The 72,089-nt window shown below is 38.2% G+C and overlaps 1 protein-coding gene, 1 long non-coding RNA gene and 1 pseudogene across 3 annotated transcripts; all 3 read right to left on the bottom strand.

Moving 5' to 3' along the window:
- Window positions 1-923: 923 nt before the first annotated feature.
- Window positions 924-1,948, bottom strand: LOC107800173 (uncharacterized). The gene is made up of 2 exons (XR_012704436.1): window positions 1,809-1,948; window positions 924-1,287 (listed from the first exon to the last, which is right to left on the bottom strand). It is a non-coding gene; the product is annotated as an uncharacterized LOC107800173 (long non-coding RNA).
- Window positions 1,949-32,327: 30,379 nt separating this feature from the next.
- Window positions 32,328-40,519, bottom strand: LOC107800175 (uncharacterized). 2 transcript variants are annotated; one of them, XM_075242160.1, is made up of 5 exons: window positions 39,889-40,519; window positions 38,126-38,221; window positions 37,976-38,024; window positions 37,618-37,731; window positions 32,328-32,645 (listed from the first exon to the last, which is right to left on the bottom strand). In XM_075242160.1, the coding sequence occupies exons 1-4, from the start codon at window positions 40,279-40,281 to the stop codon at window positions 37,643-37,645; spliced, it is 627 nt and encodes a 208-aa protein (XP_075098261.1). In that variant the 5' UTR covers window positions 40,282-40,519; the 3' UTR covers window positions 32,328-32,645; window positions 37,618-37,642. The 2 variants fall into 2 exon arrangements, with proteins under 2 accessions (XP_075098261.1, XP_075098260.1); XM_075242159.1 differs by lacking the exon at window positions 32,328-32,645 and adding an exon at window positions 36,670-37,096 and having other exon boundaries at window positions 39,889-40,518.
- Window positions 40,520-44,662: 4,143 nt separating this feature from the next.
- Window positions 44,663-63,585, bottom strand: LOC107825655 (DNA-directed RNA polymerases IV and V subunit 2-like; annotated as a pseudogene).
- Window positions 63,586-72,089: the final 8,504 nt, after the last annotated feature.

The following is a 72,089-nucleotide window of genomic DNA, read 5'->3' as shown; positions in this document are numbered from 1 at the left end:
TCAATCAGTGAGGAGGATGGTGTTTTGGACGAATTAGCATCTGCATTTCTATTGTGGTAATGGAGTGTTGCGTCGTATAACAATGGAGTAGTTGTGAAAGTTATATATTCGGCACGGCTAGTGGTCCAAAGCATACAATAATGGACTAAAAAGAAACATATCACTTGTCATAAAAGCAAATAGAAAAGAGCATTAAGGATCGATGTTGAAAGATGCTGGAATATGTGGTTTTGATTTCAAGCAAAGAATGTGACTCTTTCTAAATTTGCAAATGTTTACTTTTTGGTACTGTTATTCGTCTTGTTCATTCATTTACAAAGACCCTACAATTAGTTTTTCTTTGTTTTGTTAGCCTTTTGTTTGGAGTGTGTCTTAGCATTAAGGTAAGCCAGATATTAATGAATCATTTGGTACTTTAATCAGTTTTATTTTTGACAATCGCCTCTTAAATACTCACCAATACCTGTTTCTGAACATTATACTGCGACATTTTCTTCCTTTTATAATTAAAATCTTGCTTATATAACAATCTGTAATTTTTTTGCGTAAAAATGACTTTTTTGAATAATATCTTCGGGGCATTAGTTCGATGACTATAACGAGATACATAATAATTTTGCGCCTTTCCGGATACAATAACTAAAATTTAGTCGCTTTACATAAATAATTTTGTGACTTTGCTAATATAACAAGTAAACTTTAGTAACCATGTATGAAATTAATCCAAAAAAGGAAGGGGTAAAGAAATGGCTAACATAATAAAAACATTTGCACATAACACTAATAAAAATCAATTCACCCAAATATTGACCAATTCACCAATCAACTAAGTAAATACCATAAGTTCACGTAAATCTCCCCCCCCCCCCCCCCCACCACCACCACACACACACACAAATGATCCATAACAAGAAAACAACTACTTTCTTCTGTCAACCTGTCGTTCTGCTTCTGAATTATAATATTAATCCAGAAAATAGAGTTCTTTAAGAGAGCCCATAATTCGGTAATTGGGCATAATATACCGAAAAAAATGACAAAGAATTAAAAAGGGAAACAATGAGTATTACACAAATTCTCTCTTTTTCTCTTTTATATCCTATCAATATGTCAAAAATAGTTTTCCGCCAAAACTCAATAATTGGCCGGAAATTAAGATTATCTGTGAGCGGTGACCAGAGTTTCTATGAACCTTAATCCATCAAACCTCGGTTCAAATTTATCTGATGATGGCTGCACTGTCTTAGGCGTTGAAGAATTTTCATCCTTTTTCTTCCAACTATTATCCTAAAAAAATGTTTAAAAAAAAGAATAAGGATTTGTCACCCTTCAATGAAATGAAAAGATGAAAATGCAAGCAAAATGAAAATAAGTAGATACTGATCTAAAATATCAAGCACCATTGCACCCATTACTATTTCTTGAAATTAAGTGTCAACTTAGCATAAATACATATTTTTCTGAAATTATACAACCGGGCCGGGCGGTGAATACACTCAGAGGTAGAGCTAGGATTTGAAATTTATTAGTTTAAGATTCTAGTTCTTTTAAGTTTCTGAGTTCTAAAAATATAATTTGTACGTATTCCGTGAATTTCACATGACAAATACAATTTCTGCACAAAAGCTATTGGGTTCGACCGAACCCGCAACCGGACGGCTAGCTCCGCCCCCGAATACAAGGACATTTATGTATCTTCTAATATACAAATATAGTGTAATAAAGTTATGCCAAACATGACAGAAAAGAGGAAATTTAAAGAGAATGAAGACTAAAACTAAAAGGAGAAGAGAAGAAGGGAAATTTACCTGATTATGAGAAATTCGAACTTTGGATGAAGACGTGGAATTAGTAACAGAGATGAAAATGGAAGCTGCTGCCAAAGATGCTGCTAATACTGCTGATTTCTTCTTCATGTTGTTTGGTTAAATGGGTAGTTAAGATTTTCTGAATTAGAAGATTTTATAGCGAAGGCCGAAGAGTAGTTAGCTTTGTTGTTTGGGAAGAGGGAAAATGGTAGGGGAATTTTATAGAAAGTGGAAAGAATTGGACGGCTGTATAAAAAGGGACCCTCACTTCGGTCAATATTCAGAATAAGTACGCGGCAACCATTCCCCGCCCTTCATATTTAGACTTTCGAATTTTCTTTTGTGGCCTTAGATTACAGTATATATATATATATATATATATATATTTTGAATTTTCTTTCAACGACCGAATTACAGTTTGATTACTATGACATTTTCTTTCATTTTCCTTCTAAACTCATTTAAAAGAAACTTTCACTATGAGCAAAGTTTAGAAATTGTTAAGTTACATGGAGGATTTAAACTACGTGGGTTTAATCTTTAAAGTTTTTAGTATTAAACTTATTATATTTTTAAAGTTATGATTTTCAACCCGCTGTATCTTATAATTTTAGCGAATTTTTACACTAAATTTATGTTCAACATCACAAATATTGAGTACAGATGAACCAATATTATAACAATAAATATGCCTCCGCGCGAAAAACCCTATTCTTTTTACAAAAAATAGTACTCTTTTGTTTAATTTTGTAAATATTATTTTTATTAGTTTATTTTTAAAAGAGTGATACTTTTTTATATTTAAAAATTATGTAACTTTAAATTTTTTATTTTGAATTTAGTGATATGCTTTTATAGCCCATAAATTTCATGACAACTTTAATACGATAATTTTTAAAAGTTTTTTCTCTTATTGATTCAAGCTTCGCTGTATAAAATTAAAAAAAAAGTAATATAACTAAAAAAATATTTGTGTGGATCATAAAATCGATCTTTGCTATTAGCTAGATTGAGTCACTCCTTCAACTTATATATGTAAAAGTTTTGATGTTGGTACGTTTGTTAAGACAAATAAAGTTCTTTAGGGGTCGTTTGGTTGGAAAGAAGTTATCCCATGATTAATTATCTCGAAATTAGTTATTTCACATTTTCATGGGGATAAAAAAACCACAATTCCGGAATTAATTATACCATAATTTTCTTCAAACCAAATATATGATAAACTCTATTTAAATTTAGTCCCGATATTAATTATTCCTTATCCCTGTGCCAAACGAGCCCTTAAGAACGTAAGTAAAACTTTTAAAATTATGATGATGCTTTTGCCGATCAGGGAATAGAACAAATTAAACAGACACAATATTTTTGAGGGGATAAAAAAGAGATTATTTGAATCTGAATTATATACCAAATCATGGTTATCTACACATAAAGAATCAGTTAAATATTAATTTCTAAATAATTAAGTGATACAGGTGAATGGTGATGTATATAAAAGTATGTCATGCCGTTCTTATTTTACATGCATTGAATCTGAATTAAATATTTCCTACATTTTTGCGCGGCACATCGGGTGTTATTTTCTCTAGACAAATGATGGAAAGTCAGAGTTGATAAGTTGAGTTTTTGACTAAAATTATCACTTTATCTATTGGAGTAGGTTTATTTTTGTCCTTCAAATATAACTCAGAATATCTTTAATCCTTTAATTTTGTTAAAGTAGAGCACTTTTAGTCTCACTAACATAACCAACTTAAAAACTAACGAAAATGGCAAATTTTCTAACGGTGATTGCTTGAAGCTTCTCAAATGATTTCCTTATAGGTTCCGTAAAAAATTTGATTAGTTCAAACTTTAAAATAGTGACAAGCCCACCTTTACCCAAAGAGTAATTAATGTAGGAAACATATCTTTATAAATTAACTATCATATGTAGAGAATTCAACTAACAATGCTCTCCTTCTTTCTTTCTTGATTGAGGCACGTTTTCTTTTTTTCTTGCTTCTTCATTTCTTCGATCAAAATAACTTATAATTAATGTGCATGACTTATTAGAATCAATAGTGCAAACCATTATATTTTCTGTTTACAAAGTTAGTTTAAACTTCATATGCTTAATCATCTCGTACCACCAAGATAATATCTGCTAGGTTGATGCTTCATCGTACCACCATGTGTTACTTTTATACTTAAAAAAGAAGCTTCGCATGCAGGGTCTGTCAAAAAGAAATAAACTTTTGTTAGGGCTATATGATAAGAGCTAATTGAAGTTGTCATGTGTTATATATATAATAATCATTAAATAAACTAAAGAATGAGAAATTGAATCAACATACAGAAAAAAAAATATATCACAATTTCTTCAATTTGATGAAAATTCAAATAGAATTTCTTGCTAAAATCTTGCCATAATTGGGTATTTCACTACCATGGCATCTAATAATTATTGCTGGAGATCAATAAATAAGCTTCTTCACTTTGAGTCCTCTTCTTGTTTCAGTCATCGAAGCTTTTTTGAGAGGCTAGGGTTTTTGGCAATGGGTTTCTTTGCGGATGGAGTTGGGGGAACAGTGCGAATGGAATTGGTCGTGTGGGTTTGGTATTTTACAAAGTCACGTGAGTGTCACATGGGTTAGAACCGTTAGTTTTTAAGTTGGTTCTGTTAGTGAAACTAAAGATACTCTACTTTAGCAAAGTTAATGGATTAAAGATGTTCTGAGTTATATTTGAAGGACAAAAATGAACATATTACAATAGACAACGGGATAATTTTAGTCAAAAACTCTTGATAAGTTGATAGTTTAACTAACAGACAAATCACAAGGCGACACGTTAGTGGACAAGATCAGCCCACGTCTTCACATCTTTATTTTGTGGGCTAGATTTGGCGGAGGATCATGGGAATTGAAAACGGCTCATCCAAAGCTGACATATCCTTCCCTCAATGGCTATTTTTGCCTTCCTTTTAATTGAGGTGAAAATGAATGAGTTTGATTAAATTTGAGTGGGTTTCAAATTAATAGAGGCGTGAAATAAAATGAGTTAGATTAAGATGGTCACGTAACGAATCATAACACAGACATGTTCCAACTTTTGATTTATTTTTATTTCACTCGTTAAGAAAATAATGTGAATGTCAATAAAGTTTCTTCAATTACTCTCTTCATTGTATCTTTCTTTGTTTGTCAAAATAACACTTTAAATAGATTAGTTTAAACAAAAAATTGAAGCTTCAAAAGTGCAAAGTCAATTAGCAAAATGTGGGGCCAAGTTGAATCTCATCATAGGTGATCCATTACTGTTCAAGTTGTTGTTTACTATAAATTTTATGGTCTTGAAATTTCTATTTATTGTCAAACAATATGCTATACAAATCCAATTTTTGATTTCATTTTCACATAAACGTTTTAAAATCGGTTCTCTGCCAATAAGAATTCTAATTAAGAAAATGGTAAAATTCTCATGTCAACTATTATAGGCATCATATGCTATGTATCGGGTGAAAATGACAAAAAGATTATGTATAATTAAATTAAGCCCGAGAGCAAACAAAAAACTACAAAAGCTATGTAAATTTACATAGATCTTTTACATCTCAAATAGAATCTTGGCTCCTAAATCTAACTCCATTGACATCATATTAGGATACACTATGTAGCAAAATTCTAGTATTCACGACTGCAACCATATAAGCCGGAGCACCATACGTGCAATCAATTTTTTCTTAGATACTATAGACCTTTAGCCTTTTCTAGTAGCTCCTAATTGAATTACATAAATGGTATATCAACATAATATCTCTTCGTTTGCTCTAACATTTAGATTATTTGAACTTCATGTGTAACTATTCTTGTTGCTTTTTTTTACTCTTTTTGTGTAATTATTCTAATGTATGTTATAAAATAAAAACTGTAAAATAAATAAACCGAATACAAGTATAGAAAGAGATTGATATATTATTCAAACTTCAAACTTATGTACATAATGAACTGAAAACTCCTCTATTTATAGAAGAAAGGAAGCAGCTGCGAGGCTTTTCAGGAAGCAGCTGAAAGGCTTTTCTTTAGCTGCTTGTAAGCTGTCTGCATGAGCTGCTTGCAACCTGCCTGTTTAATAAGAAGCTGCTGCAAATCATTTCATTGAGCTACTTGCAATCTGCCTGCATCAGCTGTTTGTAGATAAATTTTAACAGAGTACTAAATGGATAATCTTCTTCAGGAAGATTATCTATAGCGGAGTAATAAATGGACATCCATAATATAATTATTTTCATAACACTCTCCCTTGGATGTTCATTAAAAGATATTGTGCCTCGTTAAAATCTTACTAGGAAAACCCAGTGGGAAAAATCTTAGTGAAGGAAAAAGAGTACACATATTTAGTAATATGCATTTCTAGCTGCCTCATTAAAAACCTTATAAGGAAAACCCTGTGGGAAAAAATCTTAGTAAAGAAAAAAGAGTACATCGCGTATTTTACTCCCCCTGATGAAAACTTTGTTTCAAATATTTGAGTCTCCGCATTCCAATCTTGTATACCATCTTCTCAAAAGTTGAAGTTGGTAAAGATTTAGTGAATAAATCTGCCGGATTGTCACTTGAACGGAGTTGTTGCACATCAATATCACCATTTTTTTGAAGATCGTGTGTGTATAATAATTTTGGTGAAATGTGCTTCGTTCTATCTCCTTTTATAAATCCTCCCTTCAATTGGGCTGTGCATGTTTCATTGTCTTTGTATAAAATTGTGGGTCTTTTCTCACATTCCAAACCACATTTTTCTTGAATAAAATGAATTATTGATCTCAACCATACGTATTCCCTACTTGCTTCATAAATAGCTATTATTTCAATATGAATTGAAAAAGTAGCAACAATAGATTGCTTTGTGGAGGGCCATGATATGATAGTACCTCCACATGTAAACACGTACTCGGTTTGAGATCTAGCTTTATGGGGATCAGATAAATAACCTGCATCTGCATAATCAACAAGATCTGCACTATCTTTGTTAGCATAAAACAAACTCATATCAAGAGTTCCCTTTAAATATTGCAATATATGCTTAATCCTGTTCCAATGCCTCCGTGTATAAGAAGAACTATATCTTGCTAGTAAATTAACAGAAAATGTTATCTCAGGCCTTGTAGCATTAGCAAGATATATTAGTGCATCAATTGCACTGAGATAGGGTACTTCAGGACCAAGGAGTTCCTCATCCTCTTCTGGAGGTCGGAACAAATCTTTATTCACTTCAAGTGATCGAACAACCATTGGTGTACTCAATGGGTGCGCTTTGTCCATGTAAAAGCGTTTTAAGACCCTTTCTGTATAGGCAGATTGATGGATAAAGATCCCGTCTGTTAAATATTCAATTTGCAGACCAAGATAAAGTTTTGTCTTTCCAAGATCTTTCATCTCAAATTCTTTCTCAAGATATTCAATTGCCTTTTGGAGCTCTTCTGGAGTTCCAACAAGATTTATGTCATCAACATACAAGTATAACAAATTCTGAAGCCATTTTCTTTATAAAAATACATGGATAAATAATATCATTTATGTAACCCTCTTTCAGCAAATATTCACTGAGGCGATTATACCATATGCGCCCAGATTGCTTTAAACCGTACAAAGATTTTTGTAATCTGATTGAGTACATTTCCCAAAATTTTGAATATGCTTCAGGCATTTTACATCCTTCAGGAATTTTCATGTAAATTTCATTATCAAGTGACCCGTATAGATAAGTTGTAACCACATCCATTAGATGTATTTCAAGCCTTTCACGTAAGGCTAAACTGATGAGATATCGAAATGTTATGGCATCCATAACGGGTGAATATATTTCTTCATAATCGACTCCAGGTCGTTGTGAGAATCCTTGTGCAACAAGGCGAGCCTTGTATCTTTCAACTTCATTTTTATCATTCCTTTTTCGCACAAAAACTCATTTATGACCAACTGGCTTTATACCAGCAGGTGTTTGGACTACTGGTCCAAAGACCTCTCTTTTAGCAAGTTACTTCAATTCCGATTGAATTGACTCTTGCCATTTTGGCCAATCAGATCTTTGTCGATATTCTTCGACAGATCGGAGTTCAAGATTCTCACTATCTTGCATAATGTTAAGTGCAATATTATATGCAAAAATATTATCCACCACTATTTCAGATCGATTTAAATTAATCCCATCACCAGTAGAACTTATTAAAAGTTCTTACTCACTTGAGTCTCGGGTTCATTGATTTCTTCAGGAATCTCAAAACTTATCAGATCTTGGGCCTCTTCAGGAGATCCCTTCATAATATCATTTTGATCATTTGTCAATTTTCTTTTTCTAGGATTTCGATCCTTAGAACCCAAAGGCCTACCACGCTTCAGGCGTGCTTTAGGTTCACTAGCTCTCATGCTATTAGATGGTCCTGCTGGGACATCAATTCGGATAGGCACATTCTCTGCAAGGATATGTGACTTAGTTATCCTTTTCAAATCAGTAAATGCGTCTGGCATTTGATTTGCTATATTCTGTAAATGGATGATCTTTTGGACCTCCTGATTACATATAGGGTTACATGGATCAAAGTGAGATAATGATGAAACTTTCCACACAATTTCTCTTTTGATTTCCTTTTTCTCTCCCCCTAATTGTGGGAAATTTGTTTCATCAAATCGACAATCTGCAAATCGAGCAGTAAATAAATCTCCCGTCAATGGTTCAAGATAGCGAATAATAGAGGGTGATTCAAATCCAACATATATTCCTAACCTTCTCTGCAGGCTCATCTTACTGCGTTGTGGTGGTGCTACTGGCACATATACAACACATCCAAAAATTCGTAGATGGATAATATTTGGTTCATGACCAAAAACTAATTATGACGGAGAATATTTATTATAATATATCGGTCTAAGACGGATAAGTGATGCTACGTGCAAGATAGCATGGCCCCAAACAATAGTGGGCAATTTTGTTTTCATAAGTAGTGGTCTTGCTATTAATTGCAGGGACTTCAGATACCAGGGGCACTACCAGTCCAGCCAGTTGCAGTTGCTAAGGCCTAGGTGGGTCCTATTATGAATGACGAGGAGCATGAGAGATTAGAGAGGTTTGGGAGACTCCGTCCTCTAGCTTTCAGTGGAACTGAGTCAGAGGATTCTCAGGATTTCTTGGACAGATGCCAGCGTATGATTTGTACATCGGGTATTCTGGAGACCAGTGTGGTCTCATTTACTACTTTTCAGTTGACCAGAGCAGCCTTCAGGTGGTGGGAGACTTATGAGAGGAGCAGACCAGTTGGTGCAACACCACTATCATGGCATGAGTTCTCCATATTATTTCTGGATAAGTTTGTGCCATAGACCCGCAGAGAGGAACTGCGCAGGCAGTTCAAATATTTACGTCAGGAGGACTTGTCTGTGACTCAGTATGAGATACGGTTTTAAGAATTGGCTCGTCATGTAGTTTGGTTGGTTCCCACTGACAGGAAAAAGATCAGGAGGTTCATTAATGTCCTCAACCATCAATTCCGTTTTGTTATGACTATGGGAAATGTAGCAGGTGCTAAATTCGATAAGGTAGTTGACAGTGCTCGATGGCTAGAGATGGTCCGTACTCAGGAGCATGAGGAGAGGGAGGCCAAGAGGTCTCGTGGTCCAGGTAATTCCAGTGGTGTTCCTTCTGGGGGACAGTCCTATCACAGCAGGGGTCGACCTTATAGGACCGCTCAGATGGCTCGTCCAACTCATCGTGGCGCATCAGCTAGCCATGGTTCATATAGTGCTCGACAGAGTCAGTCTTCTCTTGGTGCACTTCCAGCTCAGAGTTCATCTCGTGCACCATCAGTTTAGGGTTCATTTGTACCAGGTTCTGCTGGTAGTTATTCTGGTTCTCGAGGTCCGCCTCAAAACTTACCACCATTCTTCGAGAGGGATTGCTATGAGTGTGGAGAGTTGGGTCATGTGAGGAAATATTGTCCCCGCCTTTCGCCAGGTCCAGTTCAGCAAAGGAGTCAGACTACGACTCCTGCACTAGCTGCTACGCCACCCATCCAGCCAGCTCGGGGTGGGGCTTAGGAAGCCAGAGGTCGCCCTAGAGGGGGAGGTCGATCAGGTGGCGGTCAAGCCCGATTCTATGCATTTCCTGCCAGGCCAGATGTCGTTGCTTCAGATGCAGTGATCACAAGTATTGTCTCAATGTGCCACAGGGAAGCTTCTATATTATTTGACCCTGGTTCCACTTATTTGTATGTGTCATCATACTTTACTCATTATCTGGATATGCCCCGTGAGTCCTTAGTTTCACCTGTTTATGTATCTACGCCGGTGGAGATACTATTATTGTGGACCGTGTGTATCGGTCGTGTGTGGTAACTATTGGGGGACTAGAGACTAGAGTTGATCTCTTATTGATTAGTATGGTTGATTTCGATGTAATCTTGGGTATGGATTGGTTGTCTCCATGTCATGCTATTTTGGAATGTCACGCAAAAACAGTGACGTTGGCGATACCGGGATTGCCGAAGGTCGAGTGGAAAGGTTCTCTAAATTATGTTTCCAGCAGGGTAATTTCTTATTTGAAGGCCCAGCGGATGGTTGGGAAGGGGTATTTTTCATATTTGGCCTTTGTGAGAGATGTTGATTCAGACACTCCTACTATTGATTCTGTACCGGTAGTACGGGATTTTCCGGATGTATTTCCTGCAGACCTGTCGGGTATGCCACCCGACAGAGATATTGATTTCGGTATTGACTTAGTGCCAGGCACTCAGCCTATTTCTATTCTTCTGTATTGTATGGCACCAACTGAATTAAAAGAATTGATAAGGGGTTTATTAAGCCTAGAGTGTCGCCTTGGGGTGCACCAGTTCTGTTTGTGATAAAGAAAAATAGTACTATGCGGATGTGCATCGACTACAGGCAGTTGAACAAAGTTACAGTCAAGAACAAGTATCATTTGCCGCGTATTGATGACTTATTTGACCAGCTTCAGGGAGCGGGTGTATTCTCCAAAATTGATTTGGGGTCTAGGTATCATCAGCTGAAGATTCACGGATTCAGATATTCTAAAGACGGCATTCGGGACTCGTTATAGTCACTATGAATTTCTCGTGATGTCTTTTGGGCTGAACAATGCCCCAACAACATTTATGCACTTGATGAATAGTGTATTCTAGCCGTATCTTGATTAGTTTGTCGTAGTATTTATTGATGATATCCTGGCGTACTCACGTAGCCAGGAGGAACATGCACAACATTTGAGTATTGTACTACAGAGGCTGAGGGAAGAGAAACTTTATGCCAAATTCTCCAAGTGTGAGTTCTGGCTTAGTTTAGTGGCATTCTTGGGACACATAGTGTCTAGTGAAGGGATTAAGGTGGATCCGAAGAAGATAGAGACAGTTTAGAGTTGGCCTAGGCTATCTTCAGCTACTGAGATTCGGAGTTTTCTCGACTTGGCCGGATATTATCGTCGCTTTGTGGAGGGCTTCTCGTCTATTGCATCGCCCTTGACTAAATTAACCCAGAAAGGTGCTCCATTCAGGTGGTCGGACGAGTGTGAAGAGAGCTTTCAGAAGCTCAAGACTACTTTGACTACAGCTCCAGTTCTAGTTTTGCCTTTAGTTTCAGGCTCTTATACAGTGTATTGTGATGCTTCTTAGATCGTTATTGGGTGTGTCTTAATGCAGGAGGGTAGAGTGATTGTTTATGCTTCACGCCAGTTGAAGCCACATGAAAGGAACTACCCTGTTCATGATTTAGAATTGGCAGCCATCGTTCATGCATTGAAGATTTGGAGGCACTATCTCTATGGTATGTCTTGTGAGGTATTTACAGATCATCAGAGTCTTCAGCACTTATTCAAATAGAAGGATCTAAATTTGAGGCAGCGGAGATGGTTGGAGTTGCGGAAGGATTATGATATTACTATTCTGTATCATCTCGGGAAGGCCAATGTATTGGCCGATGCCTTGAGTAGAAAGGTGGTGAGTATGTGTAGCCTTGCATTCATTCCTGTTGATGAAAGGCCCCTTGCAGTTGATGTTCAGACCTTGGCCAACAAGTTAGTGAGATTAGATGTTTCGGAGCCCAGTCGGGTTCTAGCTTGTATGGTTTCTCAGTCTTCCTTATATGACCGCATCAGAGAGTGCCAGTATGATGATCCCCATTTACTTGTCCTGAAGGACACAGTTCAGCACGGAGATGCCAAAGATGTTACTATTGGAGATGATGAGATGTTGAGGATGCAGGGTCAGATTTGTGTGCCAAATGTAGATGGGTTGCGTGAATTGATTCTTGAAGAAGCCCACAATTCGGGGTATTCCATTCATCCGGGTGCCGCTAAAATGTACCAGGATTTGAGGCAACACTATTGGTGGAGAAAAATGAAGAAAGATATAGTTGGGTATGTAGCTCAGTGTTTAAACTGTCAATAGGTGAAGTACGAACATCAGAGACCGGGCAGATTACTTCAGAGACTTGAAATTCCGAAATGGAAGTGGGAGCGTATTACCATGGACTTTGTAGCTGGACTCCCACGGACTTTGAGGAAGTTTGATGTTGTTTGGGTAATTGTGGATCGATGACCAAGCCCGCACATTTTATTCGAGTTGGTCCTACTTATTCTTCGGAGCGATTGGCTGAGACCTATATCCACGAGATTGTTCGCCTTCACGGTGTGCCAGTGTCCATCATTTCAGATCGGGTCACGCGGTTTACATCACAGTTTTGGAGGGCAGTACAGCGAGAGTTAGGCACACAGGTACAGTTGAGTACAGTATTTCATCCTCAGATAGACGGACAGTTCGAGCGATCTATTCAGATATTGGAAGATATGTTATGCGCTTGTGTTATAGATTTTGGAGATTCTTGGGATCCGTTTCTGCCACTCGCGGAGTTTTCCTACAATAACAGTTACCAGTCGAGCATTCAAATGGCTCCGTATGAGGCTTTATATGGGAGACAGTGTCGGTCTCCAGTGGGTTAGTTTGAGCCGGGTGAGGTTAGGCTATTGGGTACTGATCTAGTTCAGTATGCTTTGGAAAAGGTTAAATTGATTCGGGACTGACTTCGTATGGCGCAGTCTAGACAGAAGAGTTATGCCGACCATAAGGTTCGCGATATTGCTTACATGGTAGGAGAGAAAGTACTACTCCGAATTTCGCCTATGGAGGGTGTTATGATATTTGGGAAGAAGGGCAAGTTGAGTCCTAGGTATACTTTTGAAATACTTAAGAAGATTGGAGATGTGGCTTATGAACTTGCATTGCCGCCTAATCTATCCGGTGTTCATCCCGTGTTTCATGTATCTATGCTCCGGAAGTATGTCAGAGATCCATCTCATGTTTTGGATTCCAGTACGGTGCAGTTAGATGGTAATTTGACTTATAATGTGGAGCCGGTGGCCATTTTTGACCGGCAGGTTCGAAAGTTGAGATCAAAGAATATAGCTTCAGTGAAAGTACAGTGGAGAGGTCAGCCAGTCGGAGAAGCTACTTGGAAGACTGAGCGGGAGATGCAGAGCAAATATCCACACCTATTTGAGACTCTATGTATAATTCTAAACCCGTTCGAGGACGAACGTTTGTTTAAGAGGGGGAGAATGTAACGACTCGGCTGATCGTTTTGAGTATTACAGTCCCGTTTCTTCCCTATTTATTGCTTATCATGTGTTCAATTATAGATATGTGACTTGTCGGGGAGATTTTAAAATGAATTTTGAACACTTAGTTCCAAGATTTAAAGCCTAAGTTAAAATAGTTGGCCGGATATCGACTTATGTATAAATGACTCCGGAATAGAGTTTTAATAATTCCAATAGATCTGTATGGTGATTTTGGACTTAGGAGCATGTCCGAAAAATTATTTGGAAGCCCATAGCTAAATTAAGCTTGAAATGGCGAAAAACAGGAAATTTAAGTTGGAAGTTTGACCGGGCAGTTGACTTTTTGATATCAGGGTCGGAATCGAGTTCTGAAAATTTTCAAAGGTCCGTTATATCATTTATGACTTGTGTGCAAAATGTGAGGTTAATCGGACTTGATTTGATAGGTTTCGGCATCGAATGTAAAAGTTGGAATTTCTTAGTTTCATTAAGCTTGAATTGGGGTATGATTCGTGTTTTTAGCGTTGTTTGATATGATTTGAGGCTTCGACTAAGTTCGTATGTTGTTTTGGAACTTATTGGTATATTTGGTTGAGGTCCCGGGGGCCTCGGGTGAGTTTCGGATGATTAACAGATCAAATTTGGACTTAGAACAATTAAAACTTGCTGCTGCCTACTGATGCAATCGCACCTGCGGAAATTGGCTCGTAGGTGCGAGATCGCAGAAGCGAGCTTGGCATCGCAGAAGCGTGAGGTCCGCAGAAACGGACTAAGCCTCACAGAAGTGCGACCGCAGAAGCGGCACACGCATCACAAAAGCGGAAAAAGGGAAGGGGCATCCTCGTCGCAGAAGAGGACGCTTTACCGTAGAAGCGAAGGCAGTCGCAGAAGCCGTTGCTTCATCGCAAAAGCGAAACCGCAGATGCTGTTAACAGTATCGCAGAAGCCGGGTTCCGACATTTTTGTCATTTTGGACATTTTCAACACGGTTTTGGGCGGGTTTTCAAAGAGAATTCACGGAAAAACTTGAGGTAAGTCACTTGTGACCATTGTTAGTCAATAATATTAAATTATCATCTATTATTCCAACTAGATTACATATTTTTGAGGTGTAATTCGAGGATTTGGGCTTAGGGATTTCAAAATAAGAAATTAAGATTTGAAGGTCGAGTTGATGTCGGAATTTGGTAAATTTAGTATGGTTGGACTCGTGATTGAATAGGCGTTCATATTTTGTAACTTTTATCAGTTTTCGAGACGTGGGCCCCACTGGTGATTTTTGAGTAGAATTTCGGATTTTGTTGGAAAATTAGTATTTTCATATGAAATTATTCCTATAATTTAATTTGACTGAATCGAATTAATTGTGACTAGATTCGAGGCGTTCGGAGACCGATTCGCGAGGCAAAGGCATATTGGAATAAAGAACTTGCACGGTTTGAGGTAAGTAACACTTCTAAACTTGGTTCTGAGGGTATAAATCCCTGAATTATGTGTTACGTGAATGGTATGAAGGTGACGCACATGTTAGGTGACGGGCATGTAGGCGTGCACCATAGAAATTGTGACTTGAATAAATTTTGTGGAGTTGTAAAAAAAAAATTAAAGAATCATGTCAATATCCACATATCCTCCACGTGTTAGAGAAATTGAGCTGAGTCTCGTATTAAAGATCATATTTAGGCCACGTGCCGATATTTTGGGACCCATAGGGTCGTGTTGCTGTTGAATTAAATATTTTTAAAAAATGTACATTTGATACTTAGTCATGTCATCCATTGTGAGAATATTTATGGGATCGAGCTGCACGCCACAGCAGGCCATATTGGCTTTATATATGTTATTATTATATGGATCGGGGCTGCACGCCACAGCAGGCCTTATAGGCTTTATTATTATGGGATCGGACTGCACGTTGCAGTAGGCCATATCAGCTTTATATAGGTCTTTGGCTGAAGGAGCCCCTCCGGAGTCTGCACCCCCCACAATGAGCGCATATGATTTATATTCGGGATGGACTTCCCATGGCATGGACTTGCCTTATTTATTTACAATTGTGATGAATTTTCCTGGACATGGATCTTTTCCGAGTCATTTATATTTGGGGATAAATTTGCCCCTAGGCTAGATTGGCCTTATACGGTACTAAGTGAATGACTGTCAGTTGATGTGTGTGTGTGTGTGTGTGTGTGTGTATATATATATATATGGGATGGATCTACCCTGGGCTGAGTGATTGAGTATTCTGAGAGTGTGAGTACACGAGGTTTCCCTTGTGGTACATCACATATAGTATATATTTTGGCATGTAGATATAGAGATGTCATATTCCTCACATTGTTGCAGAGTTTATCTATTTTACTTGTACTGAGTTTAACTGTTGAACTTAGATGCATGCCTATATTTCTGTACTGTTATTTCTATACTGGACTGTACTTGCTGAGCTTGTCACTACTTTCAGCCCAGAGGTTAGTCTTGTTACTTATTGAGTTGGTTGTACTCATACTACACTCTGCACCTCGTGTGCAGATCCAGGTACTTCCGGATACGGCGGTTGCCAGATTTGCGGATTTATCTGTTGGAGACTATCTAGGTAGTTGTTTGGCGTGCGCAGACCTTGTCTCTCTTCCTTTCAGTTATTGTACTATTCTATATTTTCAGACAGTGTTCTTATCAGTCAGACTTTGTTATTATTTAGATGCTCATGTACTGAGTGACACCGGGTTTTTAGAGTGTACTTATATCAATATTTGTGACATTTTTATATTGAATTTAAATATTATGTTTTCAAACTTAAGAGAAATTGTGGTTTATTAAGGTTGTCGGTTTGCCTAGTATTGAGATATGCATCACCACGACATGCGAAATTTGGGTCGTGACACGTTTCACATTCTATAGATAGTTTTGTGGTTTCTTGTGATAGTTTATGGCATGTAAGACTTGGTCATTTACCTATTTTTGCTATGAGACATATCCCTAGTTGCACCCAACATAATTTCACACAGGATGGTTTTCCTTGTACAATTTTTCCTATAGCTCGACAACACAAATTACCATTTTCTAATAGCACAACTTCTACCTCTCATATTTTTGAGCTTATCCATATAGACACTTGGGGGACCCTATAAAACACCCACACATGATGGTTTTAAGTACTTTCTAACTATTGTTGATGACTATAGTAGGGGTACTTGGACATATTTGCTAAGCACTAAAAGTAATGTTTTTACAGTGCTTTAATCTTTTATTTCTATGGTTGAGAGGCAATTTAATACCAAACTCAAGACAATAAGGTCTGAGAATGTATTTGAACTAGGAAGCAGTGTTGCAGTCATTACCTATTTTGCTTCTAAGAGTATTTTACACCAAATCTCATGTGTTGGTACCCCTCAACAAAATGGCATTGTTGAACGAAAACACAAACACTTATTGGAAACCTGTAGAGCCCTTCTTTTCCTTTCAAAGGTCTCTATTGCTTTTTTGGGGAGAATATTTACTAACAACAACTTTTCTCATCAATCGGTTTTCCTCCAAATTACTCCATTATAAAACTCCCTATGGGATTTTGTTTTAGAAGACTCCTAATTATAGTTTACTCAAATGCTTTGAGTGCTTGTATTTTGCTCTACCTCACCTCATCACAGGGGCAAACTGGATCCTAGAGCAACTGCTTGTGTGTTCATTGGATACCCTTTTGGAAAGAAGGGATATAGGTTGTTAGACCTACAAACTAGAAACATTTTTACTTTCAGAAATGTGGTCTTTCATGAATCAATTTTCCCATTTTCTACTCCACAGAATAAGTTTCACTGTCTCTTATTTCCTACAGAGTCTTTCTCTGATTGTTCTATGCCTCTCTTACCCTAGGTTGTTCATTCAGATGATTCTCATTCTCCTATTCCTTCTTGTCTTATAAATCCTACTCATTGCTCTCCTAATTCACCTATCCAATATTCTTCTTTTTCTTCTTCTTCTTCATCATCATCATCATCATCATCATCATCTTCTTCTTCTTCTTCTTCTTCTTCTTCTTCTTCTTCTTCTTCTTCTTCTTCTTCTTCTTCTTCTTCTTCTTCTTCTTCTTCTTCTTCTTCTTCTTCTTCTTCTTCTTCTTCTTCTTCTCATCTTCTTCTTCTTCTTCTTCTTCTCTTTCATCTACTTCTCTTTCATCTACTTCTCCTAATATTCCTGACTATTTTCCTTCTTCACCACAATCAACACCTCCTATTGTTAAGACTAACTTGCGTGGGTCCTTGAGGGATCACAAGACACCTGCTTACTTAGGTGACTATAGGTAATGACCCAACCGGTCATTTTAACTTTTAGAACCCCGTTCCCTAAAATAAAACTTCTCGTATATGATTTTTATGATTTATGACTTATGGTGATGGTTGGTTAGGGATTTGGAAGTGTTTGGGTTGAAATTGGAACACTTGGTTCCTTAAGTTAGCTTTAAAAGGCCAAGTTTGACTTTGGTCAATATTTTGAGAAAACAACCTCGGAATAGAATTCTAACGATTCCAACAGCTCCGTATGGTGATTTTGGACTTAGGAGCGTGTTCGAAATTTTATTTGGAAGTCCGTAGTTAAATTAGGTTTGAAATGGCTAAAATAAAAATTTATGTTTGGAAGTTTGACCGTGGAGTTGACTTTTTGATATCGGAGTCGGAATCTAGTTCTGAAAATTTTTATAGCTCCGTTATGTCATTTATGACTTGTGTGCAAAATTTGAGGTCAATCGGAGTTGATTAGATAGGTTTCGACATCGAAGGTAGAAGTTGGAAATTCTAAGTTTCATTAAACTTGAATTGGAGCATAATTTGTGGTTTTAGGTGATTTGAGGTTTCAAATAAGTTCGTATGATGTTTTAGGACTTGTTGGTATATTTGGTTGAGGTCCCGAGGGCCTCAGGTGAGTTTCGGATGGTTAACGGATCAAAAGTTGGACTTAAAAAGCTGCTGCAATTTTCCCTTCTGCTGGATATTTTGGGTTGTGATCGAGCCCAATATCGAGCCCAGATATCGAGCCCAGGGTCAACGGCCTGAGTCGAAGCCAGGGACGAGGCTCAGTATCAAAGCCACGATCGAAGGTCCAGCTCGAGGGCCATGATCGAAGGCAAGGCTCGAGGGCCAGGATCAAGACCCAAGATCGAGGGTCACGATCGAAGTCCCAGGCTCGATGCCATGATCGAGGCCATGACCGAGTCCCAATTCCGAAGGCTACCTGGGCAGTTTATAAAAGAGGACATTCGTCTCATTTGTCATTTTTGACGAACTTGAGTTTGAGCAGAGGCGACTTTTGACAGATTTTCAAGGGAAATTTTTTGGGGTAAGTGATTCTAACTCGAATTTGGTCTACATATACAAGTATACAATTGTTTTCACCATAAATTAGTGTTTTGAGATTTAAATTTGGGAAAATTTTAGAAATCTCATAGAAATGAATTTTTGAGATTTCGGTATCGATTCGGAGTCAGATTTGAGTGAAACTGGTATGGTTGGACTCATAATTGAATGGGTTGTTAGATTTCGTAACTATCGCCGGATTCCGAGATGTGGACCCCACGGATGAATTTTTAATTAATTTTGAAATTATATTTAAAATGTAGTATTTTCTTATAGAATTGATTCCTATAAATTTTAGTGATTGTATAGAATTATTTTTTGTTAGATTAGAGCTAATCGAAGTTGGATAATCGAGAAAAAGGTCTACTAGTGGATTAAATTGGAGCAAGACGAGGTAAGTCTCTTGTCTAATCTTGTGAGGGGAAAACTACCCCATATGTGATTAAATTAAATAATTATTGCTAATTGTGGGGGCTACGTACGCATGAGGTGACGAGAGTCTGTGCGTAGCTACTATTAATGCTAAAGTCCGGGTAGTTTAGGACTCAAAAGCATGAATTACTTGTGTAAATTGTAGTCTTTACTTAATTAAATTATTTGATATATTTATATATATGTTGTGAATTGTTTGATAAGAATATTAAAGGAAGGAAATCTCATATAATTGAATTTCTGTTTAAATTAATTAATTGTTAAGAGAAATTGTTGTTCCTCCCGAATTTATCTTTTAATAAATATACTCTCCTTCTCGAGGTACATAAGAAAATGTCCTCCTTTCTTGTGGAGCGTGCCGAATGCCACGGTAGGATAGATGCATCTATGGATAGTGTCGCACGTCCCTCGGTAGTATACACGACACTCTGGATCGGGCCGAACGACCTCGGCAGAAATCGTGCTTGATAATAATAAAAATTACACGATACTTGGACAGTTTATTGCAGCTTGTAAAGCTATTTGATAAATTAGAAATTTATTGAAATTGAAATGCAGCTTGTAAAGCTATTTGATAAATTGGAAGTTTTATTGAAATTGAAGGAATTAATTAATAGAAATGAAATTGTTGCATTTGAAGGATTTTTATTATTTCTGCTAATTGAATAAAATTATTTTTAACTCTATGAATTATGCTGATTTGAATAATTATAATTTATTCCATTTATTATTGATGACCTTAGTGAGTGTCAAAGTCGGCCATCTCGTCTCTACCACTTCGAGATTAGGTTTGATACTTACTGGGTACACGTTGTTTACGTACTCATGCTGTAATTTTTGTGCAGGACCTGAGGCAAGTACTAGTTGGGAACCTATCGTCTTACACCCACGTTATTCATGGGCCTAATGGTGAGCTGCCTTTCTGAGCCGTTCTGCAGCTACCAATGTCTCTCCTTGTATTTTTTATTCTGTCTATTTTTATTTCAGACAATATTTGAGGTTTTGTATAATCTACTAGATGCTCATACACTTGTGACACCAGGTCTTAGCACACACATTGGTAGAATTTGGTGTCTTATTATTTTTTTTGGATTTAAATTTTATCGATATATGTTTAATGTATTAGTTGGCTTGCCTAGCTATAGTGTTGGGCACCATCACGACCTATAGGTGAAATTGGGTCGTGACAATATGGTATCAGAGCACTAGGTTCACGTAGGTCTCACAAGTTATGAGCAGACCTAATAGAGTCTTGCGGATCGGTACGGAGACGTTTGTACTTATCTTTGAGAGGCTATAGGGTGTTAGGAAACTACCTTTCTTCATATTCCATCGTGCAATTAATGTAGTACTAAATATCCTTCTTTTATTCTCTCACAGATGGTGAGAACGCGCTCTAATGAGGTTCCAGACTAGGGAAGAGCTACTCCCCCAGTTGCCAGAGGCCAAGGGAGGGCTCCAGCCCATGGTAGAGGGCGAGGACGTCCCAGGACTGTTCCAGTTATGCCACCAGTGGGTCCAGCAGAGAACCCCATTGTTGAGGAATAGGATGAGGTGCATGTGGCAGAGCCAGCTCCGGTGGATATCACATCTGCACTGGGATTTCAGGATGTCATGGGTCGTATGCTGCGGTTCATGGACAATATGACTCAGGCCGGTTTATTTCTGGCAGACCCATCCACATCTCAGGCGGGCGGGGGAGCACAGACCCATACCGCACAGGCTCATGGACAAGCAGCTGCTGTATATCAGACCCAGGGTGCACTACCCGTGGGTGGAGCCCAGCAAGTGGCAGCAGCTACACCTGAGCCCAGGCCAGCTGTAGCCGCTGATCCGCAGAAACTATTGGACAGATGGACTAGACTACATCCTCTTATTTTTGGGGGTGAGCGACATGCGGATCCCCAGGATTTCATTGATCGGTGCAAGGATAGAGTGTACAACATGAGGATATTGGAGACTCATGAGGTAGACTTTGCTACTTTTCAGCTAGAGGGCAAAGCCCGTAGATGGTGGCAGCCATATGTTCTTGGCAGACCAGCAGATTCTCCTCCCATAACTTGGGACAGGTTCACCCGTATATTCCTGGACAAGTATATTCCACCCTCCCAGAGGGAAGAGTTGAGGTTTCAGTTTGAGCAGCTCCAGCAGGGTCAGATGTCAGTGATCGATTATGAGGCGAGATTTTCTGAGTTATCTCGCCATGCACTTATGATACTCCCTATTGAGGCGGAGAGAGTACGGAGGTTTGTTGCGGGTTTACATACTGGCATTCAGGTCACTATGGCTCGAGAGGTTGAGATGGGTACTTCTTATGAGCTAGTCATGGAGATAGCCCGCAGGATTGAGAGTGTACGTCAGCGGAGCCAAGAGCAGGTTATGAGAGATAAGCGGTTCAGGTATTCTGGAGAGTTCAGAGGTGCTCCGTTTGGGGGCAGAGGTCAGTTCGTGAGAAGGCAGTCCAACAGGCCCCCATATCCAGCACCACCGCCTCCTTGGGGTGCTCTAGTGCGACCTTATTTCAGTGTTATACCAGAGAGTTCTTATCGCCCACCAGCTATTCAGGGTCCTCCCAGTGGGTATTCGGTTCCCCAGGGCCAGACTCTTAGCCAGCAGCCCATCGCACCAAAGAGTTGTTACAAGTGCGGGGACCCCGGTCACATACGGAGATTCTACCCCAAGATGTGGGGTAGACCAGTGCAGCAGGGTCAGCAGCCTATGCTTACCGGACCAGTTGCTCCACCAGTAGTCCGATCACCAAGAGGTGGAGGACAGGTGGGTAGGGGCCGTCCTAGAGGTGGAGGTCAGCCAGGCGGAGGCCAGCTAGTTTGCGCTCCAGCTCGGTTCTATGCTTTTCCGGCCAGACCAGATGCAGAGGCCTCAGATGTCGTGATTACAGGTATTATTTCTGTTTGCGACAAAGATGCCTTAGTATTATTTGATCCAGGATCTACGTATTCATATGTGGCATCTCTATTTGCTCCATTCATGGGTGTTTCTTGTGAGTCCTTGAGTACTCTTGTTTATGTGTCTACTCCTATGAGCGATTCTGTTGTTGTGAACCGGATCTACCGGTCCTGTATTATTACATTCTGTGGTTATGAAACTAGAGCAGATCTCTTATTGCTTGAGATGACCAATTTTGAAATTATTCTGGGCATGGACTAGTTATCTCCATATCATGTTATTCTGGATTGTCATGCTAAGACTATTACCTTGGCTATTCCAGCATTGCCTAAGCTGGAGTGGAAGGGTTCATCTATTAGTTTATTTAATCGAGTTATTTCTTTTATAAAGGCTCAACACATGGTTGAGAAGGGTTGTTTGGCTTATCTATCCTATGTTCGGGATACTACTGCAGAGACTCCGGCTATTGATTCAGTGCTTGCAGTTCGGGAGTTCTCCGATGTATTTCCTTCAGATCTTCTAGGTATGCCACATGACCGTGATATTGATTTCTGTATTGACTTGGCTCCAGATATCCAGCCTATATCTATCCCACCGTATCGCATGGCTCCGAAAGAATTGAAAGAATAGCTTGAGGAGTTACTAGCCAAAGGGTTCGTCAGATCGAGTGTATCGCCTTGGGGTGCACCGGTATTATTTGTGAAGAAGAAGGATGGAAAAATGCGGATGTGTATTGATTATCGTCAACTGAACAAAGTCACTATTAAGAACAAGTACATGTTTTCGCGTATTGATGATCTATTTGACTAGTTGTAGGGTGCTAGGGTGTTCTCTAAGATCGACTTGAGGTCGGGGTACCATCAATTGAAGATTCGGGATTCAAATGTTCCGAAGACTACTTTCTGGACTAGATATGGTCATTGTGAGTTTCTGGTGATGTTCTTCGGTTAACTAACGCCCCGACAGTGTTTATGGATTTGATGAACAGGGTATTCATGCCATATATTGATTTGTTTATCATTGTATTCATTGATGACATTTTGATCTACTCGCGCAGTAAGGAGGAGCATGAGCAGCATATGAGAGTAGTGCTTCAGACGTTGCAGGAATAAAAGCTATATGCTAAGTTCTCTAAATGTGAGTTCTGGCTTGAGTCTGTAGCATTTTTGGGGCATATTGTATCGGGTGAGGGCATTAAAGTTGATCCCAAAAAGATTGAGGCAGTTCAAAATTGGCATCGTCCCACTTCGGCGACTGAGATCAGGAGTTTTCTGGGTTTAGCAGGTTATTATCGTCGGTTCGTGGAGGGTTTTTTGTTTATTGCAGAACCTTTGACCAAATTAACCCAGAAGGGTGCTCCGTTCCGATGGTCCGATGATTGTGAGGTGAGCTTTCAGAAGCTCAAGACAACATTGATTACAGCACCAGTGTTAGTAATGCCTTCTGATTCGGGGATGTATACAGTGTATTGCGACGCTTCACGTGTTGGCTTGGGTTGTGTATTGATGCAGGAAGGGCGAGTTATTGCATATGCTTCACGTCAACTGAATCCCCACGAGAAGAATTATCCAGTACATGATTTGGAGTTAGCTGCAATTGTTCACGCTCTTAAGATTTGGAGGCATTATCTTTATGGGATGTCTTGTGAGGTTTACACTGACCATCGCAGCTTGCAGCATTTGTTCAAGCAGATGGACCTAAATTTGAGACAGCGCAGATGGTTTGAGTTACTAAAAGACTATAATATTACTATCATGTATCATCCGGGCAAAGCAAATATGGTTGCGGACGCCTTGAGTAGAAAGGCGGAGAGTATGGGTAGTTTAGCTTTCCTTTCAGCAGAGGAGAGGCCATTGGCTTCAGATATTCAGTCCTTGGCCAACAGACTTGTGCGGCTGGATATTTCAGAGCCCAGCCGAGTTCTTGCATGTGTTGTAGCTCAGTCTTCACTATTTGAACAGATCAAGGCTCGCCAGTATGATGATCCACATGTAATGGTTCTTCGAGAAACGGTACTACGGGGGTGGTGCCAAGGAAATTACTACTGGCGCGGATGGTGTTCTGCGACTCCAAGATCGTCTATGTGTTCCTAATGTGGATGGACTGAGGAAAAAGATCCTAGAGGAAGCACACAGTTTTCGGTATTCTATTCATCCAGGTGCTACGAAGATGTATCGTGATTTGAGGCATCATTATTAGTGGAGACGAATGAAAAAGGACATAGTTGAGTATGTAGCTAGGTGTCTAAATTGTGAGCAAGTTAAATATGAGCACCAGAGGCCAGGCGACTTACTTCAGCAGATGACTATACCAGAGTGGAAATGGGAACGCATCACTGTGGACTTTGTAGTTGGGTTGCCGCGGACCTTGCGGAAGTTTGATGCAGTTTGGGTCATTGTCGACAGGTTGACCAAGTCGGCACACTTTATTCCTGTTGTGACTACGTATACTTCAGAGAGGTTGGACCAAATATATATTTAGGAGATAGTTCGGTTGCACGGCGTGCCAATTTCCATCATATCAGATAGAGGCCCTCAGTTTACTTTACATTTCTGGTGAGCAGTACAGAGTGAGTTGGGGACCCGTGTAGAGCTCAGCACAGCCTTTCATCTGCAAACTGACGGGCAGTCAGAGCGGACAATTCAGATTTTGGAGGATATGCTCAGGGTATGTGTGATTGACTTTGGATGTCAGTGGGATCATTTCTTGCCTTTGGCCGAGTTTGCTTATAATAACAGTTACCAATCCAGCATCGAGATAGCTCCATTTGAGGCTTATATGGTCGGCGAAGTCGTTCACCTATCGGATGGTTTGAGCCCGGTGAGACTAAGTTATATGGTACTGATTTGGTGAAGGATGCCTTGGAAAAGGTAAAGTTGATTCAGGAGCGACTCCGTACAGCGCAGTCCAAACAGAAGAGTTACACAGATCAGAAAGCGCGTGATTTATCATTTATGATGGGTGAAAAAGTTCTCTTGAAAGTTTCGCCGATGAAGGGGATCATGAGATTTGGGAAAGAGGGGAATTGAGCCCAAGGTTTATAGGCCCATTTAAGGTATTGAGACGAGTTGGGGAGGTTGCTTATGAGCTTGCATTGCCTCCCAGCCTATCGGGAGTTCATCCGGTTATCCATGTATCTATGCTATGGAAGTATCATGTCGACCTATCACATGTGTTAGACTTCAGCACAGTTCAGCTAGATAATAGCTTGGGTTATGAAGAGGAGCCAGTTGCCATTGTTGATAAACAGGTTCGCCAGTTGAGGTCCAAGAGGATTTCTGCAGTAAAAGTCCAGTGGAGGGGCCAACCAGTCGAGGAAGTGACTTGGGAGGCCGAGGAAAACATGCAGAGCAGATATTCACACTTATTCAGCACTTCAGGTATAATTCTAAACCCGTTCGAGGACGAACGTTTGTTTAAGAGGTGGAGAATGTAATGACCTAACAGGTAATTTTGACTTTTAAAACCCCGTTCCCTAAAATAAAACTTCTCGTATGTGCTTTTTATGATTTATGACTTGCGGGGATGGTTGGTTCGGGATTTGGAAGTGTTTGGATTGAAATCGGAACACTTGGTTCCTTAAGTTGGCTTTAAAAGGCCAAGTTTGACTTCGATCAATATTTTGAGAAAACGACCTCAGAATAGAATTCTGATGATTCCAACAGCTCCGTATGGTAATTTTGGACTTAGAAGTGTGTTCGGAATTTTATTTGGAAGTCCGTAGTTAAATTAGGCTTGAAATGGCTAAAATAGGAATTTATGTTTGGAAGTTTGACCATGGAGTTGACTTTTTGATATCGGAGTCGGAATCCAGTTCTGAAAATTTTCATAGCTCTGTTATGTCATTTATGACTTGTGTGCAAAATCTGAGGTCAATCGGATTTGACTTGATAGGTTTCGACATCGAAGGTAGAAGTTGGAAATTCTAAGTTTCATTAAACTTGAATTGGAGCATAATTTGTGGTTTTAGCATCGTTTTAGGTGATTTGAGGTTTCAAATAAGTTCGTATGATGTTTTAGGACTTGTTGGTATATTTGGTTGAGGTCCCGAGGGCCTCAGGTGAGTTTTGGATGGTTAACGGATCAAAAGTTGGACTTAAAAAGCTGCTGCAATTTTCCCTTCTGCTGGATATTTTGGGCTGTGATCGAGCCCAGATATCGAGCCCAGGGTCGACGGCCTGAGTCGAAGCCAAGGACGAGGCTTAGTATCGAAGCCACGATCGAAGGTCCAGCTCGAGGGCCATGATCGAAGGCAAGGCTCGAGGGCCAGGATCAAGACCCAAGATCGAGGGTCACGATCGAAGTCCCAGGCTCGATGCCATGATCGAGGCCATGACCGAGTCCCAATTTCGAAGGCTGCCTGGGCAGTTTATAAAAGAGGACATTCGTCTCATTTGCCATTTTTGACGAACATGAGTTTGAGCAGAGGCGACCTTTGACAGATTTTCAAGGGAAAAATATTGGGGTAAGTGATTCTAACTCGGATTTGGTCTACATATACAAGTATATCATTGTTTTTACCATAAATTAGTGTTTTGAGATTTAAATTTGGAAAAATTTTAAAAATCTGATAGAAACGAATTTTGGAGATTTCGGTATCGATTTAGAGTCAGATTTGAGTGAAACTGGTATGGTTGAACTCGTAATTGAATGGATTGTCGGATTTTTTAACTTTTGCTAGATTCCGAGATGTGGGCCCCGCGGATGAATTTTTAATTAATTTCGGGATTTTATTGAAAATATAGTATTTTCTTATAGAATTAATTCCTATAAATTTTAGTGATTGTATCGAATTAGTTTTGGTTAGATTCGAGCCAATCGAAGTTGGATAATCGAGAAAAAGACCTACTAGTGGATTAAATTGGAGCAAGACGAGGTAAGTCTCTTGTCTAATCTTGTGAGGGGAAAATTACCCCATATATGATTAAATTAAATAATTATTGCTAATTGTGGGGGCTACGTACGCATGAGGTGATAAGAGTCTGTGCGTAGCTACTATTAATGCTAAAGTCCGGGTAGTTTAGGACTCAAAAGCATAAATTACTTGTATAAATTGTAGTCTTTACTTAATTAAATTATTTGATATATTTATATATATGTTGTGAATTGTTAGATAAAAATATTAAAGGATGAAAATCTCATATGCTTGAATTTCTATTTAAATTAATTAATTGTTAAGAGAAATTGTTCTTCCTCCCGAATTTATCTTTTAATAAATATACTCTCCTTCCGGAGGTACATAAGAAAATGTCCTCCTTTCTTGTGGAGCGGGCCGAACGCCACGGCAGGATAGATGCATCTATGGATCGTGTCGCACGTCCCTCGGCAGTGTACACGACACTCTGGATCGGGCCGAACGACCTCGACAGAAATCGTGCTTGATAATAATAAAAATTACATGATACTTGGACAGTTTATTACAGCTTGTAAAGCTATTTGATAAATTGAAAATTTATTGAAATTGAATTGCAGCTTGTAAATCTATTTGATAAATTGGAAGTTTTATTGAAATTGAAGGAATTAATTAATAGATTAGAAATTGTTGTATTTAAAAGATTTTTATTATTTCTGCTAATTGAATAAAATTATTGTTAACTCTGTGAATCATGTTGATTTGAATAATTATAATTTATTCCATTTATTATTGATGACCCTTAGTGAGTGTCAAAGTCGGCTATCTCGTCTCTACCACTTCGAGATTAAGTTTGATACTTACTTGGTACACGTTGTTTACGTACTCATGCTACACTTGCTGCACTTTTTGTGCAGGACCTGAGGCAAGTACTAGTTGAGAACCTATCATCTTACACCCACGTTATCCAGGGGCATAGTGGTGAGCTGCCTTTCTGAGCCGTTCTGCAGCTACCAGTGTCTCTCCTTGTATTTTTCATTCTGTCTATTTTTATTTCAGACAGTATTTGAGGTTTTGTATAATCTACTAGATGCTCATACACTTGTGACACCAGGTCTTGGCACACATATTGGTAGAATTTAGTGTCTTATTATTTTTCTTGGAGTTAAATTTTATCGATATATGTTTAATGTATTAGTTGGCTTGCCTAGCTATAGTGTTGGGCGCCATCACGACCTATAGGTGAAATTGGGTCGTGACACTATATTTGTGGTGCAGATCATTTAACTGATGTTTTCATTCCTTGTTTTCTTTCTCCTATTTCTCCTATGCAGTTTTATTTCAATGCATTATCTTTTCCTAAGCAAAAACTGCTCACTTCTCTTCCCTCATTCAAGAACCTTCTTCCTATTCCAAGGCAGCCATGCATCCAGGCTTGCAAGAAGCTATGTCCAAAGATATTGATTCTTTAATCACCAATGAGACCTGGGAAGTAGTTCCTTTACCACAAGGTAGGAAGGAACTACCTTGTAAATGGGTTTACAAAGTGAAACTCAAATTTGATGGTAGCCTGGAGAGATTAAAAGCCCGGTTAGTCATTCGAGGGGACATATAAAGGGAAATGATTGATTTCATAGAGACTTTCTCCATTGTGGTCAAAATGACCACTATCCAATGTATCTTAGCCTTGGCGGTAAGGAAATATTAGGGGTTGCATCAGTTGGATGTCAATAACGCATTTCTACATGGTGATTTGTACGAAGAAGTGTATATGAAGTTTCCTGCTGGGCTACTACCTCTTGCACCTAACATGGTTTGTCGACTTAAAAAGTCCTTATATAGGCTTCGTCAAGCCTCAAGGCAGTGGTATGCTAGGTTGACATCTGAGCTGAATTTTAAAGGCTTCACTCACTCTCTAGATGACTATTCTCTCTTTTATAAGAAGGTCGGTTCCTCTATTTCTTTGGTGGCCGTCTATGTGGATAACATATTCTAACAGGGAATGACATGCAAGAGTTGAATGAGCTAAAATAGTTTTTAGACTTAGAATTCAAAATTAAGGATGTGGGAAGTTTATCTTACATCTTGGGGATGGAAGTGCTTCGCCTTGATTCTGGTCTGATTTTGAGCCAACGCAAATTCGCCATGGAGCTGGTTTCTGAGTTTAATTGTTGTGGTCTGTCTCCAGCTAATTTACCTCTGGACCCATCGTGCAAACTTCATGCTGATCAGGGTGATCTTTTGTCTGATCCAACTTTGTATCGCCGATTGTTGGGCAAGTTGAACTTTTTGACTCACATGTGCCCAGATCTATCCTTCGCGGTCCAACATCTAAGCCAGTTCATGCAAGCCCCTCGTGATCCTCATCTTTCTAATGCTAAACATTGCCTTCGCTATCTTCTTCGTGACCCTGGTTTAGGTCTCTTTATGTCTAATTCTCCTTCATTTGAGCTTATTGCCTTCTGCGATTCTGACTGGGGTTCTTGCCCTGATTCTAGGCGTTCCATTAGTAGTTTTTTCATCAGTCTTGGTGGTTGCCTTGTTTCTTGGAAATCAAAGAAACAACCCTTTGTTTCTTTGTCTTCTGCGGAGGCTGAGTATCTATCTATACGTCACGTGGTTGTTGAGATTACTTGGCTTGTCCATTTGCTTGACGATCTCTCCATTTCGCCTCAGTTGCTGGTTGCTCTCCACTTTAACAGTCTGGCGGTCATCTATATCGCTAAGAACCCTGTCTTTCACGAGCGCATCAAACATGCTTCCTCATAAAGTTCTGTCATAATTTTCGACAATAATAATTTTCATGCTTTTCTTTTTATTTGGATCGATGGCCTGTAACAGATCCCATGTATCATATGCATCAATGCCAAGTCTAAATTTGGAGCCGATAGCACACAAAACGCAAAAAAGCTATACACACTCATGTATATGACAAATCATACTAATTTACTACAGTCATGTGATAAATAGAAGTGATAACGTAGGCTATTAATCAAGTTAAATTATAAGTGATAAATGTGTACCTAAACAAATACACATCATATATTAATTTAATACTTATAGACATCGCGTGTGCATATTTTTTGGTTTCCACTCAAATCAGCGCAACAATAACACCTTTTGCCTAATGAGACATGCACATCCATGGTTATGCACGTAAAATTAGAGAATATCTGGTTGTACTATAAAAAATACACCTCTTTTAACTAATTTGGTAAACAGAAACAATCTGCGTATGAATATTATTATGCTTGTTAATCAAAATAAAGTGAACGATATTACATACATGAAACCCTTAAACGATATTATATTTCTTTATATTTATATCACTCATCACTGATGATTGATGAGACATTATCTAACTAAAACGAGTAGTAAATTTTAAACATAAGAAAATAAAGAAGAAACATTCGACATCACTAATACGAGTAGTAAATTTTAAACATAAGAAAACAAAAAAAGAAATATGCCCCGCCCTTTCCTTCGCTACTAGATATTTGACATCACGCGGAACCTAATGTTAGTAAACTTCGACAATTTAACTTCCTTCTTTTAAATTTATTGCTAAGTAGTATAAATTTTTATTTAACAATATTTACCAGCTTATAGCATACATGTCGAAGTTGTTCTAGATTTTGAAATTTTATCATAATTTAACTTAGCATATTAATTGACTTTGATAACAAAAATAGAAGGTATCATAATACTTAAAGAAAATCACTTCTAATAACTGAATATCAAAACGTTATTGCCTTCCTTTTCTTTTTCTTTTTTATACTGAAAACCATTACTCCTTTCCTGTTGTTTATTTCTTTTTTACTTTCTCTTCCTCGATTGTACACGTTTTTTTAGCACTAGGGGAGTATAATTTTTTTGATGGCATGCGTGCAAAAATCTTAGCAAGAAATTATTCAAAAGAAGAGGAAAGTAACTAATACCCACCAAAAATTGTGATCACCATAACCTAAACATTCACCCAACAATTCATACCTTCTCTCAGGAAAAAGAAAGACCTATAAGCACTCATTTACTAACACTACGCAGCAATTATTGGTATGAAAGATTTAGCAACTCAATAATGAAAAAACAATGATAATATAAAAATCATCAATCATCTTAGTTGATATTTTCAATTTCAGATTTATTCATTGCTAAAACTTCACAAGTAACAAGAGCTCAGCCTCTGGTTCAATCGATAGATAGGCCGAAAACATATTTCTGGACAAATACACAGACCTTTTCTTACTTGACTTGCCAACCGAGCGATAGGGAAAACTTATAGAGGGGTGATCTTACTACGACAAGTGAAGCCAGGGTTCCCTTTGTTCGGTGTCCGGGGAAGAGAAAGGACATGCTTATCTTTTACATAGATTATAAAATAAAAATAAAAATAATTATATAATGATGAACATTGATCCCATTTAGCTAGCTCATTATGAAAACATTATGCACATAGAAATCCTCATATGCTTTATTGTGATTTCTTAGGACTTCTTCTGGAATATCTTACAAAAATTATTACTGTTGTGTAACTTAGTACTCGAAACAAACAAGTGACACAATAATAATTCATTGCAATTCTTCGAAGATTTTTCAAATAAAGAAAATTAAAATATTAAATCTTATCTTTTAGACATTTGGGAATGTAGATGTCGGCTCTATAGCTCCGCGGAAAGAAAAATATAAGTGATAATGTAAAGTCTAAAAATTGACCAATGTTGAGTTAATATTTTATAATACATCACTTAATAAATAAAAGAATATAGGAACTTATCATTTGTTGGATAAACGCAAAGGAAAAACAAATTAATGATAACTCATTTATAATATCTTCTTTTCTTTTACCATCAATATTATTATGTACGCTACAAGTTTTGGAATTATGATGAATTTGTAAAATATCTGAATTGAATTTTCTATCTAATTAGTTGATTCAAAAACTTATTTTGTTAAATTAGTTCAAAAATTTAATTATTCATTCTCAACATTAGAGGAAATAGTTTTTCTTCATTCAAATTCTTAATATTAATTAGATCATTTTAAATTTAATATTTAACTACAACTATATTATTATCCAATAAGAATTTTATGTTCAAAGGATAAAAATATCGACATGACATTTCACGTAGACATTTTAGTTATTTTTAAAACTTTAAATATTAAAAAGATAATTAAATTATAAAGTTTTTTCAAAGTAAAATCTATTTGTATATACAGGATAAAAATATTGACAAACATATGATTATAATAAATTCTAAAATTTAATTATTTTTAATCACTTTATTTGTCACGACCCAAAATCCACCAAAGGTCGTGATGTCTTCTAAACCCGCTGTCAGGCAAGCCAACAATGGATGATTAACTTAATTACTCATTTTGGTATTTTTGAAATCATAATTTTTATCAATTAAGTAGTAAGAATTTTTTTTTTACAGGGTTAACTGATAATATTTCCACAACTACAATAATGAACCACCTATAAGCACCCCCCCAAAACCCGATATCACAAGTGCATGAGCGTCAATTAGGAAATATAATACAATACAACATCTGTTTGGAGTACAAATTAGACAGAAAAATATATAAATAACTCTGATGGAGACTCTGCAGGTTGCGGGTCGTAACATGAAATGCAGCTCACGGTAAGTCCCCGCAACATCCTTGCTTCTGTGCCCAGAAGACCACCAGACATATATGTACCTACACAAAAATGTGCAGCAAGTGTAGTATGAGTACGTAAATCAACGCGTACCCAGTAAATATCTAGCCTAACCCCAGAGAAAGTAGTGACGAGGGGTCGACATCGACACTTACTAGTAGTCCAGTAAGACAGATACAGTAAGAAGTAAACAGATATGGGCATAGTAAATAAACGAAATGAACAAATATAAATACGTGGTACAATCCTCCTCTCTACAATAAACTCAAGCTCTCAATTAGAAATTTTCTCCTCAACCGGAGCATATAAATATAATGGATCTACCAGATAGGTCGTCATATATATATATAAAAAGGACCTCACTTGATGGGTCGTCATAACTCAAATCAGGAAAAACTCCCAGATACACTGGCTTTTTGACAAAGGATACGCACGTTTTCATAAAAGTGTTTCATAGAAATGCCGAGGCATACGACTCGATCCCATCATAATCTGGTATATAACCATAGATTCATCTATTATATACATTGCCGAGGCGAACAACCCGATTCCATTAAAATAAAAAAACTTTGACGGGTCTTTGACCCCACTCACGAAGGGACATGTGAGTTATAAGGAGCTTTGAGGAAACCTTTCGATGAGAACGCATAACGCGAGAGAAATTCGTAAGAGGTATACAATTATTACGCGGCTAATCATGAAACTCGTCAAATCTCTACAATAGTAAGTCTATCACTCTACGCACGTCTAGTCTCAAATAGAAATGTGAAGTAAAAGAATTTAATAGGCCAGAGATAACTCATATAGTACAGTTATAGCATAACGAGAACCTGAGACTACCCGGACAATAACTTGAAAGTAGCTACGTAAGGACTCTCGTCACCTCGTGCATACGTAGCCCCCGCAACAAGTATCAAATATCAATTACAATACCTAGGGGTAAGTTTCCCCTCACAAGGTTAGACAGGACACTTATTTCGCTCCGAAATGTCAAAATCCGGCTCCAACGCCACTCTAACACCCTAAACTGATGTCCGTCTCTCCAAAACTAGTCAATCAATGTGCAAAACCATAAATATATACTCTAATACTCATAATAAATTAATTTATAATAATTTTCAACTCCGCTCGAAGAGTCGATAAAATTCACCCTCGGGCTTACGTGCCCGGATTCCGAAATTGTTTGAAGATTAACATTACCCATAACATTGCTAACTCAAATATATAATTTATTCCAAATTTGTGGTCAAAAGCCAAAAATATAAATTTCTAGGTTTTCCTACAAAATCCCAAATTTTTATAAATTTTCATGCTTGAATCTATATAAAAACCATGTATTTAACTCACAATGTGAAGAAATCACTTACCCCATTATAGTTGATGAAGATGACACTCCAAAAGTGCTCCAAAAAAGGCTCCCATGGACGAAATGAAATGAAAATGGGCCAAACCCCCGTTTTAAAGAAGCCTCACTGCCCAGCACAATTTTTCGCTTCTGCGGCGAGAAGGTCGCTTTTGCGACAGCCGCTTCTGCAGCTCCAAGTCTCGCACCTACGAGAAACCAAGCCAAGGTCGCTGGCCACTTCTGCGGCCCTTATGCGCATCTACGCCGCCCACTCCGCATGTGCGGTGTCACTTATGCGGTGAGACTGCCGCATCTGCGGTCTCAACACTGCCCAACGAAATCCGCATCTGCGCCCCTCTTGTCCGCTTTTGCGGCTCCGCACCTGCGGCCAAAACCTCGCAAGTGCGGTTACACCAGAAGACAGCTGCTTCAGCCTCTCTTCCAAGTCCAAACTCGATCTGTTGACCATCCGGAATCCACTCGAGGCCCTCGGGACATTAACCAAATATACCAACACGTCCCAAAATACAATACGAACTTAGTCGAAGCCTTAAATTACGTCAAACAACATCAAAAATCATGAATTGTGCCTCGAATTAAACTTATAAATTTCTAAATTTTCAAATTCTATATCTTATGCCGAAACGTATCAAAGCAAGTCCGATTGACCCCAAATTTTGCACACAAATCATAACTGACATTACGGACCTACTCCCACTACCAGAATCAGAATTCGGTCCCGATATCACAAAGTCCATTCCCAGTCACAAACTTCTCAAAAACATCCAAATTTTCAACTTTCGTCAATCGACGCCGTAATGACCTACGGACCTCCAAATCAACATTCGGACACGCTCCTAAGACCAAAATCACCATACGAAACTATACCCAAGCTCGAAATTCCAAACGGATATCGATAATTTCAAAATCTAACTCCAACCCAAACTTAAAAAAATATTAAACCTTCTAAATACTAACCTTCCGTAATGGGTGCCGAATTACTCTCGGTCCACCCGATACCCGACCCAAACATACGTCCAAGTCCGAAATCATTTTACGAACCTATTGGAACCTTCAAATCCTAATTCCAAGGTCGTTTACTAAAAATCCAAACCTTAGTCAATTCTCCAACTTCAAGCTTCCGAATTTAGAGATTTCTTTCCAAATCAACTCCGAACTTCCCGAAAATCTGATTCCGGTCATACGTACAGTCATAATACATTAAGTGGAGCTACTCAGGTCCTCAAACCGCCGAACGACGCGCTAGAACTCAAAACGACCGATCGAGTCGTTACATTATTAGAGTGTAAAAATCCAATCCCCTCTATGTTTAAGTAAAATGCCAAAATAAAAAAGTGACTACTACATGAATCATAATGTTTACACATGTTTAAGATACAAAGTTGGGGTGAGATTAATCTACATAATTAAATAAGAAAATATTTACTAATAAGTAAAGTTTTAGTTGATTTCAAAGTCCTAAATATTAGGAAAATAATTAAATGACTATTCCTAAATAGTAGGGAATTAATTAAATGAATATTCCTAAATATTAAAAAAAAATTAACTATTTTGTCTAGTGTAAACTTTAATTTTAAATGGTAAAAAAGGCGAACAACATTTCGCTAATGGCATTCGTGCTTTTAATATAGTATATATAGATTATGATTAATGTTAAAAATCTGAAAAATAAAAATTAATTGTCATTATAATTTATTTTTACTCGAAAAAATAAAAATAAAAATAAACACAAAATTCAAATGCCAAAAATCACGTAAAGTCCTTTACAACACACACACACTAATACACACATAGAATAAATGAGGAGATCACTCAACACACACATAAAAATTCTCTCTCCGTTCCTTTTCACTTTTCGTAAAGACTAATATGGATATGGATATGGATATGGATATGGATATGGTACACCTCCATCAGTCGGTTACTTTAATGAATTGTTCTCCTTTCCAACCAAAAAAGTTACATAGAAAAGGGACGGCCATGAGGTAAGCTTTGAAGAATTAATATAAGAATGTGATCAATCAAATGCTTTAACTTTTTGCATAATTCTAAGTAGGTGTTTGGATATCAAAAAAATGTGAGATTTAAAAGAAAAATAGTTTTTGAAGTTAAATTGAAAAAGAAAATATTTGACAATATTTCACTTGGAAAAATGGTACGATTTTATTTGAGAAAAACATTGTTTACTTGAAATTCATCTTAAAAAATTTACTTTTTAAATTTGAAATTCATCTTCAAAAATTCAGTTAAATGTATAACCAAACACTAATTTGAAAATATATTTTGGAATTTTTTTTTTATTTCCAAACGGCCCCTAAGTTGTTGAGATACGATCAAATTAGTTTCAACTACCGCAAGTTATCAATCTCTTTATCAGAGCTTTCAAAAGCTTAAGTACTGACGCCGGATTTCTCTACATATACACTACATTATACTCTTATACGTAATCCTCAAGTAGACTAATTATCAAAAGCAAGTAGTAACCAAAGTAGTGGCGGATCTAGGATTTTAAAGTTATGGGTGCTAGCCGATAAAGACTCAAAAAAAAAGGAAAAATAAATTTAATTATGGGAGTTAACTCAATACTTATCAAAATATTTGTACAATTGCCTATGTAATTTACTAAATATGGTCAAAGTTAATGGGCCAAAGTGTCCATGTGCATCCGCCACTGGACCAAAGGCCTAGAAGCTATTCTCTCACCTGTAATAATTAATTGGAGCGTAGTCTTGGTGTATATAAGAAAAAGGAACATCTCCAATTTTCTTTTCTTTTCAAATACATTCTGTTGTATGGTGTAATATAACACCTTTCGTTTCATGTCACATATGCACGAAAGTAATGTTCTAATAGAAAATTACCAAATTAGGCCAATATAAGGCTGGGTGAACCAGGAAGCTGGTAGTCAATGCATCTAGAAGATATGAATTTACAAGACTAAGCACTCAAATTTGCATGTTGTGTATATTCCTCAAGAAACTGCAACTGTAAGCAAAAAGGAGTTCGAATTTTCATGGATGAATTTCTATTGTAAGCAGGCCTTAAAACATAATCACTTGAACTATCTCCATTTGCTCCTACATTATATTGTCTTCGTTAATGAAATTCAGAGTAACTAGATTCCACCTATCAAGAAATCATATAACTCAAATTAAAATGGATTCTGAGTTTCGGAAAAATGTCAATCAAAAGCAGACGACAATGCTTTATATCAGACGGACAGATAATCATTTGATCAACCAAAAAAAAAACACTACAATAATTGCAGGAGAAACACTAATCAAACAGAAGTTATGATGACGGTATCAAGCAATCTAGATCTAAGTCTTCAATATGGCCATACAGATAAGGAGAAAGGATTTCATTGGCATTTCCCCCGGGTATACAGATATATTTCACATTTTTCAAAATGAATATGCCGCGACATTATACGCATTTATACCAGCTACCGTGTTGTTCTGATGATCTTGTACTACCATTAAAAGAAAAAAATTCCTAACTCAAGTTCTATATACCAGGTAAAATAAAAACATAGTTATAGGAAAGATAACTAAAACATGCATCGCCCCATATAATTCTTAGTTCAGATTTTGAGAAACATAAGATAGATACAAGTACAACAACAATCAAGCAGCAAAAGAAATTACCTTAATGCCAATGCCTTCAACAAGCTTAAGTTGAATGGATCCCATAACGGTTCCTGAGAGCATCTATGTCTTTCTCGACGGATTGTGACAGCTCAGGGATGGTTTGTTTGCAAACTGTAAAGTATGTCAACAAGTTTATAAGATGTTACTCCTCCTCGAAAGGCGATTAAGACATTAAGAAGAATTTGCTACACTCTTGGCCAAGCCAATTAAAAAAGAACAAGAAAATACAGTCAATTTCTTCATCTGCTTATCGTATTCAAGGTTATTATTGTGTTCGATTGTCAAAAACTTGCAGCATATAGTTGCATTTACTAAAAAGCATATCCTCATAGTTGGCAAAAGGCTAAGAACTTACGACGAGATCCACTAGCTTGAAGATCTGCCATGAATGTAGAATATGAAGCCTAGAGAGGAAAAATTAAATTAACTAACGGTAATGGCACAACAATTGAGATTAAATAGGAGCAGACTTGTTAAAGGCAATAGCAGATAATGGAAGATTTACCTTCATTGCATCCCTGCCTTCATTGATTCGCTCAGACATCTTTTTGTACTCCTTTTCTGCTTCACCTGCCACTTGATGGCATCCTTGTGTCTGAATCTGTTTTAACTATCCAAAACTTAGAAGGAAAATGTAACGAAATAACACACGTACAACAGATATGAAAAGGCTCTGGTATGTGGAATATGCTATATTATCTGAATGACTCTGTCATGGATGGTTCTTCTAGCCCTTTTAATTTGCAAGTTACAACATAAGGATGTATAGAGCCAATGAGAGAAAACTACTTAACACGAGCACTGCAATTAAAACCCATGTTCAATGGAACTATGAAACAATGAAAAATCACGTAAATACAAGGATTATCCTTAATCTTGTTTATCCAAAGCTTGATGGAAGCTTGTAAAGCATGAGATCAACTTACAGAAGACAAGATTCTAATACATGTTTACTTGATTTAGGTCAATAACTCAAAACTGACATAATCTCATAAAGCTTAAAAGATGATGACAAAAATAAGGTGTTAAATCTAGATGCCCTTTCTAACTTTCTTAGCCAGATGACATATCTGGTTCTCATGAAGCTCCAGTTCCTATGATAGTGTTCCCAGTGTGATATATCTGGTTATTTTCGATCAAACAAATCGCAGACAAGATCATTGCTTCATCGGAAAAGAAAGTTCATATCTCCTGCAAGTCTGTTATATATCCTCTTCCAATAAAGTGCTGCAAAATATTTTGCTTCATGTTTAAAAACAAAGCACGAAGAACTGCACTAATTGTCATACAAAATGGACAAATAATTTGGTATTGTAACATTGGAATCTCACTCAGAAGAGCCTAAATTAAAACTTCAGTGTAGATGTCCCTATGTCAACAGACAATTTCCCAGGACTCAACGTTAAGCTTGAATATTTGTGAGAACCAGGAAATCTAGATATCCTACACTAAGTATACACATTTTAGTCCATCAACGAGGAAGTTTCCATAAGCTTATGCATCTTTAGCAAACAGAACAGCTTTACTATGCTTAAAGTGTATCTACCTGGCACTAAAACAATTCTGAGAGGAATACTTATTAACAAATCTAAGATTCTGAGTAAATCAGAACAGTAACCATCCATCGGATGATTAAACTTTAACAGTCGGGAATGTTCTAGAACATTCACTATTCAATTTATTGAGTTCATTATCTTAAGGTTGTTACACCTAATTTCTTAGAAGCTGCATCTCAAAACTCAAAAGCAACATCAAAACAGAGAGAACAACAATTTTGTTTCCGGTACAACTCATACAAGTTCTTAAACTAGATCAACAAGCAGGAAGCAGTTGACAGATCGCCGAATTGAGAAAAGTAGCTGGAAATCACCACATATTATATAGCGTATCCATCAGGAAACACCAAAACCTAAAATCGTCAATCATCGAAAATATGTGGAACCATAGAACAGAAAGGATTCGATATATGTCAGTACACCTCGAATACGAGATAATTACCAGGAGATGTACATACATATTTATTACACACACACATATATATACGTATGCATATGAGCTAACTACATACTGACCTAAGCATTAGCAAAATCAAGAGCTTATGCTCTAAAGTAGAAAGATTTAACACAGAAATTCATGAATTTAAAGTTATCTTCATGATCTCGTGGTTACGTGTACACACACACACACACACACACACGAGAGAGAGAGAGAGAGAGAGAGAGAGAGAGAGAGAGAGAGAGAGAGAGAGAGAGAGAGAGAGAGAGAGACCTTGAGACGTTTCTGAAGGCGAGACTGAGAAGCCTCGAGGTCCTTAAGAATCTCCATATGCGATCGCTCAACCTGGCGCTTAACAAAGTCCAATCCAGATGATGCAAATTCCTTCAGATCCATAATAGTCTTCAGATTTTCGACCGACAGAGGGGAACCACCGGCAGGCTTCACCTGCTCTAGACTTGAAATATTGAAATTCGTCTTTCCGTTAGTCTTCTTCTTCGATGATGATGACGATGTTGGCGTAGCGTTGAACATATTGAAATTGAACTCGAATGGCTTCGGAGACTCACTCATCGACTGGATAGGACTTGCCGCCGCGGTAGCCCGCGGAGTTGACTGAAAATCCGCCGCCGATGACTTCCTCGTCGATCTCGATCTTTTCTTCATCTCTTCTCGAAGTTTCTCTCTGCAATGCGAATGACTGCTGCCAAGTTGAATTTGGGGTTTTTATACTGGCGGGGTTTTTTCAAATTTTGAAATTGCCACGTCGAAGTGAAGCTCGAGGGGCCGCTAATCTAATTTATTGGGCAAAGGTACAAAATGCAAAGATTTTCCAATAAAATACTTGTAAATTCAATTTTTACTTCCTTCATGGCAACAAATTTGTCCAATCTATTTTGTTAAAAAATCTGTTGATTATAACATGATATTTTACTAGACATGACTGCAGAAGAATCGGTCTGATTTTTTGTTTTTAAAGAAATTTTATGATTGAATATTCTCAAATAGATGTGTATCTTTAGAATTGTGAAAGTGAAATTTCGAAACTAACGCTAAAATACTAGGTCCAGTCATTTTTGAATAATTAGTACCTTTTAAATTTTCCATATACGCTTTATTAAGTGGCATAGAAATTACCTGAAAATGTCAAGGTTGTGAAAGATTTGTGAATTTGAATATCCACAAGTATTTTGAAGAAATATTAAGCATATCTTTTGTATAAACCATATTATCGCAAGTAATAATGTCTCTCTAACTCTCAAGCAATAATAGTTACCTAATATACGTGGTTAATTAATCATTACAAGCTTTCCCATCCCTCTAGTTAGGGGTGCTTATCGGGCGGATCGAGTAGATTATTATGCTTAATAGTTCGGTTTAACGGTTATCGGATTATAAATGTAGTAATCCGCTAGTCATCCAATAAGACAATAGGCGAATTAGTATCAGATTAATAAGTATCAGGCGATTATCGGACGACTTATCGTCTAAACCAAATAGAAATTTTTTGAACACTCATTCAATCAATACCAAACAGTTTCAAATCAATACCAAATTTTTAATACCATCTAAGATCTAACCAAACGGTATTTTTAATTGAAGTGTCTTCAAGATTACTCATATTGTCATACACGTATTAACCAGATTTTTAATACCATCAAGACTACTCATACAGACATACACGTATTAATCATTGAAATTTTGATTTTTCGACTTCTCAGTTCTCAGTTCAAGAGAGAGACGAGACTGACGACTTCTCTGCCTCTGGTGGCTGCAGACAATTGAAAATTAGAAAATAAAAATTAGGGATTTAGCTATTTAGGGTTTCAATAGTACTTTATATACATAGGGGTAAAAGTGTAAATATAAAAATTCTTAACATGTTAAACGGTTTACCCGATAAGAAAATTGAGTAATCCGCCCCCAAATCGTTAAGCTGTTAATTATATAATCTCAATCCATTCACCATTTATTACCCCGATAATCCGATATCAATAAGCCAATAAGTCACCGGTTCGATTAATGGTTTCGTTCCGGTTTTGAACAGCCCTACCTCTAGTAATATACCACTTGGTAGGTGAAAATAACAACTTGTTTGGATGGTTGTTACATATCATTTCATAATGTATTGTATTGTATTGTATTGTATTATATTGCACTGTATCGTTTGATGAATATAATATTTGGATAAATTGTATCAGTTGCCGTTGTTTCATGATGTCATATACCAGCAATATGAAGAATAAACTTACAGTATTATAAAGAAAAATTAGGGTACGGAGTAAAATTATTATTGTAACACCCCGAAAATAATTCTAAGTGTTTTAAGACCAATAAGAAGATCAGCAGGTGCTAATTATATCAATTCGGGTATGAAAAAGACTGGCAATTTGAATGATATCAATTGATCATGATAATATATTTATGAGGTGCATTAAAAATGGTTTAGGGTCTAAGAAGAGCCCTAAGGCTAAGTCAAGTTGAAAATTTTATGATGGGATAAAGTTTCAAGTGAGTTTGCATAAGATCTAACTTCAAACGAGCATAACTCTCAAGATCTGAAGAGTTGTATGGTGTATAACCTATCCAATTAAAGCCCTTTAAGTCTAGTTTCAAACGCATCAAACCGTTCATCATTTGGAGATTTCTACGAAGACTTTAATTGAAGATTTGAGAGTCAAGTTGATGTCGGAATTTGGTGAAATTTATATGGTTGGACTCGTGGTTGGATGGGTATTCATATTTTGTAATGGTTGTCGGGTTCTGAGATGTGGGCCTCACATGCGATTTTTGGATGAAATTTCAGATTTTTATGGAAAAATTATATTTTCGTATGGAATTAATTCCTACAATTTTTATTGACTGAATCGAATTATCTATGGCTAGATTCGAGGCGTTTGAAAGACAATTCACGAGGAAAAAGCATAGCGGAATAGGAAATTACACAGGTTGAGGTAAGTAACAGTTATAAATCTGGTCTTGAGGGTATGAAACCCCGGACTTTGTATCATGTGATTATTTTGGAGGTGACACACATGCTTGGTGACGGGCGTGTGGGCGTGCACCGAGGGGATTATGACTTGGTCTGTCCTGTGGAAACTGTAAAGTTGAATAACTTGTTGTTAGCTATGTGCTCTCTATGTGTTGTGAAAATTTGACTGTAAGTCATGTTAGAAACCATGTTTAGGCTATATGTTGGTATTGTTGGGACCCACAGAGGTCGTGTACATGTTGAACTATCTGCTTAATTGTTGTTTTGTACTCAGTCACAGTTTACTTGATTATTTTATCTCAGTCTCTATTGTTCATTATTGATGCATCATATCATTGTTGTTTTGGCTGATTTCATGATTGTTGAGAGCCCGAGAGAGTAGAGAGATTTATGACTGAGCGAGGCCGAGGACCTCATTGTGAAATATTATACTATAGCACATGAGTTGTCCGTGCAACATGTGAGTTATCCGTGTAGATCCAGATATTATACTATACGACGTGAGTTGTCCGTGCAGTACGTGAGTTGTTCGTGCAGATCCAGATATTGATACTATAACACGTGAGTTGTCCGTGCAGCACGTGAGTTGTCCGTGCGAATTATAGCGCTTGGGCTGTAGGAGCTCCTCCGGAGTCTGTATACCCCAGTAAGCGCGGGTACCCATTGAGTGTGAGTGCTGAGGGCTGAGAGCCGAGTGGTTGAGCTGTTGTGACGAGTTGAGTGACTGTTGCCCTGAGAGGCTGTACTTGCTTTTCATTTGGTGTTGCACTTAGTTGCTATATGTCATTGTTGTAAAATACTGTGAAAGATTTTATATCCGGATTACATGAACTTGAACTGTATAAAACTGATTTGACTTAAACTGCTGGATTTGAAAGCATGTCTATTCTTTGCTGGAATTATTGAAAGTGAACTATAACTGTGTAGCTCGTCATTATCTTCAGTTCCCTATTTATTATTGTTACTTGCTGAGTTGGTTGTACTCATACTACACCCTGCACTTCGTGTGCAGATCCAGGTATTTTCGGATATAGCGGGTGCTAATTCTCTCGCACAATTAATTTTTCGGAGATTCAGAGGTAGCTGCCGTGTTTCGCAGACCTTGCCTCTCATTCCCTACCTTCTTATTTACTGCATTTAGTCTCAGACTATTACGGGCCATATTTTCAAACTTGTATTCATAGTAGATGCTCATGTACTCAGTGACACCGGGTTTTGAGAGTGTTTATATATGTATTAGTGAATTTTCTTCCACAGAATTTAATCATTTTGTTTTTAAACATAAAAGATATGAGAGTTTATTGAGATTGTCGGCTTGCCTAGTATTGAAATAGACGCCATCACGACAGGTGAGATTTTGGGTCGTGATAATTATATAAAAAGTTATGATAAAGGATTATAACGACGCGACCACACCAAATCGGTCGTTACATAAAGTGGCACTTTTCGTCGTTAAGTAGCGACGGATTTAACGATACGATACAACAAAATTTGAGTAACAATCAAAATAAACGTATCTAAAGTAACAATACGAAACAATACAATAAGTAACAACAATCCAAACAAGCTATGCATGTATCCATTGTTGTCTGGTTTGGATTATTTCACCTAAAATCCAGTAAGTATTACTAATCAGTTAATTAGAAACAATCTTAATCTAAAACCAAACAAGCCAAGTGATATGTTAAAATATTTCTTTTCTTGGGCAAGCATGGCATTGATCATGATCATAGCATACTTCTTACTTCTATCACTTCTTATTAACTTTTAGCACTGAAAATTAATTCCATAATAAAGCAAGCATATGGTCCTCTACTGCCAATACTTTCCCATCAAACTGTTCAACTAAAATTTACATTAATTATTCAATGAGAGAGAGAGAATGTCCAATTGATAAACAACTTTTTTGACCTGATAACCAACAAGGTTCGATACAAGCAGACCATCTCTTTTTGCCATCAACACTAGAGATATTTACATATAACATTGTTTGTGATCAACAGCTGTAGCAAAATGTCAGCATGATAAGTATAACCTTGAGATGAGACCTAGACACTAGCAAATTTCAGTGTCAAACTTCAGAGATATGCCCATGCTGAAGAGCTCCTGGCATAATAACTTTGCACCATATGGCACATCAACCTTCACTATGTCTTCAACTGATTCACAGAAGCGGCAATACGGGCCCCTTACTTTACCACCTTGCACGGACCTCTGGATTACATTTACCATATTCTTGCACTTCCCACATATGTGCATCTGGGAGGAGTCACTAAGTGTGAAAAGGCGTTCATGCAAATTCGCTGCAGCACCATGAGCTATCAGACAGTCGCGCTCCATTTCACCAAATTTAATTCCACTGAAGCGTTTTCTGTCAGCCACAGGTTGGCGAGTAAGGGGATGGACTGGTCCAGTATTACGGAATTTCACTTTGTCTTCAGCCATATGGATAAGGCGCTGGTAGAATGTTGGGCCCATGAAAATTAGGTTTTGAACCATTTCACCCGTCCGGCCATTGTAAACTCTCTCATTTCCCCATTTTGAGAAACCTCGCCTGCAGGTCATATACCATTTAATAGTCAATGACAAATCACCAGAATTCATGATTGAATACAACATAGTAACACAATCACTGCCTAACTGGTTGGCATAATTAGATGTAACTATGGAAAGGGATACTGCTTTCAGATATCATACCCATGAAACTGCTCGATCATCAACTGATAAAGTGGAAAAAGGAGTGGCATATTTCTGACCACTACCTAGGGCAATACCCTTTCCCAAAGCTGCTTCAAGAAGCTGGTTTGCCTTGAAGGAAATGCATGGGGATTGATTACAATGTCTGGAACAATCCCTTGAGCTGTAAAAGGAAAGTTCTCGTGAGATTCCAGAAATCCAAGGACACCCTTTTGTCCGTGCATGCTGGAGAACGTCTCCAAGACATGGAGAACGAACCTGCACCAGAATATACAAGAATACTGGAATCAATGAAAGTGAATTAGGATTAGTTCAATTCGTGTCATGACTTAGTATCAGCTGTTGGTACTTGGGACCTTGTCCCACATATGTCAAAGACAAGGGGCTAGGACAGCTTATGAGCTCCCTCCCACTCACCTCATGAGGTATCTTTTCCGGACAAAAATCCCTCACACCATGTTGGTGGCGAGTAATACACCATCAGAATATGTTGAAGGATCCATTTGTCAATAGGTTGCGCTAAAGGCGGACCCCTTGCAGTTGGCAGCCACAAACTGCTTGTTGGGGGTGGAGGGCGCTCTATTGGTACATAGAACAATTCCTACATTGGTTGAAAACAGGGAGCTTGGGTAGTTTATAAGCTCCCTTGGCATTACACCCTGTGATTTGCCTTTACTGGATAAAACCCCCGAGACAGGATAATACTTCCTAAGGACACGTTGATTTTTCAGAATTTTTGCATTAGTTGGTCCTTAAAACATCAGGCTGAAGGTTTTCTACAATAGCTTCTAGTTTTGAAGCTTTAGCATAGTTTAGTAATGGTACTTACAGACAAATCTGCTTTTATTCAGTTCACTGGCTACTCTTTCAAGGTATTCACTATTGAAGCTATAAATAGTCTACATAGCATTAGTTCTCCTTTTAATCATGAAGACATCCCCCATGAAATGCAACCGCTTGAAGAAGCTTGCTAAATCGCCTGCAAACAGCTCTTCTTAGACTTAATATGGTCTTTTTAAATAATGACTTGTTTCTCATATACCTGTGCCTTAAAAAAGTTCAATATGGAATATATAGAGTCACATCAATAGAAGCATATATATATATATATATATATATATATATATATATATATATATATATAGGGCATCTTACTTGTCTCAGAGATACAACAGCAAAATTCTTCCCTTCATCATTGGCAGAGAGCAGAACCTTCTTAACCATACCCCTTTCTGTATGCTTCAGCTTGACACTGTGATCAGCCCCTGATTCTGCGTATTTCCCAATTATGATATCCCCGCTCTGGAGATTTGCCCCAATGAATGGAAAACCATCATCATCTAGGCTGTCCACTCGTCCAATTTTACTCTGGGTTTTCCCAAAGTTAACAGAATCTTCAACCTTTAGCTTCTTTCCAATAGCTTCCTTATTGCCGACTTCAGCCTTGTAGCTTGATGTTTGGCATATTTCGATACGTGTTGATGTTACTTTACTCATGTTTTAACCACTTCTTGATGTTATTTAATCTTTAAAACGCCCAACATGGTGTAATTATTGGTTTGATGACTAATTAAGTTATGTGTGACGATTTAAGGTGTTCGGAGTGAAAAATATGAAGAAAAGGTGGTTTAGCCAGAGGAAGAAGGGTTGGATGCGTCGCATCCAACCTAGGAAAACATCATCCTGCATGCAACCTTAGCAGTGAAGTTGGGCCATAGCGTTCGCCATCGCGTGCGAAACTGGGAAGTAGAAGAGAAGGCTGGATGCGTCGCGTCCACCATCGCATGCAAAGCTGAGAAATGGAGGACAAGGTGGATGCGTCGCATCCACCTTAGCATCAATCCCTGAAGCCGATTTGGACTAGGAATAGGAGAGCTTTGGCCCACGACTTTTGTACGCAATATATAAGCTAAAAACGCCTCTTTTAGGTTATCTAACATATTGGGAAGGGGGAAAAAAGCCACGAAAAAGCTGTGGAGGCCGGAATTCATCAAGTTCCATCTTTCTCCCACCAAACTTAGTAATTTTTATGTTTCTTTATATGATTTGTTGTTTGGCTACCATGTCTATGTGGAGCTAAACTTCACGTTCTAGGGTTGTGGTTCTTTCATGACTATTGTTATTCGGATATTGATTTTGACTTCTTGATTTATCATATTAGTTTATTTATTCTATCTTGCGCTTAATTATTTAATTGCTTGATCACCAATTGAATACTATCTACGAATCTAGAATTGAACTCGAAAGTGGGAATTCTAGATTGCATATAGGATTGAGTAGAGCAAGTTCTTGAACTCGGGTATCGGGGAACGGATTCGTGGTTAGGATAGACATATACCTAATTGCCTTGCTTGGTTGATTTACAGGAATTATAAATGCGTTCTTGTTGATTCTAACTCCATAGACATATAGGCGTTAGGTTAGCTTGAATAGGCGAGTAAGAACTCGATAGATTCTTATGAGCATTAACCCCTGTCAACCAATAAGCTAGATAAATTAGTCGGTCAATTCAATTGAAGAATACAATAGGATTGTTAGATAGCCCATAATCCTAGATCGTTTTCATTACATTGATATCATTAAAATCTGCTCTTTCTCTGTTCAAAGTTTATTATTTATATTTTTCTTATTTAATTAGTTAGAATAAAATATTTTTAGATTTAATTCTTGTTTAGATAATTAGGATAGTCTAATTTAGTTAATAGCTAATCATAAGTCCTTGTGGGTTCGACATCCGACTTTTAGTCACTTTATTACTTGACGACCGCGTATACTTGCGTGAGTGTGTTTGGTCGCAACAAGTTTTTGGCGCCGTTGCCGGGGACTTAGAAATTAGCTACGTGACTAAGTTAAGCTTTTATTAGATATTTGTTTTCAAGTTTTAATTTTCAGTTTGCCTGGTTTGTGTCAACGCAGGGTCTTCTCTCGAATGCAGAGGAGTAGAAGTGCAACCAACCCCATTCCTCTTGATCCAGAAATCGAACGAACACTACATAGAGTGAGAAGGGAACACGAAGCTAGAACGAGAATAGAAAGAGAGTTGGACATCGCAGTCCAACCACAGCCAATAGATATGGCAGGCAATGAAGAGCGTCCGGTAATTGAAGCCGCAAGGCCCAATCTTGCGAATATGACTCAGGCTATTGTGAAGCCTGATATCACTGGGCATTTTGAACTCAAACAGTACATGGTACAGCTGATTCAGTCCACAGGACAATATGTGGGTCTATCTCATGAGGACCCGCAGAGGCATATTCAGAACTTCTTGGAAATCACGGACACTTACAATTATCCGAACGTCTCCAAAGACTATGTCAGGCTGACACTATTCCCTTTTTCACTGTTGGGGGAAGCTAAAGAATGGTTGCAAAAGGAGCCCGCGAACTCTATCCACACTTGGGATGATCTAGCAAGGAAATTCCTGATCAAGTTTTTCCCAACTAAGAAGACAAAGTCGCTGAGGAGCCAAATTCTTGGGTTCCAACAATGGGATGGCGAGACACTTCGTCAAGCTTGGGAAAGATACAAGAAGCTACTCAGAGACTGCCCGCATCATTGTCAAACTAATGAGGTATTGGGTCACACTTTTGTTGATGGGTTAGATGAAGCATCAAAGATGAATCTTGACTCAGCTTGTGGGGGTAGTTGCATGGCAAGACCGTATAGTGAAATACAACTCTTGCTAAATAATTTCACTGCTAATGACCATAATTGGCAAGGAGAGGGGGATTCACGAAGGGGAATTAAACAAAAGGCCGCCGGTTTGATTGAGCTTGATGACTTTTCCGCCATGAGAGCCGATATAGCAAAATTGGCAAATCAGATGAATAGAATGACAACACAACAAATGCAACATGTACAGCAGATGTCTATTTGTTGCGAACTATGCGGAGACAGTCATATGATTGACATGTGCCCCACGAATCCTGAATCTATATACTATGTGGGGCAACAAAACAGAGGTCCTATGAATCAACATGCGCAATATGGAAACACTTACAACCCAAACTGGAGGAATCATCCTAACTTCTCATGGGGCGGAAGTCAACAGAATCAGTATAGGCCTCAAGGGAATTTTACTCAACCTCAGAAGCCACCCCAACAAATGGAAGAAAGTACGAATGACTGGCTGAAAAAGTTGTTACTAGACAATCAACAGCTCAGGACCGATTTCAGAAATCTTGAGAGGCAAATGGGGCAGTTAGCAGCAAACCAAAATACTAGACCTATAGGCTCACTTTCCAGTGATACAGAGAAAAACCCTCAAATTAATGCAGTTACACTTAGAAACGGGAGGGAACTAGAGGAAGTGCCAAGGAAGATAAAAGAAAAACCTATACCTGGGGGGGAGTTGACACATAAGGCAACACAAGAGTCAAAGGAAGATGATGCAAGTTCAGAGCGAATGGAGGTTACAAGGCCACCACCACCTTTCCCCCAAAGATTGCAGAAAAGGAATGACGATCGCATGTTCAACAAATTTCTCTCCATGTTGAGTCAGGTTCAATTAAATATTCCATTAGTGGATGTACTTCGTGAAATTCCAAAGTACGCTAAGTACATAAAAGACATAGTGGCTCATAAGAGGAAATTGACTGAGTTCGAGACGGTTGCACTTACTGAGGAGTGCACATCAAGGGTCCAAAACAAGCTTCCCCAAAAGCTTAAGGATCCTGGCAGCTTCACCATTCCAGTACAAATCGGTAATATTGACGTGGGACGTGCTCTGTGTGATTTGGGTGCAAGCATAAATCTGATGCCTTTATCCTTGTTTAAGCAATTAGGTCTGGGAGCTCCGAGACCAACCACCGTGATGTTGCAATTAGCTGATAGGTCCATAGCCTACCCCGAAGGAGTGATTGAAGATGTGCTGCTGCAAATTGGAAAATTCATCTTCCCAGCTGACTTCATTATTCTAGACTTCGAGGCTGATGAACAAGTTCCAATCATATTGGGACGACCTCTCTTGGCTACTGGCGATGCAATAATTAAAGTGAGAGAAGGGAAAATGATTATGAGAGTGGACAACGAGGAAGCAGTCTTCAATGTCTACAAAGCAATCCAACTTCCCCGCCACTATGAGGAGCTCTCTATGATATCTGTGGTGGAGGTGGATGAGAAACTTCTTGACACGAGTGTATATCTAGACGACTGTTTAGAAAAAGCAATCATGATGTTTGATAGCTTGGAGATGGATGATGAGGTTGAGGAGATGATGCATATCCTAGATACATCATGTGGTTACATGCAAGGAATAATCCCGTTTGAGCCCCTGAATAGGCCAAGTGGCCCCCCACCAAAGCCGTCAATTGAAAAAGCTCCAAATTTGGAACTTAAACCCCTACCCCCTCACCTTCAATATGCTTATTTGGGAAGTTCTGACACTTTACCTGTTATTATTTCTGCTCACTTGTCTAAATTACAGGAAGAAAAGCTATTAAGGGTGCTACGTGAGCACAAGCGAGCAATTGGGTGGACAATGTCTGACATTAAAGGCATTAGTCCAGCTTTCTGCATGCACAAAATCCTCATGGAGGACGGACACAAGCCAAGTGTAGAACACCAACGCCGACTAAATCCAATCATGAAAGAAGTGGTAAGAAAAGAAGTGATTAAGTGGCTTGATGCAGGTATTGTATTTCCAATCTCTGATAGTAAATGGGTAAGCCCCGTTCAATGTGTGCCGAAGAAAGGGGGGATAACCGTAGTAGTTAATGAAAATAATGACTTAATTCCTACAAGAACTGTAACTGGATGGAGAATTTGCATAGATTACAGAAAACTGAACAATGCCACCCGGAAAGACCACTTTCCCCTTCCTTTTATTGACCAAATGCTTGATAGATTAGCTGGCCAGGAATACTACTGTTTCCTGGACGGTTATTCGGGGTATAATCAGATTGCTATAGCCCCAGAAGACCAAGAGAAAACTACATTTACATGTCCTTATGGCACGTATGCGTTCAAGAGAATGCCCTTCGGTCTTTGTAATGCACCTGCGACTTTTCAAAGGTGTATGATGGCTATTTTCACTGACATGGTTGAAAGATTTGTAGAAGTATTCATGGACGATTTTTCTGTGTTTGGATGTTCTTTTGATAGTTGTTTGATGAACCTTGATAAAGTGCTAGCTAGGTGTGAAGAGACGAACTTGGTGTTAAACTGGGAAAAGTGCCATTTCATGGTACGTGAAGGTATAGTTTTGGGGCACAAGGTTTCAAAAGATGGTCTACAGGTGGATAAAGCAAAGGTGGAGACGATTGAAAAATTGCCCCCGCCGACATCCATCAAAGGCATTCGCAGTTTCTTGGGTCATGCAGGTTTTTATCGTCGTTTCATTAAAGATTTTTCGAAAATTTCTTCCCCTTTGTGCAGGCTTCTAGAGAAAGATGTTACCTTCAAGTTTGATAATGCATGTCTGAAAGCATTTGAGGAGCTGAAGGGAAGATTGGTGACTGCACCAATTATCATTGGCCCCGATTGGGCACAACCATTTGAGTTGATGTGCGATGCAAGTGACATAGCAATTGGAGCGGTGTTGGGGCAAAGGAGGGATAAAATCTTTCACTCCATTTATTATGCAAGCAAAACTATGAATCCAGCTCAGATGAATTATACAGTGACTGAAAAGGAGTTGCTTGCAGTGGTGTGGGCGTTTGACAAGTTCAGATCCTATCTAGTGGGAACCAAAGTCATCGTCTACACAGATCATTCAGCTATCAGATACCTATTTGAAAAGAAAGACGCCAAGCCGAGGCTGATTCGTTGGGTCCTCCTCTTGCAAGAATTTGACTTAGAGATCCGAGATCGAAAAGGGACAGAAAATCAAGTGGCCGATCATTTGTCCAGATTAGAAAGTCGGGACCATGTAGCTGAAGGAGGGTCAATTAAAGAAACATTTTCGGATGAGCAAATATTAGCAATCACCTCAGGTGAAGCCCCATGGTATGCAGATTATGTGAATTTTATCGCAAGTGGGGTGACGCCACTAGAATGGACAGTTGACAATAGAAGAAGATTCCTACATGATGTAAGGTTCTACGTGTGGGATGAGCCATTCCTATATAGGCAGTGTGCAGATCAGTTGGTGAGAAGGTGTGTTCCTGAGGAAGAGATGAAGGCTATACTACATGACTGCCATGCGTCACCATATGGAGGTCATCACGGCGGGGATAGAACCGCCCAAAAAGTGCTACAATCAGGTTTTTATTGGCCAAAATTGTTTAAGGATGCACATGCCTTCGTTAAAAATTGTGATAGATGCCAAAGAACTGGAACTATCACGAGGAAGCACGAGATGCCCTTGCAAAATATACTGGCGGTAGAACTTTTTGATGTTTGGGGGATTGATTTTATGGGACCATTCCCATATTCTAACGGACACAGATACATCTTGGTGGCGGTCGACTATGTTTCTAAGTGGGTAGAGGCCATAGCTCTTCCTACTAACGACGCAAAGGTTGTGGTAGGCTTTGTAAAGAAGCACATCTTCACACGTTTTGGGACCCCAAGAGTGTTGATAAGCGACGGGGGAACTCACTTTTGTAACAAACTACTGAATAATATTCTTGCAAAATACGGAGTCAAGCACAAAGTTTCCACTGCCTATCATCCCCAAACGAGTGGTCAAGTAGAAGTTTCCAACAGAGAGGTCAAGCAGATTTTGGAAAAGACAGTAAGTATGAATAGAAAGGACTGGGCCGGGAAGCTGGATGACGCATTATGGGCATATCGCACTGCGTACAAGACCCCAATAGGCACTTCTCCGTACAGGTTAGTTTATGGGAAGGCCTGCCATCTGCCCGTCGAGCTTGAACACAAAGCATATTGGGCGATTAAAAAGCTAAATATGGAGATGGACTTGGCCGGTGAGAAGAGATTGCTACAACTCAACGAGCTTGATGAGTTTCGATTGCATGCGTATGAAAATGCCAAATTGTATAAAGAGAAGACCAAAAGATGGCATGATAAGCATATCCAACATCGTGAGTTTGAACCAGGTCAAGAAATTCTACTGTTTAATTCAAGGCTAAAGCTTTTTCCAGGAAAGCTTAAATCTCGATGGTCGGGTCCGTTTGAAGTGGCTAGTGTGAAACCTCATGGTGCGATAGAATTGTGTGATAAGGGGTCCAATACGACATTCTTGGTAAATGGCCAAAGAGTAAAACACTATTGGGGTGGTGACATTGCACGTCACAAGACCACAATGGATTTAGTGGAGGCATGAAGAACATGTTGCGTCGTGCCGCGACGTTAAATCAGGCGCTTCTTGGGAGGCCACCCAAGTTAGTTAATTTATTTATTTTTTTTTTGTAGGACATAGATCTTTAAAAAAAAAAAAAAAAATAAAAATAAAAAAAATAAAAATAAAAAGTTCCCCAGATATGAGAAAACGAGGCGGATGCGTCGCGTCCCCCTCAGCAAAAAAAAAAAAAAAAAATTTTTTTTTTTTTTGACGGGCCAATTGCTCAAAGCAGTGAAGTCTGCCTATCGCGTCCGTGTCGCGTCCGAAAATTTTTGAAGGAAGACAAGGGGATGCGTCGCGTCAAAGCTCGCACGCACAGGTAAGTACTATATATTTTAACACATCTTAAGATAACGAATTCGTTAAAAACTCTTCTTGCGACGCATCCACTCGTCTCTTTTTGGCGACGCCTACGAACGCAGAACAGAATTCTTTAATCGAAATTGTAACGCATACAAACGCGATAGGTACGCATCATCCTCTTCGTTCTTCCGTTGGCTCCTCTCCTAATTCTTCTCTCTTCCCTCCTTCAATGGTAGCAACAAGTAGGTTTTGCAATTTCAAAATTTTTTAGGGCTGTCGTTCTTGGTCGTTGTAATGGTTGCGAGATGATAAACTATAATTCCCTTCATCTCGTCCAACTTTGGGAGGGTAGTTGCATTGCTCAACTGATAGAATGAACTAGGCACACTTGTTGCATACCACATGTTCGACGAATTGTCCCTGAGGAAAATTTAGGCGTCGGTGAAGTCTGAGTAACCGAGCAACATTGGTGTATGCTTGAGAATAAGTGTGGGGTCGAGTGAGGGGCTATGTGAAATTGAATTTTTGAAGAGAGTTATCACATACTTGCTGAAAGTCATGAGCTACAATTCCATGAAGTAGTGAATGGCATGACTTTACGAATAAATTGAAGTCTGCAAGCTGTTGCAATTGCTTTCAAGCTGAACTTCGCTGTTTCATCTGCTAATTGTTGAATTCTTTGCATTGCAGGTACTTAGATTCGTAAAATGACAGCAGTGAGTAAACCATCCAAGCAACAAGACAAAGATGGTAACAAGCAACCGCCCAAAAAGCCTACCGGAAGGGCAGCGGGCGGTCCAAATCCACAGAAAAAAAGGAAGCGGACGGAGAAGGAAATGGAACTGCTGCCTAGGCAGTTAAGTGATGATTCAGAGCAAGAGGAGGAGGAAACATTAGTCAGGAGGACAGTGAAGAAGGGTATTACACCAAGCAAAGGAAAAGAGATAAGAGAGCCTGTGACATACCAAAGAAAAGCTTCGAAAATGAGTGATCCGACTGATAAAGGAAAGGAGAAGATTACTACAGAATATGAATCCGATTCCGATTCGGACAATGACCACCTACAGGTCAACATTAGTGATGAAGACGAGGGTGAACCCATAGACCGAGTTGATTGGGAGAAATACTTTGTTAATGAGAAGGCATTCCGAGCCTATAAGAAGATACTGGTTTCAAAGAAGTATATTCCGGAAAAGCCGATAAACATCGGACCACTTAAGACAAAGTACTCAGAGTTTCTAAAGTCAATTCGAGAGGTGCAAAAATGGGGACCCATTCTGAAAGGTCACGGCAAAGCCAACCTCACCATTGTTAGAGAGCTCTACGCCAATTGGCGTCACGCAAGGGGAAACATTGTGCGAGTAAGAGGGGTAGATATTAATGTGTCAGCTGAAGCTCTGAATAACTTCTTAAGGGTGCCACACACACTTACAGACAGGTTTGACTCCATATGCAAAATACCAGATTATGCACACATTAAGTCTGTCCTATGCCCTACCAGGAAGGATGCAGAATGGAAGCTTGGGAGTATGGAGTACCACTCTATAGCCAAGGAATTCATGAGTGCGTTAGCACGTGTGGCTCTAAATTTCATTTGTAACCGCCTGCTGCCATGCCAACATAAAACTGATGTCCCTCGTTACCGCGCACTCGTATTATATGCTTTATTAGAGGGGATACCACTCAACTTCGGAGCCATCATGCATGATCAAATGCAGCGAACCAGGATGAATTACAAGTGGAGGCTGTTCTTTGCTAATACCCTAACGGCTTTTTTAACAGAGATGGGAGTACTATGGGACAAGGAGAATGACGACATTGAGGCTAAAGCTCCAGGACCATATGATGTCACTCATGTTCTAGAGCCGAACAAGGGAAGGTCTTCTAAGCTCACCATTCAACAATTATTTGAGCATATGCAAGCAGATATGCAAGAGAACAGGGCTGAGCTGATAGCGACTCGTGTCGAGTTGAGTGCCACCAGGGATGAGTTGAGACAGACTCGTGCGGATCTAAGCCGAGTTCAGACCGAGCAGGCCACGATGATGAAGGAGATATCATTACTCCTCAGAGCTCTGGTTCAATGTGCAGGTACCGACATCTCCCAGCTGATTGCATCATCCACTGCCGGACCATCCACTCCTGTTCCTCCCATAGTCACTGAGGCTCCACTCAACAGGCCTACTGAGGTCGCTGTAACACCTGATACAGAATCCGCACCAGTTGTTGATGATAGGAATGCTATGGATGCAGATGCTCCTCCACAGACTGCGGATGAGCCCTCCACCTTGACTTGAGGGAGTTCTTCTCACCCTACTTTACCTTGTTTGTGTGCGTTGGGGACAACGCACAGTCCTAAGTGTGGGGTGGGGGTGATTCATGTTTTGATGTATGGATGAATGTACTAAAATATTCACTGGATTAATGGCATAAAATAGCAGTAAATTCATCTATATGGAGTAACTATCAGTTTATCATTATTAAAAAAAAAAAAATATATATATATATATATATATATATATATATATATATATATATATATATATATATATATATATATATATATATATATATATATATATATATATATATATATATATATAGTATCTTTGTAGATAGTAATAATCCCCTGTGGTTTTTCTTTGTGCCTCGGTTCTTTTCCATGGGATGTAGTTTGAACCGGGTAATTTTGTTTTCTTTTTAGAGTAGAGTAGGAATGTAGGGAATAAAAGGAGGGAGAATGATGAACCTAGGTGACCCTGACTTGGTTGATAATGGCATATTTAGGCTTTTACATATGTAATATCTTCCCTTCTCACTCTGAAATTATTGATGATGCCTTGTTAAAATGGATAGCATGTTTTGTGGCGCCTATTTCTCATTTTCTTGACTTGTGTTCACTTTGCGCTTAATGCTTAATATCTCGTTGCTCCGTGAATACTTGCATTGTTTGAGAGTCGGAATGTGACCGTCCTTAATGAGTCATGTGCCATGTGTGGTAAGGTTTTTGTGTTGTCCATGTATTGTACTTGTGTCTAGAACTTGCCCGGTATGTGAGTTGAAGCGAAATTTTAGGTGATGCTCGGTTTGAAAAATGATTTTAGGCTTTCTTTGATCTTTTTGAGCTTATTGCTTATCACAAATAAAATCTATCCCTAGTTAACCCTTTTGAGCCTGTAGACCTTTTATTTGGTACCCACATTACAAGCCTATACCCTTTTTATTCTTAATTGACATTGTTTTGATCCTTTTACCTCTTAAAGCACTTTAATTGTTAGATGAGCGCTAAAAGAAGTAAGAAGGGACTAAGTGTGGGGTGACTTTTGAGTGGAACCAATGAAAGAAAGAAGGGTGCACTTATTTTGTAAAATAATACACCACTAGCGGAAAGTGAAAAAAAAAAAAAAAGAAAGAAAAATATAAATGAATAAATTGTTGTCTTGTTCTTGCTAGTGGGTATGAATTAAAGTAGTGCTCAAAGAAAGAGGAAATATTGTTTGAAGTGATATTATTGGTGAAATTGAAAGGGTGTTGAAGAATTCGCGCTTAAGTTATTTGATGATGTGTTAAAGTGCTTAGGAGGGTGAATCACTATTCCTTAAATATATCCTACCCGTCCCTTAGCCCACATTACAACCATGAAAAAGTCCTAATTGATTTTAGATCGAGCGAGCTTACATTAATAGAGATTTACATTAAGGGCAAGCCTATGGTACCAACTACATGCATGTGACTTCTTTTGTGAGAGTGAGCGATTTTCTTTGTGAGCATGAGATTCGAATGTGTGGATTGATTCTACTCTCTCTGCTTTTGTTGTGAGGGCACATGGTTTCACTAGGGATAGGTAACGTTATTAGACTTCTCTATGATGTTGGTTGTTCAAGCCATGAGTGCATTGTGACATTGAGTCGGTTTTTGAGGTTAGGATTGTTGTGAGCATGTTGTCTTTGTTCGAATATGTTTAAAGAAGGGCATAAGAAAAGGGAAGTGTGTTGATGCATAGTCTAGAACCTAATTGTAGCAAATAACCATGGTCATAGATGTAGTGTGCTTTGAATGATAAGAGCTTAATTCTATTCTGTTTACTATAGTGATGGTTTGTTCGAGGACGAACAAAGGTTTAAGTGTGGGGTAGTGATGTTTGGCATATTTCGATATGTGTTGATGTTACTTTGCTCATGTTTTAACCACTTCTTGATGTTATTTAATCTTTAAAACGCCCAACATGGTGTAATTATTGGTTTGATGACTAATTAAGTTATGTGTGACGATTTAAGGTGTTCGGAGTGAAAAATATGAAGAAAAGGTGGTTTAGCCAGAGGAAGAAGGGTTGGATGCGTCGCATCCAACCTAGGAAAACATCATCCTGCATGCAACCTTAGCAGTGAAGTTGGGCCATAGCGTTCGCCATCGCGTGCGAAACTGGGAAGTAGAAGAGAAGGCTGGATGCGTCGCGTCCACCATCGCATGCAAAGCTGAGAAATGGAGGACAAGGTGGATGCGTCGCATCCACCTTCGCAGGCAAAAATTGAAATGGAGGACAAGGTGGATGCGTCGCATCCACCTTAGCATCAATCCCTGAAGCCGATTTGGACTAGGAATAGGAGAGCTTTGGCCCACGACTTTTGTACGCAATATATAAGCTAAAAACGCCTCTTTTAGGTTATCTAACATATTGGGAAGGGGGAAAAAGCCACGACAAAGCTGTGGAGGCCGGAATTCATCAAGTTTCATCTTTCTCCCACCAAACTTAGTAATTTTTATGTTTCTTTATATGATTTGTTGTTTGGCTACCATGTCTATGTGGAGCTAAACTTCACGTTCTAGGGTTGTGGTTCTTTCATGACTATTGTATTCGGATATTGATTTTGACTTCTTGATTTATCATATTAGTTTATTTATTCTATCTTGCGCTTAATTATTTAATTGCTTGATCACCAATTGAATACTATCTACGAATCTAGAATTGAACTCGAAAGTGGGAATTCTAGATTGCATATAGGATTGAGTAGAGCAAGTTCTTGAACTCGGGCATCGGGGAACGGATTCGTGGTTAGGATAGACATATACCTAATTGCCTTGCTTGGTTGATTTACAGGAATTATAAATGCGTTCTTGTTGATTCTAACTTCATAGACATATAGGCGTTAGGTTAGCTTGAATAGGCGAGTAAGAACTCGACAGATTCTTATGAGCATTAACCCCTGTCAACCAATAAGCTAGATAAATTAGTCGGTCAATTCAATTGAAGAATACAATAGGATTGTTAGATAGCCCATAACCCTAGATCGTTTTCATTACATTGATATCATTAAAATCTGCTCTTTCTCTGTTCAAAGTTTATTATTTATATTTTTCTTATTTAATTAGTTAGAATAAAATATTTTTAGATTTAATTCTTGTTTAGATAATTAGGATAGTCTAATTTAGTTAATAGCTAATCATAAGTCCTCGTGGGTTCGACATCCGACTTTTAGTCACTTTATTACTTGACGACCGCGTATACTTGCGTGAGTGTGTTTGGTCGCAACAAGTTTTTGGCGCCGTTGCCGGGGACTTAGAAATTAGCTACGTGACTAAGATTCATAACTAATGAATCTTCTTGGTTATAGCCAAGGAGAATATTTACTGCAACAATAGCACATTGACCGTTGAAGTATTCAGGCCGTGGAAGCATTCCTTTCTGGTAACGAGCATCTTTGGGCTTCCCAAGGGAATCTGACAACAATGTCCTGAAAAGTGGCCTTTGAGGATAATACAGTTGATGGGTATTTGTATCAACTCTAATGTTTGGATTCACTGTTGAAAACCCAATTGCCTGTTGAGAGTGATTCTCAGATTGATAGAGGACCCTCCTAGCATGATCATTATTTGCAAAAGGGATAATACCACAGCTCAAACCTAATAGGAAAGACATGTCCAACTCACAATGGGTATACTTAGCGGGTGGGTTCTCTTTATCTGCTTTTAAGAGGTATTCAACTCCCCATGCAGTTCGACAGTCTTCTTCTTCTTCAGGTCCTATAAGCTCAATAATCCCATTGTCCAGAAGAGATTGAAAGCCATAGTCCCCCCCTTTCAAAGCTTTGATTTTCTTTAGACTTAAAACAACAAGAAGAGGACGCAGAATCCTTCCCGCATCAGAAAATATGCGAACTTCACCCTGCTGCTCATCTCTCTTAACTTCAACCTAGAACAAAATTTTAGATAGTTCAGTGTATGAGTATTAAATTGACAAGTCATATAGGAACATCTTTTCAAGAAAATATACTAGACTAAACTTTTAATATCCATGTACTAAGAGAGACTTTTCACAGCAAATTCAGTGTTAGTGAAAATGGTATTGGGTCAAATTTCCTCAGCCAAGAAGCTACATCAACTTCCATGCTTTTAACTTACATGGTATATCTGCTAGTACTCGAAGAAAACATCAAATCAATTGTCAAATTTGTGATAAAGGTAAGTTAATGGAGAACTCTCGGATATAATTTTATTGCTTTGCCAAATCAGTGATAAAGTTTATTTGATAGAGAACTCTTGGATTTAATTTTATTGCTTGGATACTTCAAAATCTTTAAAATAATTTAATAGTTTTTTTGATTAGTTTGAATTTCTGCACATTGCAAAGAAATATTTCTCAAAAGGTGATATTTTTTGGTCTACCTAAGCCTTGGCGGACATAGTTACCCGTACTTGAGCCGGTGGGAGGCAGCAAGTCCTGATGGAATAGCCGAGGTGCACGCAAGCTTGCTCGGACACAACCGTTACCTTTTTCTTTCTTTTTTTACAGATATATTTCCCAAAAGGAAAAAGTATCACAGAAGTGGAATGGACAGAGTCAAGGATTCCATCTATTCCAAACTCGTCGTAATCCATTTTGGATTCCCAAAATTGTATCTCTACTATAGTATTTTAGTTATCCTGAAATAGCACTTATTTCCATTTAAGGAAACTCTGCAATGACAAGAGAGGGTTCTCTACTGATACACCCTCTACTTCCAACCAAGAGGCCGAGAGTTCGGTTCACCACGGGAGGAAAGAGGCACAACCTGCTTTTGGCTGCTTGAGGGTTTGGGATTTGCCAGCATACAAGTTATTCTACATTTAATACAATATACCATAAAAGTCACGTCTATTTCAGGAACAAAGAGAAAACGAGTCTTTCACATTTGGTTAATAGTTTTAAATGAATTGTTGAATGTAATAACCAAACATTCTACAGTAAATTCTATGACTCTGTTGTACATAATTGAATGAAAATGATTACTATAAACTTGAGGTCCTGGTGTGACATTTATTCCTGAGGTCCTGTATGTTATTTTACATTCAAATATTGCTCAATTGGTTGTACTTGTCGATCTCCATAAAGATCTCTTTGCATAGCCTTGACCATGCGCCTCTCGGTATGTTTAATGTGCGCCCTGAGCTCTCGTTCAAGGAGCTCACCAGCCAGCTCCAATCTCTTGTTTCGAAAATCATCTCTGTTGTCAACCTTTCTGCGACCAATGAAAGAGTGCAAGAGGCACTTTACCATATAGGCAAGGAAGCGAGCCTTCTGCTTGAGACCACTAAGATTAGGGAACATGTGTTTTTTTATGCACTCCTCAACAGATTCTTGAGGTGGAAATTTACAAGCCTTTATAAGTGTATCAACATAAGCAGAGAGCATTTTTCCCCTTCCTGAAATCCTCACAATTCTTATCAGCAGTGTGGATTGAAGCTACTAGTATATTGACGATATTAGTATCTTCAGTATCCACATCAATTAAATTTATTACCTCTCTGTCAGAGGATACACCTAGAGCGAAAAACAAGACCCAAATTGGCATTTCCGCCAGGAAGTACACTCTGAGGGCTTTTTCTACTCCCTTAATGTGCTCAAGCTTCAAGATCTCAGTCAGTTTAATGTAGACTCTATTATTTTTTTCAACTGGGCGATATGCAACCGTCCAAGTGGAATTGTTTGACAGCCAGAGTCTTTTTAAACAGATCTGCTCCTGTGCAATGAAGGTCTGAAATGGAAATTGCAAGAGGTTCAAATTTAAAGAACTGCGATAGGGATTTAGTTCTAACAGGCCAAAAAGGTTAAACATTATTCTATATCCTATAGTAATAGCACGAATGTAGAAGGCATGCCCAAAGTTACATATACTCCTTCAATCCCGAAAAGAATGGTGAATTTGGAGTATGAGAGTCAAAACACATTTACTTTTCAATATGAATTAAGTATCCATTTTTTTTCTTTTTCTGAAATAAAATATTACTCCTACACATTTAGAAACAACATAAGACATACTCAAGCCACAAAAGATTGCATATAAGAGTACTCGGCTTGAAGAACTGAGAAAGAACTGCTGCATATTGGAGCACCTAAAGACTCTTCAAATGTAATAGTACTACTTTGTTTTACTACCAATTCAAAATTTTGAGCAATGGTTAACAAGTGAAATTCCACCGTTTTGAGTTATGCTAGGTTGATGCATAGCAAAATGGCTGGCATGGCTGTATTTTTAATTGTATATTCTATTTTCCCTTTAGCACATTAGGTCTCTTTTTTTTATGAAATAAGTTGCTTAATTGCAGGCATCAAGAAGATGCCAAGTTACATAAGTGATAAATGTTAGCTCCATTACAATACAACATTAAACATGCCCAGGGAGCTAACCAAAAAAACCAAAAGTAGAAGGGGACTAAACCAGAGTAAGTGATCCAATGAAGTCTAGGAGGGGAACTACATTATTTGCAAGGGCTAAAGCACTCCAACTAAAGAGATACAACAAGGCATTTAGCGTTTAGAGCAAGGTTAGGAGTTGAAATGCCATCAATAGTATACTAACTTCCACCAACTGTCTAGCCTTGTTTTTTATGGCCTCTTTAGGTAGAAGAGAGGGAGGCATCGAAAGTGAGGTGCTAGCAAGAAGATCTTACCTTTTTAGCCTCTTTGACTATGAAGTATCCCCCGTGATCAAATTCACAATCAGGCTTGTCAATATCATTCATCCAGCGCAACTCTGAGTTCACCATCACAGGGATTCTCCCAACCAAGCAGGGGCGAAGCTATGTTGGCCCAAGGGTGGTCAACTGACCACCCTTCGCCAAAAAATTATACTACGTATAAGGTAAAATATTACTTGTTATTGATTAAAAATAGACTTTGAACACGCATAGCCCACTGGCAAAGGGTGTTCAAAATTTGAACACCCTTATGAATTTCCTGGCTTCGCCACTGCAACCAAGACATCCCTTTTCTCTTCCTTCTCACACTCCTTGTCAACAAACCGTTCTACCCCAGTTTTGAACTTGTCGCTACTAACTAGTTTTTTTAGTATACACCTGAAATCATATACAAAGGTAACCAATAAAATTAAAAGAATAAGAAAACTAGCAGAGAGCAAATAAATGACATGTTGGGTATGTTCTCAATGCTAACTGGAAAAGCGGTCATCGCATGACATGGATGAGAGGGGATTATAGGTTCAATTTTGTGAAGTTCAAAAAGATGATATCAAAGAATTAAGGATAACGAGCGCATGCAGCTTAGAGCTCATATTTCCTTTATGATGATCATGTTCTTACTTTTCGTCAGTTGGGCAATGCATTTAATTCAATAAAGAGCTGTTCAAGAGAGACCAACAAGATTGGCAACTTTTTTCTGTATATTAAGAAGCACCTGCATCAAGAAGCGCCTACCGACATTAACTATATTCCAATTTAAATTGGTAGGCACAAACATGATCTCTCCATTCAAAAAGCATATTCAATTAGTAGTACAGTACAGAGTCAATTTTGACAGCTAAAAGTCTATAGATAGCCCAGCTAAAACTGCGACAAAATAGAAATTTCCATCATTTTCCAAGCTCCTTCCAGGAAGGACAAAAGACTAAACAGATATCTATCAGGTGAAAGCTGGGATTACTTTTATACTTGGTGAAATTTGCCCTTAAATTTAAACTGTTTTTGACAACCCACTTCAACTCTAGGTGAGCTATTATGAAGACGATAAAAGCTAAAAAATATTGACTTTGAAAGGTTGCGACTTATAGTATTTTTTGCATATGTAAATGTTACTTATAAAAGATTAAGAATCACTGTCTTAATTCACACTGAAAATTGGATGCATTGACTCATTCTTCTTAGGATGGTGAGGGTATACGTAACTTTGTGCATGCCTTCTAAAGAAATTCCAAAATCCCAACGAGTTATGATGAGAGCCAGGAGAGAATAACAGAAAAACAAACTCGACTAGAATTCTTCATTCATCCATGCCACAAAAACTAAAAAACTCGAAAACCCAAGACATTCACCAGCGTTACAGATAACAAATTATAAATGAAATGTATAAGCTACCGATTTTACAAACTTTTTCTTTCTTTTTTTAAAAGAAAACTCTCGAGTGCTTTCAACATTTCTGAAATGCATAAGCTACCTTTAAAAAATCTCTTCTTTTCTCCTCCTTTTTTTCACCTCTAAAAATCCCATAAAATGCTTTCAACATTCTCTTGAAATACATAAGCTAACCTTAAATAAGAATCTCTTCTTTTCTTTTCTGTTTTTCACCTCTAGAAAACCCATATAATGCTCTCAACATATTTTGAAAAAGTTTAAGCTACCTTAAATAAAAATCTATTTCAGAAAACCCATAAAGTGCTTTGAACCACACTGATATTCCTATTTCAGTCAATTCATCTCTAAAACCCTAAACCCGAAAGCATGAAACAGAAACAGAAACAGAAACAGAAGAACTCCAAATGCAAGAAGTATCAGACAAGTATTTAACTTTTTTTTTTTCAACTTTCTACTTTCAAAAATAGCTAAAAATCAGTTTGAACTCTCTAAACCCCCCCAAGTTTACTATTAATAAGTACTAAAAACCCCAAAAATTGCAAACCAAACTGCATTATAGCTATACTGATGTTAATCAGAAAACCTACAAAGAATATTTAAAAACAAACACAAAAACCTGAAGCAGAGCGTCAAAAATATATCGTGAAACCCCACATTTTCTGAATAGTTTAAAGATTTAGAAGAAAACTAAAGAAGAGGAAGACTTACAGAGTAAGCTTAACCCTTTTCTTTTCAGTAGTGACGCGAAACAACAGAGAGCAAGAGCATGACTACTGCATGAGTATTGATTCATGCCAAAATAAAACGTACACTATGTACTGACTCAATGAAAGGTTGAAATGTGTCAATGAATAAAGAGCTAATTACTCTCTATTTTAATAGTACTATTTTAAACTGTATTTTTAAAAGTATTCTGTGATAATATTTAAGTGTCATTTTTCTTTGGCTCCCCATCCGGTGTCCGGTGTCCGGTGTCCGCTACCTACAATTTATGTTGCATCCACTACTAGAAAACTGTCAAAACCCGTCCACCGCATACCGACCGCAATCGGTCAGAAAATAAACCGACCGATTGCGATCAGAAACGAGGTAAATTGATCGCAAAAGTCAACGAAATATTTCTCACAAAGATACCAATCACCGCCGGTCGGAAATAATGGTCCCACAACATAAAAACAAAAATTTCGATCGATCTCGGACGGAAATTGATCAATCTTTGACCAAGATTTGGTCATACTTGTATATCTAAATCGACCGAAATCGGTCGGAAAGTTGAAATTATTTTTTTCCGCCCAAGTGCAATTGGTTTTTTAATATAACAAAAATTATATATATATATATATAATTTACCGACCGATTTCGGCCGGTATTATTGTTTTGATTATTTGTTATTTACAATATCTACATATATTTAACAATACACACACTCATATATATGTCACGACCCAAAATCTTGCCACAGGCGTCGTGATGACACTTAGTCTGTAAGACTAGGTAAGCCGATTATAATAACAATTCAAGCCATTTTTTTAATATAAACCAACAGCAGAAATAATTATAAATATAACAACCTCTCAAGACTGGTAATACTGAGTCACGAACTCTAACTGAATACATGGAATGATCTCAAGGATCGACTACTCAATGCTGTTTGATTAATAATTAACAGTACAATAAAATAGAAAGACTCCAAGGGACTGCGACGATCAAGTAGCTCTACCTTGAATCCTTGCGATCACACTTTAACTCTATCCGAGTCCGATATCTCCAACATCTGGCCCTGCAAAAAAAATGTGCAGAAGTGTAGTATGAGTACACCACAGTCGGTACCCAGTAAGTATCAAGACTAACCTCAGTGGAGTAGTGACGAGGTATAGTCGAGACACTCACTAGTCTAATAACCTGTACAATATAGTATGCAAAAATAATAGGAAATAAATAACAATGATGACAACAATAATCAACTAGTGATATACACAGCAGGGCGATAAGAACACCATTAATATTGCGCAATAAATAATGAATACAAGTATAACCAATTAATCAAGTACTTCCAATATAAATATTTTGCCTATATATTTTTCAAATAGAAATCTTCAGGATATAATACTTTCAAATAAATCTCTTTCAAATTTCTTTCTTTCAAACAAATATCTTTCAAAAAAAATACTTTCGAATAAAGTCACCATGTGACACAACATTTCAAAATCATAAAATACGGGCCTCAACCCACTTTCATATTTTCACGGCACCTCGTGCCAATTTCTCTATCACAACCGCACAGACAACTCACGTGCCAAATATCATCATCATTTAACCACGATACCTCGTGCCCACATTTCATATCACAACTGCACGGACAATTCACGTGCCAATATATCAATGTATATAAGATCCGCAAGATCAATTTATTTTCAATAAAGTAAGTTTACTATTTTTAAACCAAGTAAGAAATCATCAAAGAAATGAGTTTATTTTTGAACTCGTTTGGGTGAAGAAAATGACATTTCAATTAAAATGAAGCATCCGATAACTACTAATTTGGATGTAAAATTTATTAAATTAAAATATAATACTAATTTCTTTTATTCAAAACAACTCAAATCTCGAAAATCAGTAAAAGACATAAACACAAATCCTCAGAGTCTTGTACAAAGAGCCAAAGCCAACACAATACAACAAGGAATACAGAACACATAATAAAATTAAATAATACATCACGGAAGAACACAAGAATTTACATATCATGGAAAAACAAAATAAATAAAGGCATGTGCAACCATAGAAAAATATTAACAAAGGGCACTCCCGAGGTACCGCCTCTTTGTCCCAAATCATAAATATCAACAACAACAATGCCCCCAGGCCATCACTAGTCATCACAAATCAATCCCCGACATAGCCCACCTTGTCATACCACATGCGCAATAATAAAGTAAATGCCCGCCTTGTCTCGCCGCACGCGCATAATAATATTCCCACCTTGTCTCTCCACATGCGCAAACCCACATATATAGCCTGCATCACGCCGCATGTGCATATATCAATAGTTACAATAGCACGACAGAAACCTCGTGCAAACACCCGAACAATCCTCCCAACGATATCATATGCCAATATCACAACATCTCATAAATTGCACCTCAAGTGCTCAAATATTACAACATATCGCAAATTGCACATCGAGTGCTCAAATATCAAAACATATCGCAAATTGCACCTCAAGTGCTCAAATATTTCAATTTGCCACAGAAATCAACAATACATCATTTTTCACAATAAGTAGCCCATGGCTCGACCATAATGTGCACAAAGATCTTAAAAAACATATCCGGGAGCGAACAACTCAACAAAATAATATTTCACAATTTAACACTTTGCCTCAAATATCATTTACGGCATTTATAACTCAATACCAATTGCAACAACATGAACTGGAAAGTAATTCATCAAGGAACAACGCCTTCTTTAATCCAATTTTTTGGCAAATAGATTAATGCCTCCTTTTAAACATACATAATAAATTATTTGCAGATAAAAAATCCATAATGTGATTATTTCCAAGAAATATTAAATCAACAACACACGGAATTCACATAAAAGTTCAAGTGACAATAACACCAAATTATCACATAAAATCCAAATTCGACAAACGAGGAATAAGACGTGACAAATCAAGGATTTACTAAGTTCCAACAATCTTCCAACTTAATACATAAGGGCGTCTACGAATTTCAACCAATAAAATTTGCACATATAAACCAAGTACGTACTCGTCACCTCGCGTACATGGTTTCAATTACACAATTTCCACATAAGACTCAATGCCTAAGGGGTAATTCCCCCCAATCAAGGTTAGGCAAGATACTTACCTCGTTTCGCAACCAATTTCAAGATTCCAATAAACCTTTGCCTCGCGAATTCATGTCTGAAAGCTTCAAATCTAGTCACAAACAATTCAATATACTCAACATGAATCATAGGAATTAATTCCATATGAATGTTGCTAAATTCCACAATATAAATCCGAAATTAACTCAAAAATTAATAGTGGGGCCCACGTATCGGATCCCGACAAAATTTACAAGATATAAACTCCCATTCAACCACGAGTCCAACCATAAAAAAATTATCGAATTCCGACATCGGATTGACCTTCAAATTTTTATTTTATATTTTTGGAAGATTTTATAAATATCTGATTTTTCTTCCATAAATTCACAGATTCATGATGTAAATCAGTATGGAATCATGAAATATAATCACTTTCGGATATAGAACACTTACCCCAATCCATATGGTGAAAATCGCCTCAAATATCGCTTCAATCCGAGCTCCATAGCTTTAAATGTGTTTAAAATGGCTGAAACCTCGAAATATAGCTACTGCCCAGGTATTTACTCTTCGCGATCGTGGAAAATGATTCGCGATCGCAAAGCACAGCTTTTCTCAGCCCAAAATTTGCCTTTCGCGATCGCAAAAAATGCTTCGCAATCGCGAAGAACAAGTGCCCAGCTCTTCCAGATAGCCTCTAGTATAATGATCATAACGTTTGGTACGAAACTACAAATGATGAATGGTTTAACTTTCTGAAAATAAGATTCCAAGGAATATAACCTTTATTTGTTGCTCATCTCCCAAATCCTTATAGATTGTGAGATATAAGCTTCTAAAGTCATCCCTATGCAACATAGATTTTCAAACTCTTCCCAGACAGCCTGTAGTGTATCCATCATAACCTTTGGTACACAACTCCAAATGACAAATGGTTTACCTTTCTGAAAACCAGACACAAAGAGCTACAACTTTTATTTTTGGATTAACTCTAAATTCCTTATATATTGCGAGAAATAAGCTTCCAAAGTCCGGTCCGTGCAACAGGATTTTACTCTACACGATCGCGAAAAGACTTCCGCGATCGCGATTCACAGTGTCCAAACAGCAAAATTTCTCTTTGCGATCGCAATGCATACCTCTGTGTCCAAAAACCAGCAACCAAAAATGCCTTAGAAATAGTCCGAAACCACCCCGAAACTCACCCGAGCCACTCGGGACCCCGTCTGAACATACCAACAAGTCTCAAAACATATTAAGGACTTAGTCATAATATACATCACAAAATTGCTCATGACCTTAATGTCACAACCCAAAATTTCCACCTTCGGATCGTGATGACGCCTAATATTTCACTTGCTAGGCAAGCCAACGTTAGAATGATATTAACCAATTTTTAAACAATCTTTTAATTTATTAATAACAAACACTAAACACGGAAGTAAGGTCTGAAATATAGTGATTAATCCACAAAACAACAATGTCTAAATACCATCCCAGAATTGGTGTCACAAGTGCACGAGCTTCTAGAATAAATACAAATAAAGGTCTGAATAAAATAAAGCTGTCTGGATACAAACACACAGCTAAAGTAAAGTAGACGGGGACTTCAAAACTGTGAACGCCGTGCAGTTATACTTCAAGTCTCCTCTGAGTAGCTAAAATCCGAGCAAGTCTATGGTACGTCGCTAGGACCAACTCCAAAATCTGCACAAGAAGTGCAGAGAGTAGTATTAGTACAACCGACCCCATGTACTGGTAAATGATGAGCCTAACCTCGACGAAGTAGTGACGAGGCTAAGGCGGGTCACTTACATTACCTGTACTCAATATTAGTAACAATAACAATAATAGAAATAAATCAGGTTACTCATTTATAATAATTGAAGCCAACTCCGCAGTCATAACCAATTATCATTTCCATCAATTCTGTTGCAGCGTGCAACCCGTTCTCACAATATATTTTAACCAATTCTGTTGCAGCGTGCAATCTGCTCTCACAATATATTCACATTCAATTCTGTTGCAGCGTGCAACCCGCTCTCACAATATATTCACATTCAGTTCTGTTGCGGCATGCAACCCGATCCTCCAATATTGACTTTTAATAAGTCTGTTGTGACGTGCAACCCGATCCTCCAATATTGACTTTTAATAAGTCTGTTGCGGCGTGCAACCCGATCCTACAATATGGACTTTTTAATAAGTCTGTTGTGGTAAGTGTCACATTTGCGACCACTGAACCTCGCAAATGCGAGTAAATGTTCGCATTTGCAAACCTGCCCTTCCCAGACTCCCTTCGCAATTGCGATGGTAACCTCGCAACTGCGAGAACTGCTGGTCCAGGCTTCTGATCACAATTGTGATGAAAGCCTCGCAATTGCGGACCCTGTTATATTCGCATTTGCGATGCCTCATCTCGCAATTGCGAGATCAGAGGCCTGCAACAGGTTCAGTTATACCAGTAAAATTTCTAATTTCAAAACATCCTGTGGCCTATCCGAAACTCACCCGAGCCCTCGGGGCTCCAAACAAAACATGCACACAAGTCTAAAAATATCATACGAACTTGCTCGCGCGATCAAATTGCCAAAATAACACCTAGAACAAAAAATTTAACACCAAATCAAATAAAATTCTCAAGAACACTTTAAAATTCATATCTTCTCAATTGGACGTCTGAATCACGTCAAATCAACTCCGTTTCTCACCAAATTTGACAAAAAGATCTTAAATATCATAATGAACTTGTACCGAGCTCCGGAACCAGAATACGGACCCGACACTAACAATGCCAAACATCAATCAATTCTCAAAAACAATTAATTTTCAGACTTTTAATTTTTATCAAAAATTCATAACTTGAGTTAGGGACCTTCAAATTCTATTCCGGGTATACGCCCAGGTCCCATTATTTGATAAGGACCCACTGAGATCATCAAAACATAGATCGGGGCCTGTTGACCAAAAATATTGACCGAATTCAACTAAAATCAACTTTTAAGGCATAAATTTTTATTTTTATCAATTTTCAACATAAAAGCTTTCCGAAAACCTGCTCGGACTGCGCACGCAAATCGAGGAGGGTAAAATGAGATTTTTAAGGCTTAAGAGCGCAGATTCAAGTTCTAAAACATAAGATGACGTTTTGGGTCATTACATTCTCCACCTCTAAAATAAACCGTTCGTCCTCGAACGGACATAGAAGAGTACATGGGCTGGTGAATAGGTGGGGATATCTACTCCGTATATCGGACTCACACTCCCAAGTAGACGCCTCAATAGGCTGACCTCTACACTGCACTCGAACCGAAGGGTAACTCTTTGATCTCTACTGGCGAACTTGTCGGGCTAGAATTGCCACCTGCTCCTCCTCGTAAGTCAAATCCTTGTCCAACTGGACACAGCTGAAATTTAACACATGGGACGGATGACCATGATATTTCCGGAGCATAGACACATGGAACACCGGATGAACCGCTGATAAACTAGGTGGTAATGCAAGCATGTAGACTACTTCACCCACCCTTTCAAGAATTTTAAAGGGTCCGATATACTTAGTGCTCAACTTGCCCTTCTTTCCGAACCTCATTACACCTTTCATAGGTGAAACTCGAAGCAATATTCTTTCTCCAACCATGAATGCAATATCACGAACTTTACGGTCGGCATAACCCTTTTGCCTAGACTGAGCTATGCGAAGTCGATCTTGAATAATCTTGACCTTATCCAAGGCATCTTGTACCAAATAGGTACCCAACAACTGAGCCTCTCCCGGTTCAAACCAGCCAATTGGCGAACGACATCGCCTTTCATATAATGCCTCATATGGAGCCAACTGAATGCTCGACTGGTAGCTATTATAATAATCAAACTCCGCAAATGGCAAGAAATGATCCCAAGAACCTCCAAAGTCTATAACACAAGCGTGGAGCATATCTTCCAATATCTGAATAGTGCGCTCTAACTATCCGTCTGTCTGTGGATGAAATGTTGTACTCAACTCCACCCGCGTGCCTAACTCACGATGTACATCCCTCCAGAAATGTGAGGTAAACT

This window comes from Nicotiana tabacum, chromosome 21, assembly GCF_000715075.1.
Source record: "Nicotiana tabacum cultivar K326 chromosome 21, ASM71507v2, whole genome shotgun sequence".
NCBI classification, from domain to species: Eukaryota; Viridiplantae; Streptophyta; class Magnoliopsida; order Solanales; family Solanaceae; genus Nicotiana; species Nicotiana tabacum.
The sequence above is the reverse complement of the archived record's forward strand: the minus strand, read 5'-3'. Positions and strand labels throughout refer to the sequence as shown.

Excerpts from the sequence above, each read along its gene's own strand:
- LOC107800175 (XM_075242160.1), bottom strand. The coding sequence starts at position 40,281 with ATGAAGAAAAGATCGAGATCGACGAGGAAGTCATCGGCGGCGGATTTT. Across the intron at positions 38,025-38,125 it reads AAGGCAGGGATGCAATGAAG|GCTTCATATTCTACATTCAT; the intron begins GTAAATCTTCCA and ends TTTCCTCTCTAG. Across the intron at positions 37,732-37,975 it reads TCAAGCTAGTGGATCTCGTC|TTTGCAAACAAACCATCCCT; the intron begins GTAAGTTCTTAG and ends CATACTTTACAG.